Genomic DNA, 72,089 nt, shown 5'->3' with positions numbered 1-72,089 from the left:
AGAGCCGAGTTTGTGGGGTCCCCTGCATTGGGTGGGAGTGAGGAGAAAGGCACCCAGGCAGCCAGGAGAAGCCTGGGCCTGTCCTAAGGAGGTGACCCGCTCTGGGCCTGCATTTCCTGGGCGGAGTACTCCAGCTCAGTCATCTTGTCCTGAGTCCTTTGTGGGCCTTGGAGATTGCTGAGATTTGAAGAAGGGAAGGTCATCTTTGTTGCGGAAAGCCTGATGTGTTTCTCTATTGCTGTCACTTTTCAGCCTCATCGCTGGTGAAACATCAAATGCCGGACACCTTCTGCCAAGAAAACTCCTGGAAGTAAATGTGGGGACTGCCAGTATCCAACCAGAGGAGTCACACGCGGATTTCTGTGTGGTTGGAGATCTGAGTTTTTCCCTGTGGGTGGCGGAAGCGGAGCAGCTCTGCGGCGGGAAGGAAGGTGGGTTCTGTGCTACAGGAAGGTCCTGGCCTGGGGTGGAGGCGCCAGAGGGGGTGGGCGGTCAGGGGCTGTGCAGGCCACCGGGCAGCATGCATTCCCCCAGCTGGTCGCCCAGGAGGAGGACAGGTCCCAGCCTGGCGGGATCAGAGGCAGCCAGGCTGCGCTGCGGTCTGTGAACCAGGCGTGATGGCTGGCAGAGCGGTAGGCCATGGCGGAGGGGGACTCCCGGGCACCTGCTGTGCATCCTCATGACCAGGACACACACCGGCCTCTGGAGGCCAGGCGGAGCAAGCAAGGGGCGCCAGGCAAGGTTTGGGGTTCCCGCGGTGGGAGGTGGGTCCCTGGATCCTGGTGTCCTGCTGCTGTCCGGAACATGGGCCGCCTTCCCTCAGGCGCACCCCTCCAGGGTCGCCTATCTGCGACCTCAGCACAGTTCCTGGCTGGTGGGAGGATGGGGCGGAGGCCTCAGGGCCCAGCTGGGTCTGCAGTTTCTGCCACTGGTGGTGGCGCAGGGGTGAGCTCAAGCTGTGTCCAGGCAGGAAACTCTCCGACCTTGCCAGCTTCCGTGCCAGCTTTGGTGACTCTCTCCAGCTCAGCTTCAACACCGTTCAACAGTTCTGTGTTCTCTATTATCACAATAATTCTTTCTGTATTGGTGACAGAGCAAGACTCCGTCTCAAAAAAAAAAAAAAAAAAAAAAAAAAAAAGAATGTAAAGATGCATGTGGAGTGATATCACAGTTGAAACATTAAAAATATATAATTTCATTTTCTAAGAATTTTAATTTTCTAAGAAGTAAAATTATGACTCTAGTGCTAATATAAGATAAACACGTATCAACAGTGTTATTCAACTCAGTAAGCAATGAAGTTTCCAGTAAAAGGTTCAAGTCATTGCAAGGAACATTAAAGTAGCTTTACAGCCAATGTTAAGGTGAGATCATTGGTTAGTTACAATACTAGATGGTATCCAACATAGCCAGAAGCTGTCATCTTTGTGAGTTATCTCTTCCATGGCACAGAAATTATGCGTTTCTCTACTGTACAAAATATTTATCTTTTCTACTACTTCTGCACATAAAAATATTGCTAGTCACAAAAGACCAGGATTGCACTGAAAAAAAAAAAAATCTGAGTACTATCTCTCACCTGTCTTCATACTTCTTTTCTTCCTTTATGAAATATCTTTGAACTGCATTTTCTATCTGAAGGTCTCTGGAGAGAGAGAGTAAAATGAATAGAAGCATAGTAAGTGAATATTTTGATAACATTTACAGCTTTATTCATGTCGAATGAACATAAAATACACTACCAATATTTAAAGCGTAATGAGATGAATTTGATGTATACATGTGCCCATTAAACAATCACCATGAAGGGATCAGTGAGTATATCCAATACTCTCAAAGCTTCTCAGTTCCCCTTGGTAATGCACGCTCATACCTCTCAGGTGTGAAGTACTGAGCTACACACACACATACACACACACTGGAATATCTAATTGTTTCAGAAGCATTTGTTGAAAATGTTATGTCCATGAATGCTCTAAGAACTTTATTAAAAACTAGCTGAAAGCTGATATACATGTGTATATCTATATTTGTCCCACATTGTCTTAAGTACTGTAACTTGATAAGTCTTGAAACCAGGTGCTGTTAATTCTCCAACAGCACCTGGTTTCAAAGTAATTGTTTCCTTTCAAAGTAATTTGCCTTTATAGGTCCTCTACCCATCGACATACATTTCAGAATTTTAGTTTCTCAATTTCTAAAATAAGGAATACAGCTGTGATTTGATTGGAATTCTTATAGATCAATGTGGGAAGAAAAGACATTTTAACAGTATTGAGATTTATGACTCATACATTCCATTGATTGAGGTCTCTTATTTATTTTAACAATATTTTATAGTTTCATAGTTTTCAAACGTTTCTCTTTTTTGCAGGTTTATCCCTAAGTACTACACGCTTTGATATTTGCAATAATACCAAAATTGTGGTAATATTAATGTAAATGTTTCATTTTTTCCTCCAGTAATTGTCAGGTAGCTTTAAATCATAATTTAATTGTATGATACAACGGGGTTTTGAGAAACGTATACACATTGTATATATACTTTTTTTCAGTTTGGCAGATTGACTCCACTATCATATCATAATTTAAAATTGCACTAATTACCACCAGCCTGCTCTCAAGGACAATACATCAAAATATGTGTCACGTTTCAGTTTATTTAGCATCATGAAACTCTCACATTGCACTTACTTTTGGAAACCTGGAATAAAACAATAATGTAAATATCAGCTCACAGGCAACATATGGGTACATGTGACAATTTTCTAAATATCGACCTTTCACTATTTAATTCTCTGTTTATATTGTCAATTTTTTCCCTCGTCTTGAAACTCTCTTACACTGCTTATTAAATTTTGGTTCAATTCTCTCCCTACTTTTTCCAATAATCTACTTTCTAATATTTTACTGATGCCGTACTCCTTTTCATTTGGACACTTTTAAAAAGCTGCATAATTTCTCCTTTGTATTAAAATGCAAATCCATATCCAAAATAAATGAGCGCAGGGAACAAACAGATGTTTGTGCAGTGTGTCCATGAGCAATATTATCCACAATAATCAAAGGGAAGGAGCAGCCCATGTGAATATTGATGGATGAGTAGTTAAAAAAATGTGGTATATACGGCAACGTCATAATATTCGGCCTTAAAATATATTCTGAACATGCTATGAAATAGATGAAACTTGAAGATATGCCAAGTGAAATAAGCCAGTTCGAGAAATTCAAACATTCTATATCATGCCATTTCTGTGAGATACTTTGTGAAATTTGTAGAGACAGAAAGTAGAATGGTGATTGCTACGGGGAGGGGGAGGGAGAGGAATAGGAAGTTGGTGTTCAATGAGTACAGAGTTTTAGTTGGAGAAGAAGACAAGTTTTGGAGGTCTATGGTGGTGACTGTTGCACAACAGTGCAAATATACTTAATGCCACAAAACCGTGCACTTAAAGTGATTAAAAACGTAAATCTTTTGTTCTGTATATCTTTCCAGAATTATAAACCTGCAATCACAGTATAGAAATAGAACATGTTATATAGATTTGGGTGATGATATTTTACACATTTGCACATATAAAATGCTAAATAAATTAAACATGGAATGAAGATTTGTCCTTAAATATAATTTACAAGAAGACTTTGATATTTGTTTTTCACAAGTGAAGCATTCTTATAAAGTGTCATGACCTTTTGGGGGAACATCTGGGAAAAATGGAGAAACTCTGAAGCTACACTCTCCCTAACCTCCCTTTACAGGGAGCTCCTGAAGCTCCTACAGAAATAAGTGGCTGAGATTCTTGATTGCATAGCAGAACTTCTCATCCAAACCCTTTCCCTTTTTAGTGTCTGTGTATCAGTATAAAAGTTCTGTAAACTGTAGTTCCTTATTTTAATCCCAAAGCACAGTAACAATATATTTCATCGTAGCATTGGCAGTTTCTGTGAGTGTTTTGTTTAATTCTTAAAACTCTATCTTTGGGATTCCAAAGAGCCTAAAAAGTAAAATATTTTAAAAAGGGGAAAGAGACAAAGAGAAAGAAAATAAAATCAATAGCCCATTCTGTCACTGTTATTAAACACCAGAATACCTTTCTGTTAATCTAATTAAAATTAGTGACATCATTTAGCATTTATATCTTGAACAAAAGTTTGGAATCCTGAAAAAGAAATTTAATTTGCTAATAAATATATTTGAGTGGAATTGAAATCCTTATATATTACTTCAAATAAGAACACAAGATGAATTATGATATAGAAAATTCTATCTCTCATTGTCCAAAATCTAATAGTTAAATTGAACTTATCGAATAACATTATTTGCCAGGCATGTGGCTTACATCTGGAATCCCAATACTTTAGGAGGCAAAGGCAGGTGGATTGTTTGAGCTGAGGAGTTGCAGACCAGGTTTGGCAGTACAGTGAAACCCAATCTTGAAAAAAAAAAAAAAGCCAGGTGTGGTGGCTTGCTTTAGTCCCAGATACTCAGGAGGATGAGGTGGGAGGATCACGTGAACCTGGGGAAACTGGGACTGCAGTGCACCATGATTGTGTCACTGCACTCCAGCTTGGGCAACAGACTGAGACCCTATCTCAAAGAAAGAAAGAGAAAGAGAACAAAAGAACAAGAGAAAGAAAGCAAGAAAGCAGGAAGGAAGGAGGGAAGAAAAGAAGGAAGGAAGGAAAGAAGGAAGGAAGGAAGGAAGGAGAAAGAAAGGAAGGAAGGAAAAATAATGTTTTTGGTGCCAATAATCTTTGTGAAATTATACATGGAATTTTGCTTTAATGAAATAGATTTAACTAAGTTGGGACATGATTTAAGTGTACTGACCCTAGCAATCAGAGACCTCCGAATCTGCACAATGACTTGACAGTTACATTTGACAAGAATTGATTCTCCTATCATACATACAGCATAGTCAGAATTTCAGAACTCCAACTTTCCCTATGCTATTTGTGCACATTGCTTAACATCTCTAAGACTCGATATTTTTACTCTTAAAATACTGCTAATAATAGTACCTAGTTTTTATAACGTGTATCAAAAGCATTATACTTTAAGGCAGATAGTAATTTCTCAGTAAATATTTGCTACTGTGTGTTTTAGTACAAACAGGAAAATTGGATTATGGTATTTATGACACTGTTGATTCTCCTTCTAGAAACATTTAATTGTTTCTAAAACTTGTTTTCAAGTAGAGCAGTATTTTGTGTTCAAATTGAAAATACTATATATTCATACTTTTTTAAAAAAAGTATTCCTTGAATATTTTCATAAAAAAAATTCCTAAATGAGCTTGAGCAAGGAGGACAGGAGAGATCAGTAAAATAAGGCTTTGTGGCATAGGAGACATTTGGTGGAGAGCTTTCAGCTCAAATAAGATTTGAAAAAAAAAAAAAAGAGAGAGAGAGAATTTTTATAACAAATGTAAAGGCAGGATTTACCCTGATGAGCTTGTGAAGAAAATACAGAGTATAACGTAATCCAAAAGAGACTAATCAGTCAAAGTAGTTTTGAAGGAAATATCTCGAAGAGAGAGAACATAAAATGAAGATCAGGTATGTAATTATTTTAATAATCTACCCATGAGATAGAAAGCACTGGGTTTTTTGAATTGATCACAAAGGGAAAATAGTTTCAAGAACCATTCTTTGTTCAGCCTAAAGCAGATTTTACATTTTGAAACAATGACATATTGTGCTAAGTAGATAATATCCACATTCGTGTGTATATGAACAATTCTGTTCTCAATAAAAACACTTTATTCACACAAGTGATGATTATCTGCATTTGATTTAGTGCTGAAAGGCCAAAGGGGGACTCATAAAATTTTAGAAATGCAAGCAGCTTAACTGGAAAATCATGATCATATTCAACTCATCATGACTGAAATAAGAAAACAAAGCAAAAAATAAATAAGAAAAAAATGGACTACATGAACATTTGCTTCTCTCCTAAGAATCAAAACGCTTAATTTGCTGTGGCTTAAAGGCATCTAGGTCCACAAGCCATGCAAAAGTCTACTGTTTCTGGGAGATAAGAAGAAGCAAATCACATCAGCTTTCAGAGAAGGTTAAGAAACCTCTCACACCCTACTCCACCCCACCTGAGACCAGGCAAAGGATCACTGCTTCTAGGGCACGGATGGAGGAAAAATACTTCTCCATCAGGAGAGGAACAAGGATTGTTTTGGGGCCCAGGATTTTGCACTAATGCAGAGTCGTGCTACTGTGGTAAAGGGTTGGAAAATCTCCATCCAGTGACCACAGACAAAGGTGCATTGTTACTATGGAAGGAGAAAGAAAAGAGTTAGCCCTTATGGTGGGTTTGAAAACTTTCAATGATATAAATCAAAGGTTTTCTACCACTGAGGTGGGAGGAGGCAAGATATTATTTCTTCCTCAAAAACCAACACAGATAAGGGACAGTTTGACTCCCACTGGAATAAGAGTCGCGAAGTGCTAAAAATATCCCTTCTCTGAGACTCCGATGATGAAACTGGCTCCAAAATAACATGAATCATCCCTCTGCTCCCAACCTCAATTTTCTGCATAGTCACACACACACAAGAAATGATGTTCTACAGTTAGAGAGGAACAAGAAAGTGGAGAGAGACCCTCTCTGTGACATAGGTGGTAAGGACTACCGGAAGGTAACTGTGGAACAGGAGCATTGGCATATGCCCTGCAGAGCCTAAGGCCCCACACAAGGCACATGGTATGGCAGCCTACTGCTGGAGAAATTGAAGTTACATGGTTCACTGAATGTTTCAGACACCACAGCAAAAACCAGCCTTTGTTCCTGCCCACACTAATAGCATGACACAAACCAAAATGAAACAGAAACATAAAACAATCTTGACATAAGTAATTATCTCATGAGCTACTGTTTTTGTACATCTGATGATTTGCATTTTTTAGAAACTGGGAGACACATAAAAGCAAGTTAGAAATTTGAGTTATGAGTTATAATATTTTCAAAAGATAAAAAGTCGACAGAATCAAATTCAGAGATAATTCAGATGTTGGAACTAAATGCAAGTAATTTAAAATAATAATGATCAAAATGTTAAAGGATCTAGTTAAAAAAAAAAAGACATGCATGGAAAAATGAGGAATTTCAGCAGAGATGGGAACAGTAAAAGGCAAAAGCTAGAAATAAGTGAAAGCTTGAGAACAGAGATGAAGAATTACATCAGCAAGCTGATTAGCAGACTGGTCATCAGAGTTAAGAAAGAAGCAGCTAATTTTATATTAGGTCAACACAAATTATTTGAATGGCAGCACAAAGGGAAGAAAGAGGAAAACAAAATAAACCAATGAACCAAGCAAATAAAATACTCCGGTGAGTCCAAGAATTCTCTGCCAATACGAAATTAACTAAAATACAATTAATTGGAATTCCAGAAGGAGATTAAAAACAGAGTGTGAGAGAAGAAAAATTGGAAAAAGATGACTGAGGACCCCAAGCAACCTCAAAAAGCTCCAAGAAAGATTAATAAAAAATTTAAAGAATGCTAGAATAATCACACTAGTCTAACTGATGAAAACCAACGATTAGCATAAATCTTGAATTCAGTTACAGAAAAATAGGAACATTGTGTACAGAGATAAACAAAAACAAACATTACAGTGAACTGCTTGTCAGCAACTCTACAAGTCACAAACCAATGATACAAAATTTTTAAATAACTAAAAAAAAATCAGTCCCCAATCTTATATCCATTAACTATATAACTAAAATAACAATTAAATGAAGACATTTTCAGATTAACACTGGAAGAGTCCCTTGCTAACAGGTCTGCACTAAAATAAACGTCAAAACGATTTCTTGAGGCAAAAGGAATATGGAAGCAGATGAATGTTGAAACTACTCAAAGAAATAAAGAGTGCCAGGGAAGATATAAAGATATGTAGCCCAATTATTTTACATTGCTCTAAAGATCATGGATTTTCTAAATTTTTTTTTTAAAAAGAGTAACTTCACATCATGGAATTCATAATATTTGAGGCTATAGTGCATGACATAAATAGTGTAAAGGAGGGAGGAAACAGAAATATACAATTTAAGGTTTTTATACCATAGTTGATATAATATAAACTGTAGGTTACTGTAATAAGCTAGAATAGGTATTGAACTCTCTAGAGAAACAATGAACATTTTTAAAAGATTATATGTGCATTAATGTTTTCATAGAACTTCTAGCTTTTATTATTTGTTTTTATTTTATTTATTTATTTATTTATTTATTTATTTATTTATTTATTTTTGAGACGCAGTCTCGACCTGGAGTGCAATGGCGTGATCTCAGCTCACTACAACCTCCGCCTCCCGGATTCCAATGATTCTCCTCCCTCAGCCCCCCGAGTAGCTGGGATTACAGGTGCATAGTGTGTGGATATTTTCTTCCATTCTGTAGGCTGTCTGTTCAATCCCATGATAGTTTCTCATGCTGTGCAGAAGAAGCTATTTAGTTTAAATAAATCCCACTTGTCAGTTTTCATTTTTCTGGCAATTGCTTTTGAGTACTTACCCACAAATTCATTGCGAAGTGCAATGTCCAGAAGAATAGGTTCCTAGTTTTTCTTCCAGGATTTTTGTAGTCAGAGGATGTAATCTTATGCCAATGGGTCTTATTAATCAAATGACTCCACAGTGAGAATCATTACTCTGAAAAATCAATTTTGTTATAATGATGGAAATTTAAATACTTGAAAGTAAAAACAGATGCCACCTTATTGCTAGAATTCTACAAGGCAAATTGCTATTAGAGAGGCAGAGGAAATATATATATATCTCCAAAATATAATTTGCAGTGAAATAAATAGAAGCACATTATAAATAAACTTACCTGATTTTACAAACTAACCTGTAAAGGGATTTCTACTCATTTTTCTATTGCCTGCATTGCGCTTTCTTCTAGATCCAACTTATAATTTTGTACATCACCAATTTGTCTTCACCAGTGTGTTCTTTCCATAAGCATCTTAAGATTTAATATTTCTTCTTCCAACATATTTTTATCCTCCTCAAATTTTTTACATTCCTGTTGTACTTTTTTCATAGATAGTAACTCCCATTGAATAACTTGATTTTATTTAGTCAAATAGACATATTTTGAAGACACAGCTCCCAGCTGTGTTGTAATATCATCAAACTACATTAATAAAATAATACAGCTTGATAATGAAGGAGGCTGAGAATAATCTCATACAAAACCAGTAACAAAATTTGAAATATATTTACTTGCAATAAAATGTTATCTATAACATACATTCTTTAAATGTTAACCCTTAAATTACTCAGAAATTCAAGAACAAAGTAAAAGCCACCATGAGTCACAATCATATATACTTTACTATCATCTTTGCCACAGAACTTCTGCACTTGATGTTTCTTTTATTTTTCTGATAATTTGTGTTTGTTCCTCCTTAAAAGGCTCCAAGTTAACTCTTATTAGAACGTTTTGAACCCCCTTCTCTCATCATCATGCCCCAAAATTTGTCAAAAAAAAGTTTCTGAGATATTATATTGAGTTATTTAGGCCAACGTCAATAAATGGATCTTAGAATAAGACTTTGAAAATTATGTACTACTCTATGCTAGGCATGGCGGCTCATGCCTGTAATTCCAGCACTTTAGGAGGCTGTGGCAGAAAGATCACATTAGGCTGGGAATTTGAGACCAGCCAGAGCAACATAATGATACTATACTCTCAACAACAACAAAACCACATTTAAAAAACTAGCCAGGCATGGTGCCTTATGCTTGCAGCTCCAACTAATTGGGAGACCAAGGCAAAAGGATGGATTGGACTCAGAGTTCATGGCGGTGGTGAATTATGACAAAATTACTTCACTTCTGCCTGGATGAGAGACAAAGACCATATCTCAAAAAAACACAAAATAATCATATAAATAAGGATTCTAATGCCATAAGCCTTTTCCTAGGCTGTAAATGTTTTATGCTAATTTGAATTGCATTTTAAAACATAAAGTCCTCCTCAAGATGGCTTGTTGAGGTAACCAAGAAGCCCGCAGTGCCATACAAGCCCTGAGGCATGGACTGGAGCCCTAAAGCAAGTACACACCCTGCCACTGAGCCTGCTGCTCATTTCCTCTGTCTGGCTCCATTTGCAGCACAATTGTTGCACTGAGGCTTGTGCATACCTGGCAAGGCCAAGCTGGATCAAAGAGCAATGAGCCAAATCTGCAAGGGTGTGCCAGGAGCCGGTGGACCAGCACACCAACCTCACTCACTGCCGTTCAGGATACATCATTTCTTCTATTCTAGAGGTAGGGCTTCAGTGCCATCTGCTTTCCTCAGGCCTCTGCTCCAGCAGCCATCAGGTGGCAGGCACTCAGGCTTTGGGAACCTGACCATCCCTGCTTCCTTCAGTGGGTGAGGTTGGTGACTGGTCCAACTGCTACACGCACACCCTTGCCAAGGTGGCAGGCTGTTCTTTGAACCAGCTTGGCCTTGCCTGTCATACACAGGCCCCAGCTACCCACGTACCGCTCTGAGTGAGTTGTCCTGCCTGAGGCCAAATTCTAAGTCTGGAAAGGGCCACAGAAAGCCTAGACCCCTGGATTGCAATCCTGGCTGCTTTCTTCACTTGAATATAAAGTTCTCCTTCAGACGGCCTGTGGTCTGCTTCTTGACAACAAAGAAGCCCGCAGTGCCATCTGAGCCCTGGGGAATTGACTGGAGCCCTAAAGGCAGCGCACACCCTGCTCCTGAGCCTGCTGCTCCTTTCCTCTATATGGCCCCATTTGTAACACAATTGTTGCACTGAGGTATGTGCATGCCAGGCAAGACCGAGCTGGCTCAAAGAGCAACCAGCCAACTCTGCACGGGTGTGCCAGGAGCCCGTGGACCAGCCACCAACCTCACTCGCTGCCGGTCAAGGTACATAATTTCTTCTACCCTAGTGGCAAGGCCTCAGTGTCATCTGCTTTTCCTCGGGCCTCTGCTCCATCAGCCATCAGGTGGCAGCCACTCAGGCTGTTGGAATCTGGCCATCCCTGCTTCCTTCAGTAGGTGAGGTTGCAGGCTGGTCCACCGGTTCCAGGTGCACCATTGCAGTGGTGGCTGGTTGTTCTTTGAGCCAGCTTGGCCTCACCTGGCATGCAGAGGCCCCAGCTACTGAAATGCTCCTCCGAGTGAGCTTGTCCTGCCTTGGGCCAAATTCTAAGTCTGGTCAAGGCCACTGAAGGCCGAGTCCCCTGGGTGGTAATCCTGGCTGCTTTCTGTTTTGGAACATGAAGTCCTTCTCAAGAAGGCCTGTGGTCTGCCTCTTTAAAACCAGAAGCCCGCAGTGCCATACGAGCCCTGAGGCATGGACTGGAGCCCCAAAGGCACTGCACACCCTGCTCCTGAGCCTGCTGCTCATTTCCTCTATATGGCTCCATTTGTAGCACAGTTATTGCACTGAGGATTGTGCATGCGGGGCAAGGCCAAGCTGACTCTAAGAGAAACCAGCCACTTCTCCAAGGGTGTGCCAGGAGCTGGTGAACCAGCCACCAACCCCACTGACTGCCGGTCGGGTACATCAGTTCCTCTACCCTAGAGGTAAGGCCCCAGTGTCTTCCGATTTTCCTCAGGCCTCAGCTCCATCAGCCATCAGGTGGCAGACAGTCTGGCTGTTGGAACCTGGCCATCCTTACTTCCTTGAGTGGGTGAGGTAGGTGGCTACTGCAACTGATCCAGGTGCACCCTTGCAGAAGGGACTGGTTGCTCTTTGAGCCAGCTTGGTTTTCCCTGGAATGCACAGACCCCAGGCACCAACATGCTGCTCTGAGTGAGCTGGTCCTGCCTGGGGCAAATTCTAAGTCTTGCCACAGAAGACCTAGGCCCCTGGGTGGAAATCCTGGCTGCTTTCTGCACTTGAACATAAAGTCTTCCTCAAGATGGCCTGTCGTCTGAGCCTTGGCAGGAAAGAAGCCCAGAATGCCATCTGAGCCCTGAGGAATTGAGTGGAGCCCTAAAGGCAGGGCACACCGTGCTCCTGAGCCTGCTGCTCATTTCCTCTATATGGCTCCGTTTATAAGACAATTGTCACAATGAGGCTTGTGCATGCAGGACAAGGCCAAGCTGGCTCACGGAGCAACCAACCACCTCTGCAAGGGTGTGCCAGGAGCCCATGGACCAGCCACCAATCTCACTGCCAGTCAGGGTACATCATTTCTTCTACCCCAGGGGTAAGACCTCATTGCCATCTGCTTTTCCTCAGGTCTCTGCTCCATCAGCCGTCAGGTGGCAGTCACTCAGGCTGTTGGAATCCGGCCATCCCTGCTACCTTGAGTGGGTGAGGTTGATGGCTGCTCCACCTGTTCCGGGTGCACCCTTGCAGAGATGGCTGGTGGCCCTTTGAGCCAGCTTGGCCTTGCCTGGCATGCACAGACTGCAGGTACCAAAGTGCTGCTCTGAGAGAGCTTGTCCTGCCTGGGGCCAAATTCTAAGTCTGGCCAGGGCCACAGAAGGCCGAGTCCCTTGGGTGGAAATCCTGGCTGCTTTCTGCACTTGAACATAAAGTCCTCCTCAAGACGTCATGTGGTCACCCTATTTCCAACCAAGAAGCCCGCAGTGCCATCTGAGCCCTGAGGAATTGACTGGAGCCCTAAAAGCAGTGCACACCCTGCTCCTGAGCCTGCTACTCCTCTCCACTATATGGCTCCATTTGTAAGACAATTGTTGCACTGAGGCTTGTGCATGCCACACAAGGCCAAGCTGGCTCAAAGAGCAAGCAGCCACCTCTGCAAGGGTGTGCCAGGAGCCAGTGGACCAGCCACAAACCTCACTCACTGCCGCTCATGGTACATCAGTTCTACCATAGAGGTAGGGCCCCAGTGCCATCTGCTTTTCCTCAGGCTTCTGCTCCATCAGCCATCAGGTGGCAGCCACTCAGGCTGTTGGAAACGGGCCATCCCTGCTTCCTTGAGTGGGTGAGGTTGGCAGCTGCTCCACCTGCTCCAGGTGAGCTTGTCCTGCCTGAGGCCAAACTCTAAGTCTGGTCAGGGCCACAGAAGACCTAGGCCCCTGGGTGGAAATTCTTTCTGCTTTCTGCACTTGAATATAATAAAGTCCTCCTCAAGATGGCCTGTGGTCTGCCTCTTGGCAAAGAAGAAGCCCGCCGTGCCATCTGAGCACTGAGGCATTGACTGGAGCCCTAAAGGCAGCTCATACCCTGCTCCTGAGCCTGCTGCTCTTTTCCTCAATATGGCTCCATTTGTAAGACAATTGTTGCACTGAGGCTTGTGCATGCCAGACAAGGCCAAGCTGGCTCAAAGAGCAACCAGCCACCTCTGCAAGGGTGTGCCAGGAGCAGGTGGACCAGCCACCAACCTCACCCACTGCTGCTCGTGTACCTCATTTCTTCTACCCTAGAGGTAAGGCCTCAGTGCCATCTGCTTTTCCTCAGGCCTTTACTCCGAGAGCCATCAAGTGGCAGCCAGTCCGGCTTTTGGGACCTGGCCATCCCTACTTCCTTGAGTGGGTGGGGTTGGCGGCTGGTGCAACTGCTCCTGGCACACCCTTGCAGAGGTGGCTGGTTGCTCTTCCAGCCAGGATGGCCTTGCCTTTCATGCACATGCCCCAGCTTCTCCGAGTGATCTTGTGCTGCCTGGGGCCAACTTTTAAATCTGCCCAGGGCCACAGAAGGCAGAGACCTCAGGCCTCTACTCCATCAGCACCTGCTCCAGGCGCACCCTTGCAGAGTTGGCTGGTTGCTTTTTGAGCCAGCTTGGCCTTGCCTGGCATGACCAGACCACAGACACCGATGTGCTGCTCTGAGTCAGCTTGTCTTGCCTGGGGTCAAATTCTAAGTCTGGCCAGGGCCACGGAATGCCTAGTCCCCTGGATTGCAATCCTGGCTGCTTTCTGCACTTGAACATAAAGTCCTCCTGAAGATGCCCTGTGGTCTGACTCTTGGCAACAAAGAAGGCCGCAGTGCCGTCTGAGCCCTGAGGAATTGACTGGAGTCTTAAATGCAGCGCACACCCTGCTCCAGAGCTTGCTGCTCCTTTCCTCTATATGGCTCCCTTTGTAAGACAATTGTTGCACTGAGGCTTGTGCATGCCAGGCAAGGCCAAGCTGACTCAAAGAGCAACCAACCACCTCTGCAAGAGTGTGCCAGGAGAAGGTGGACCAGCCACCATCCTCACTCGCTGCCAGACATGGTAAATCCTTTCTTCTATCCTAAACGTAGGGCGACAGTGCCAACTGCTTTTCCTGAGTGCTCTGCTCCATCAGCCATCAGGCGGCAGTCACTCAGACTGTTGGAACCTGGCCATCCTTGCTTTCTTGAGAGGGTGAAGTTAGCGGCTGAACCACCTTCTCCAGGTGCACCCTTGCAGAAGTGACTGGTTGCTCTTTGCGCCAGCCTGGACTTGTCTGGCATGCACAGGCCCCAGAAACTGACACTGCTCTGTGTAAGCTTGTCCTACCTGGGGCTAAATTCTAAGTCTGGCCAGGGCCACAGAAGGCCTAGGCCCCTGGGTGGAAATCCTGGCTGCTTTCTGCACTTGAATATAAAGTCCTCCTCAAGACGGCCTGTGGTCTACCTCTTCACAATGAAGAAGCCCGCAGTGCCATCTGAGCCCTGAGGAACTGACTGGAGCCCTAAAGGCAGCACACACCCTGCTCCTGAGCCTGCTGCTCATTTCCTCTATAGGACTCCAGTTGTAAGACAGTTGTTGCACTGAGGCTTGTGCATGCCAGGCAAGGCCAAGCTGGCTTGCAACCAGCCAACTCTGCAAGGGTGTGCCAGGAGCCGGTGGACCAGCCACCAACCTCACTCACTGATGGTTAGTGTACCTCATTTCTTCTACCCTAGAGGTAAGGCCTCAGTGCCACCTACTTTTCCTCAAGCCTCTGCTCTGTCAGCCATCAGGTGGCAGCCAGTCCGACTGTTGGGACCTGGCTATCCCTACTTCCTTGAGTGGGTGAGGTTGGTGGCTGGTGCAACTGCTCCAGGTGCAACCTTGCAGAGGTGGCTGGTTGGTCTTTGAGCCAGGATGGCCTTGCCTTGCATGCACGGGTCCCAGCTGCTCCAAGTGATCTTGTCCTTCCTAGGCCCAAATTCTAACTCTGACCAGGGCCACAGAAGGCTGAGTCCCTTGGGTTTAAATCCAAGCGCTTTCTGCGCTTGAACATAAAGTCCTCCTCAAGATGGCCTGTGGTCTCCTCATTTGCAACAAGAAGCCTGCAGTGCCATCTGAGCCCTGAGGAATTGACTGGAGCCCTAAAGGGAGTACACACCCTGCTCCTGAGCCTGCTACTCCTTTCCTCTTTATGGCTCCATGTGTAAGACAATTGTTGCACTGAGGCTTGTGTATGCCAGGCAAGGCCAAGCTGGCTCAAAGAGCAACCAGCCACCTGTACAAGGGTGTGCCAGGAGCCGGTGGAGCAGCCACCAACTTCACTCGCTGCCCCTCATGGTACATCAGTTCTACCCTAGAGGTAGAGCCCCAGTGCCATCTGCTTTTCCTCAGGCCTCTGATCCTTCAGCCATCAGGTGGCAGCCACACAGTCTGTTGGAATCTGGCCATCCCTGCTTCCTTGAGTGGGTGAGGTTGGTGGCTGTTCCTGCTGCTCTGGGCGCACCCTTGCAGAGGTGGCTGGCTGCTCTTTGAGCCAGCTTGGCCTTGCCTGGTATGCACAGAACGCAGGTACCAAAGTGCTGCTCTCAGTGAGCTTGTCCTGCCTGAGGCCAAATCCTAAGTCTGCCCAGAGCCACAGAAGGCCTAGGCCCCTGGGTGGAAATCCTTTCTGCTTTCTGCACTTGAACATAAAGTCCTCCTCAGGATGACCTCTGGTCTGCCTCTTGGCAATGAAGAAGCCCGCAGTGCCATCTGAGCCCTGAGGAACTGACTGGAGCCCAAAAGCAGCCCACACATGGCTCCTGAGCCTGCTGCTCTTTTCCTCAATATGGCTCCATTTGTAAGACAATTGTTGCACTGAGGCTTGTTCATGCCAGGCAAGCCAAGCTGGCTCAAAGAGCAACCAGCCACCTCTTCAAGTGTGTGCCAGGAGCCAGTGGACCAGCCACCAACCTCACTTACTGCCGCTCATGGTACATCAGTTCTACCCTAGAGGTAGGACCCCAGTGCCATCAACTTTTCCTCAGGCCTCTGCTCCACCAGTCATCAGGTGGCAGTCACTCAGTCTGTTGGAATCTGGCCATCTCTGCTTCCTTGAGTGGGTGAGGTTGGTGGCTGCTCCACCTGCTATGGGCGCACCCTTGCAGAGGTGGCTGGTTGCTCTTTGAGGCAGCGTGGCCATGCCTGGCATGCACAGACTCCAGGTATGGACATTCTGCTCTGAGTGAACTTGTCCTGCCTGGGTCCAAATTTTACGCCTGGCCAGGGCCACAGAAATCCTAGGAACTTGGGTGAAAATCCTGGCTGCTTTCTGCACTTGAACATAAAGTCCTCCTCAAGACGGCCTGTGATCTGCCTCTTGGCAATGAAGAAGCCCGCAGTGCCATCTGAGCCCTGAGGAATTGACTGGAGCCCTAAAGGCAGCCCACACCCTACTCCTGAGCCTCCTGCTCCTTTTCTCTGTGTGGCTCCATTTGTAAGACAATTGTTGCACTGAGGCTTGTTCATGCCAGGCAAGGCCAAGCTGGCTCAAAGAGCAACCAGCCAACTCTGCAAGGGTGTGCCAGGAGCCGGTGGATCAGCCACCAACCTCACTCGCTGCCGGTCAAGGTACTTAATTTCTTCTACCCTAGTGGCAAGGCCTCAGTGTTATCTGCTTTTCCTCGGGCCTCTGTTCCATCTGACATCAGGTGGCAGCCACTCAGTCTGTTGGAATCTGGCCATCCCTGCTTCCTTGAGTGGGTGAGGTTGGTGGCTGCTCCACCTGCTCCAGGGGCACCCTTGCAGAGGTGGCTAGTTGCTCTTTGAGACAGCTTGGCCTTGCCTGGCATGCATAGAATGTAGGTACCAAAGTGCTGCTCTGAGTGAGCTTGTCCTTCCTGAGGCCAAATTCTAAGTCTGGCCAGGGACACAGAAGGCCTAGGCCCCTGGGTGGAAATCCTGGCTGCTTTCTGCACTTGAATATAAAGTCCTCCTCAAGACGGCCTGTGGTCTACCTCTTCACAATGAAGAAGCCTGCAGTGCCATCTGAGCCCTGAGGAACTGACTGGAGCCCTAAAGGCAGCTCATACCCTGCTCCTGAGCCTGCTGCTCATTTCCTCTATATGACTCCATTTGTAAGACAGTTGTTGCACTGAGGCTTGTGCATGCGGGGCAAGGCCAAACTGGCTTGCAACCAGCCAACTCTGCAAGGGTGTGCCAGGAGCCAGTGGACCAGCCTCCAACCTCACTCACTGTCGCTCGTGTACCTCATTTCTTCTACACTAGAGGTAAGGCCTCAGTGCCGTCTGCTTTTCCACAGGCCTCTGCTCCATCAGCAATCAGGTGGCAGCCAGTCCGGCTTTTGGGACCTGGCCATCCCTACTTCCCTGAGTGGGTGAAGTTGTACGCTGGTGCAACTGCTCCAGGTGCACCGTTGCAGAGGTGGCTGGTTGCTCTTTGAGCCACCATGGCCTTGCCTTGCATGAACATGCCCCAGCTGCTCCGAGTGATCTTGTCCTGCCTGGGGCCAAATTTTAAATCTACCCAGGACCACAGAAGGCAGGGTCCTCAGGCCTCTGCTCCATCAGCACCTGCTCCAGGCGCACCCTTGCAGAGGTGGCTGGTTGCTCTTTGAGCCAACTTGGCCTTGCCTGGCATGCACAGACCCCAGGTACCGATGTGCTGCTCTGAGTGAGCTTGTCCTGCCTGTGGCCACATTCAAAGTCTGGCCAGGGCCACAGAATGCCTAGTCCCTGGATTGCAATCCTGGCTGCTTTCTGCACTTGAATATAAAGTCCTCCTCAAGACAGCCCGTGGTCTGCCTCTTGGCAACGAAGAAGCCCGCAGTACCATCTGAGCCCTGAGGAATTGACTGGTGTTTTAAAGGCAGCACACACCCTGCTCCTGAGATTGCTGCTCATTTCCTCTATATGTCTCCATTTGTAAGACAATTATTGCACTGAGGCTTGTGCACGCCGGGCAAGGCCAAGCTGGCTCAAAGAGCAACCAGCCACCTCTGCAAGAGTGTGCCAGGAGCAGGTAGACCAGCCACCAACCTCACTCACTGCCACTCCTGTACCTCATTTCTTCTACCCTACAGGTAAAGCCTCAGTGCCATCTGTTTTTCCTCAAGCCTCTGCTAAATCAGTCATCAGGTGGCAGTCACTCAGGCTGTTGGGATCCGGCCATCCCTACTCCTTGAGTGGGTGAGGTTGGTGGCTGGTGCAACTACTCCAGGTGCACCCTTGCAGAGGTGGCTGGTTACTCTTTGAGCCAGCATGGCCTTGCATTGCATGCACATGCCCCAGCTGCTCCAAGTGATCTTGTCCTGCCTGGGGCCAAATTTTAAATCTGCCCAGGGCCACAGAAGGCAGAGTCCTCAAGCCTCTGCTCCATCAGCACCTGCTCCGGGCGCACCCTTGCAGAGGTGGGTGGATGCTCTTCGAGCCAGCTTGGTCTTGCCTGGCATGCACAGACCGTAGGTACCAACGTGCTGCTCTGAGTGAGCTTGTCCTGCCTATGGCCATATTCACAGTCTGGTCAGGGCCACAGAATTCCTAGTCCCCTGGATTGCTATCCTGGCTGCTTTCTGCACTTGAACATAAAGTCCTCCTCAAAATGGCCTGTGGACTGCCTCTTGGCAACAAAGGAGCCCACAGTGCCATCTGAGCCCTGAGGAATTCACTGGAGTCTTAAAGGCAGCACACACCCCACTCTACAGCTTGCTGCTCATTTCCTCTAAATGGCTCCATTTGTAAGACAGTTGTTGCACTGACGCTTGTCTATGTCTGGCAAGGACAATCTGGCTCAAAAGCAACCAGCCAACTCTACAAGGGTGTGCCAGGAGCCTCAGGCCTCTGCTCCATCAGCCATCAGGTGGCAGCCACTCAGTCTGTTGAAATCTGGCCTTCCCTGCTTTCTTGAGTGGGTGCGGTTGGTGGCTGCTCCACCTGCTCCAGGGGCGCCCTTGCAGAGGTGGCTGGTTGCTCTTTGAGCCAGCTTGGACTTCCCTGGCAGGCACAGGCACAAGAATCCAACACTGATCCATGTGAGCTTGTCCTGCATGGGGCCAAATTCTAAGTCTGGCCATCCCTGCTTCCTTCAGTGGGTGAGGTTGAAGGCTGGTCCAACTGCTACAGGAGCTCCATTGCAGAGGTGGCAGGTTGCCCTTTGAGCCAGCTTGGCCTTGCCTGGCATGCACAGATTCGAGGTACCGACATGTTGCTCCGAGTGAGGTTGACCTGCCTTGGGCCAAATTCTAAGTCTGGCCAGGGCCACAGAAGGCCGAGTCTCTTGGGTATAAATCCTGGCTGCTTTCTGCACTTGAACATAAAGTCCTCCTTAAGACGGCCTGTAGTCTGCCTCTTGGCAACAAAGAAGTGCCATCTGAGCCTTGAGGAATTGACTGGAACCGTAAAGGCAGTGCAAACCCCGCTCCTGAGCCTGCTGCTCATTTCCTCTATGTGGCTCCATGTGTAAGACAGTTGTTGCACTGAGGCTTGTGCATGCCAGGCAAGGCCAAGCTGGCTCAAAGAGCAACCACCCACCTCTGCAAGTGTGTGCCAGGAGCCGGTGGACGAGCCACCAATCTCACTCACTGCTGGTCAGGGTACATCATATCTTCTACACTAGAGATAAGGCCTCAGTGCCATCCGCTTTTCCTCAGGCCTATGCTACATCAGCCATCAGGAGGCAGCCATTCAGGCTGCAGGAACCTGGCCATCCCTGTTTTCTTCAGTGGATGACGTTGTTGGCTGGTCCAACTGCTACAGGCGCACCATTGCAGTGGTGGTTGTTTGCCCTTTGAGCCAGCTTGGCCTTGCCTGGCATGCACAGACCCCAGCTACTGACATTCTGCTCTGAGTGAGCTAGTCCTGCATGGGGCCAAATTGTAAGTCTGGCCAGGGCCACAGAAAGCCGAGTCCCCTGGGTGGAAATCCTGGCAGCTTTCTTCACTTCAACATAAAGTCCTCCTCAAGAGGGCCTGCGGTCTCCCTATTTGCAATCAAGAAGCCTGCAGTGCCATCTGAGCCCTGAGGAATTGACTGGAGCCCTAAAGGCAGCCCACATCCTGCTCCTGAGCTTGCTACTCGTTTGCTCTATATGGCTCCATTTGTAAGCCAATTGTTGCACGGAGGTTTGTGCATACCAGGCAAGGCCAAGCTGGGTCAAAGAGTAACCAGCCACCTCTGCAAGGCTGTGCCAGGAGACAGTGGATGAGCAACCAACCTCATTCACTGCTGCTCATGATACATCAGTTCTACCCTAGATGTAGGGCCCCAGTGCCATCTGCTTTTCCTCAGGCCTCTGCTCCATCAGCCATCAGGTGGCAGCCACACAGTCTGTTGGAATCTGGCCATCCCTGCTTCCTTGAGTGAGTGAGGTTGGTGGCTGCTCCACCTGCTCCAGGGGCACCCTTGCAGAGGTGGCTGGTTGCTCTTTGAGCCAACTTGGCCTTGCCTGGCATGCACAGACCTCAGGTACCAAAGTGCTGCTCTGAGTGAGTTTGTCCTGCCTGAGGCCAAATTCTGAGCCTGGCCAGGGCCACAGAAGGCCTAGGCCCCTGGGCGCAAATCCTGGCGGCTTTCTGCACTTGAGCATAAAGTCCTCCTCAAGACGGCCTCTGGTCTGCCTCTTGGCAATGAAGAAACCCGCAGTGCCATCTGAGCCCTGAGGAATTGACTGGAGCCTAAAGGCAGCCTACACGTGGCTCCTGAGCCTGCTGCTCTTTTCCTCAATATGACGCCATTTGTAAGACAATTGTAGCACTGAGGCTTATGCATGCCAGGCAAGGCCAAGCTGGCTCAAAGAGCAACCAGCCACCTCTGCAAGAGTGCCTCTGGAGCAGTTGGAGCAGCCACCAACTTCACTCGCTATCGCTCATGGTACATCAGTTCTACCCTAGAGGTAGGGCCCCAGTGCCATCTACGTTTGCTCAGGCCTCTGCTCCATCAGCCATCAGGTGGCAGCCACTCAGTATGTTGGAATCTGGCCGTCCGTGCTTCCTTGAGTGGGTGAGATTGGTGGCTGCTCCACCTGCTCTGAGCGCACCCTTGCAGAGGTGGCTGGCTGCTCTTTGAGCCAGCTTGGCTTTGCCTGGCATGCACAAGCCCCAGAAACAGACACTGCTGCATGTGAGCTTGTCCTGAGTGGGGCCAATTTCTAAGTCTGGCCATCCCTCCTTCCTTAAATGGGTGACGTTGAAGGCTGGTCCAACTGCTACAGGCGCACCCTTGCAGGGGTGGCTGATTGCTCTTTGAGCCAGCTTGGCCTTGCCTGGCATGCACAGACCCCAGCTACGGACATTCTGCTCCGAGTGAGCTTGTCCTGCCTTGGGCCAAATTCTAAGTCTGGCTAGGGCCACAGAAGACCGAGTCCCTTGGGTTCAAATCCTGGCTGCTTTCTGCACTTGAACATAAAGTCCTCCTCAAGATGGCCTGTGGTCTCCCTCTTTGCAACCAAGAAGCCCGCAGTGACATCTGTGCCATGAGGAATTGACTGGAACCCTAAAGGCAGCGCACACCCTGTTCCTGAGCCTACTGCTCATTTCCTCTATATGGCTCCATGTGTAAGACAATTGTTGCACTGAGGCTTGTGCATGCCAGGCAAGGCCAAACTTGCTGAAAGAGCAACCAGCCACCACTTCAAGGGTGTGCCAGGAGCCGGTGGACCAGCCACCAACCTTACTCGATGCCGCTCATGGTACATCAGTTCTACCCTAGAGGTAGGGCCCCATTGCCATCTGCTTTTCCTCATGCCTCTGTTCCACCAGACATCAGGTGGCAGTCACTCAGTCTGTTGGAAACTGGCCATCCCTGCTTCCTTGAGTGGGTGAGGTTGGTGGCTGCTACACCTGCTCCAGGGGCACCCTTGCAGAGGTGGCTGGTTGCTCTTTGAGCCAGCTTGGTCTTGTCTTGCATGCACAGACCACAGGTACCAAAGTACTGCTCCGAGTGAGCTTGTCCTGCTTAGGGCCAAATTCTACGTCTGGCCAGGGTAACAGAAGGCCTAGGCCCCTGGGTGGAAATCCTGGCTGCTTTCTGAACTTGAGAAGAAAGTCCTCCTCAAGACAGCCTGTGGTCTCTCTCTTGGCAACAAAGAAGCCCACAGTGCCATATTAGCCCTGAGGAATTGACTGGATCTCTAAAGGCAGCGCACACCCTGTTCCTGAGCCTGCTGCTCCTTTCCTCTATGTGGCTCCATGTGTAAGACAGTTGTTGCACTGAGGCTTGTGCATGCCAGGCAAGGCCAAGCTGGCTCAAAAAGCAACCAACCACCTCTGCAAGGGTGTTCCAGGAGCTGGTGGACCAGCCACCAACCTCACTCTCTGCCGCTCATGGTACATCAGTTCTACCCTAGAGGTAGGGCCCCAGTGCCATCTGCTTCTCCTCAGGCCTCAGCTCCATCAGCCATCAGGTGGCAGCCAGTCTGGCTGTTGAAACCATCTCTGCTTCCTTGAGTGGGTGAGGTCAGTGGCTGTTCCACCTGTTCCAGCCACACCTTTGCAGACGTGGCTGCTTGCTCCTGGAGCTAGCTTGTCCTTGCCTGGCATGCATAGACCCCAGCTACCACCATGCTACTCTGAGTGAGCTTGTCCTGCCTCGGGTCAAATTCTAAATCTGGCCAGGGGCACAGAAGGCCGAGTCCACTGGGTGGAACTCCTGGCTGCTTTCTGCACTTGAACATAAAGTCCTCCTCAAGATGGCCTGTGGTCTCCCTCTTTGCAACGAAGAAGCCCACAGTGCCATCTGAGCCCTGAGGAATGGACTGGAACTCTGAAGGCAGCACACACCCTGCTCCTGATCCTGCTGCTACTTTTCTCTGTGTGGCTCCATTTGAAGCACAGTTGTTGCACTGCAGCTTGTGCATGCCAGGCAAGGCCAAGCTGGCTCAAAGAGCAACCAGCCATGTCTGCAGGGATCCGCCAGGAGCAGGTGGACCACTCGTCAACCTGACCCACTCAGGGAAGCCGGGAATGCGTGTTTGTACCATGCATTTCACTGCAAGTACCTTTCTCTGCAGTTGGTGACCTAGGTTTTCTTCTATAGGTTTTTTATGGTTTTAGGTTTTGCATTTAACTCTTTAATCCATCTTAATATAATTTTTGTATTAAGTGTAAGGGAATGGCCCAGTTTCAGTTTTCTGCATACGGCTAGCCAGTTTTCCCAACACCATTTATTGATAGGGAATCCTTTCCCCATTGCTTGTTTTTGTCAGGTTTGTTAAAGATCAGACAGTTTTAGTTGCATGGTGTCATTTCTGCGGTCTCTGTTCTGTTCCATTGGTCCATATATCTGGATTGATATGAGTACTACGCTCTTTTGGTTACTGCAGCCTTGTAGAATAGTTTGAAGTCAGGTACTGTGATGCCTCCAACTTTGTGCTTTTTGCTTAGGATTCTCTTGGCTGTGTGGGCTCTTTTCTGGTTCCATATGAAATTTAAAGCAGTTTTTCTAATTCTTGGAAGAAAGTCAGTGGTAGTGTGATGGGAATAGCACTGAATCTATAAATTACTTTAGGTGGTATGGCACTCAGGCACAGAAATGTCCTTGAGTAGGGCAATACCATTCAGGACATAGGCATGGACAAAGTCTTCATCACTAGAACACCAAAAGCAATGGCAACCAAAGCCAAAATTGACAAATGGGATCTAATTAAACTACTGTGTCTGCAGAGCAAAAGAAACAATCATCAGAGTGAACAGGCAACCCACAGGATGAGAGAAATTTATTGCAATCTCTCCATCTGACCAAGGGCTAATATACATAATCTACAAAGAACTTAAACAAATTTACAAGAGAAAAACAAAGTACCCCATCAAAAAGTGGGCAAAGATATCAACAGACACTTCCCAAAGAAGACATTTATGCAACCAACAAACATGTGAAGCAAAGCACATCACCACTGGTCGTTAGAGAAATGGAAAGCAAAATCACAATGAGATACAATCTCATGCCAGTTGGAATGGCCATCATTAAAAAATCGGGAAACAATAGATGTTGGAGAGGATGTGGAGAAAGAGGAACACTTTTACACTGTTGGTGGGAGTATAAATTAGTTCAACAATTGTGGAAGACAGTGTGATGATTCCTCAAGGATCTATAACTAGAAATAGCATTTGACCCAGCAATCCCATTACTGGGTATATACCCCCAAAAATATAAATCATTCTAATATAAAGACACATGCACACATATGTTTATTGAGGCACTGTTGACAACAGCACAGACTGGAACCAACCCAAATGCCCATCAAGGATAGACTTGATAAAGAAAATGTGGCATATATGCACCATGGTGTACTATGCAGCCACAATAATGGATGAGTTCATATCCTTTGCAGGGACATGGATGAAGCTGGAAACCATCATTCTCAGCAAACTAACAGAAAAACTGAAAACCAAACATCACGCCTTCTCACTCATAAGTGGGAGTTGAACAATGGGAACACATGGACACAGGAAGGGGAACACCACACACCAGGGCCTGTCAGGGTGGGGAGCTAGGAGAGGGATAGCATTACCAGAAATTCATAATGTAGATCACGGACTGATGGATGCAGCAAGCCAGCATGGCATGTGTATACCCATAAAACAATCCTGCATGTTCTGCACATACACCACAGAACTTAAAGTATAATTTTAAAAAAAGGAAATTTGCTTTTGAGTAAACTTTTAATCATAGAACTTTAAAAAAAAAATCCTTTTGAATCTTTTACTACCACATCATAGCTTGGACAAACTGCTGATATTTTAAAAGTAACACAAACATCAAACAGAAAGAACTAGACTTAAGAACCAAACTCAGGTTTCTGTAGTTAACAGGCAGAATCTTAACACTGGGTCACCAAGACTACTCCTTCAGCCTGGCCTTGGCTAGCAAAAGATGACCTTGTTATGTAGGTGAGCCCGCTAATGTACAAACAAAAAAAATAAAAATAAAAAATATTTTCTGATAACTGGAATTTTTTTTTTCATTTTTGCAGCCACAGGGCTTTTAGCCAATTCAGATGCCTTGCTCCCCACAATTTGGAACATTCCCTTGGATTTGACCAAGTCAGGAAGAGATGGGAGAAAAGTGAAACAACAACAATAAAACCCCAAACACAAACACACACAAAGAATTGAGCAAAACAAACAAATGCACCATTTATATGATTACTGAGTGTTCTCATGGTAAGGAGAAATTAAAAGTAGCTGGTGGATAATCTTAAATTATAGTCATTAGAAAAAAATTTAAGACAAAAGTCTAATTCAGTTACTTACCTGGAAATAAGGCTCAGGCTGGTGATCGTTCTCTGCCGTCTTAGAAGCTGGAAAAAACTGACACTCACCTTTCCTGTCAGAAGCAAGCCGAAACTCAGGAAAGGAGGTGCCTGCTCTCCATCACCATGGAAGCAGGAAAATTTGCCTTCGTTGTTGGAAATGAGTAAAACTTCAGAAAAGAACTTGTACAGCAAAATCAACTTTAGATCTCAACCAAATTTTGGGAGATCAGGAACTCTCTGCAGGGGAGAAGCTCCCCAACCTCAGCAAATTATCCTATTGGTTTGGGCAATAAGGATAGCCCAGGTTGGTATCAATCAATAATGAGATTTATCAAAGGTCAGGACCACCTTTGTAATCTCCTTCTTTTTTTTCTTTTCTTTGAGATGGAGTCTCCCTCAGTCACCCAGGATGGAGTGCAGTGGCACGATCCCAGCTCACTGCAAGCTCCAACTCCCAGGCTCAGGCCATTCTCCTGCCTCAGCCTCCCGAGTAGCTGGGACTACAGGCACCCGCCACCGTGCCCGGCTAGTTTTTTGTATTTTTAGTAGAGACGGGTTTTCATCGTCTTAGCCAGGATGGTCTTGATCTCCTGACCTCGAGATCTGCCCACCTTGGCCTCCCAAAGTGCTGGGATTACAGGCGTGAGCCACCGCGCCCGGCCCTCTTTCTTTTTTTATCTTTATTGCTATAGTTCATTTGGTCAGGAACTAGGAGTGCAACACTTGCTTTTTTCTGTTTTCCATTTGATTGAAATATTTTTCTCCATTCTTTTATTTTGAGCTTATGTATGGCACTGTATGCAAGATGGGTTTCTTGAAGACAGCATACTCAAATGGGTCTTGGTTCTTTATCCAGCTTGCCCCCGTGTCTTTCAATTGGAGCATTTAGCCCATTTCCATTTAAGGTTAATCATGGTATGTGTGGATTTGATCCTGTCGTCATGCTGTCAGCTGGTTATTTTGCAGACTTGTGTATGTGGTTGGTTTTTGGCATCACTGGACTGTGTACTTCAGTGCGTTTTTGTACTGGATGGTGATGGTTTTTTCTTTCCATATTTAGTGCTTCCTTCAGGAGCTCTTGTAAGATAGATCTGGTGATAATGAATTCCCTTAGCATTTGTTTGTCTGAAAAGGATCTTATTTCTCCTTCACTTATGATGCTTCATTTTGCTGGACATGAAATTCTGGGTTGAAATTTCTTTTCTTTAAGAAGTTGAATATCTTTTCTGGTTTGTCGGGTTTCAGCTGAGAGGTCTGCTAAGTCTGATGGAATTCCCTTTGTAGGTGACCTTGCCTTTCTCCCCAGCTGCCTTTAACATACTTTCTTTTCATTTTGACCTTGGAAAATCTGATGACTGTGTGTCTTGGGGATGATCTTCTCATGACATATCTTACTGAGGTTCTCTGGATTTCCTGAATTTGATTGTTGGCTGTCTGGTTAGGTTGGGGATATTCTCATGAATGATATTCTGAAGTACGTTTTCCAAGTTGGTTCCATTCTCCTCATCCCTTTCAGGTACATTAATTCGTCACAGATTTGGTCATTTATATCATCCCATATTTCTCGGATATTTTGTTCATTGCTTTTCATTCTTTTTTTCCCCATTCTTGTCTGCCTATTTTATTTCAGAAAGCCAGTTTTCAAGATCTGAGATTCTTTCCTCTGCTTCATCTGTTCTGCTGGGTGGTTTTGCACATGAGATGGAGCTGGTGAGACCTCTGCCGTCCTTACTCTGTTTGCCTCTCCCAGGGCTCCAGCTTGGGCACACCTGCTTACAGGGCACTCTCGGGTGCCCATACACACTACAATAATTTTCATAATGCCATCACACACAATCACCATGTGACTGCATTATGAAAATTCTTGTAGTGTGGTTTACAGCTCTATCAGGTCAGTTATGTTTTTCTCTGTACTGCCTATTTTGTCTGTCATCTCCTGCAGTGTTGTACAATGATTTTTAGCTTCCTTGTATTGGATGACAACGTACTTCTTTCACTCAGTGAACTTTATTCCTACCCATATCCTGAACTCTGCTTGTATCATTTCAGACATCTCAGCCTCAGCCCAGTTCTGAACACTTGCTGGAGAGCTGATGCGGTCATTTGGAGGGAAGGAGGCATGCTGACTTTCTGAGTTCTCAGTATTCTTGCACAGATCCTTTCTCATCTTTATGGGCTTATCCTCCTTCAGTCGTTGAGGTTGCTGACCTTTGGACAGGATATTTTTCTTTTATTATATCTGATGACCTTGAGGATTTGATTGTGGTGTAAGGCGGACTCAGCCAACTGGTTTTGTTTTTGGAGGATTTTAGGGGGCCAACATGCAGTTCCCAATTCCTGAACTGTGTGCTTTAACTCTGGGGAACGTGTATTGGGCCCCATCTTTGTTCTCTGGCTCCTTGAGGTTTGGAGTCCACTGCACTGAGGGGATCCAAGTGCGGCAGCTGCAGCGGAATGCTAGCGGATGCAGGAGTCCCTGCCTCCCTGAGAGCGTTGACAAGGGGGTGGAGGCAAGACAGCTGGGGTGTGGGCCAGGGGGCACCTGCTGACTCTGTGTGCTGTTACACTGGAGGCAGTGCTGGTTTGGGGTGGACTGCTGGCCAGTGCACCTCTGGGTGCCTTCTCTGAGCCCCCCCTCCCCCAAAGCAGCAGTGGTCGCTCAGGATATAAGAAGGTCCCTTTTTCTCTGCACAGCATTACCTCAAGAGTGAGATGTTGACAGGGATGGGGTTTTTGGCTCTGTTCCAACCACAGCTTCGTCTTCAGTGGCAGTTGGTGTGGGTTGGGGTGTGTGCTGCACTCCCATGTGCTATCAGGGCAAGTACAGAAAAACCCACCTGTGTAAACACACACAGCAAAGGGATGTGAGAAGTTTCCATATAAAGAGCTGCAGTATGGAGAGGTGATGTGCAGGCTGGTGCATGGCTGTAGGGGCCACCTTGCTGCAGCTCTCCACTAATCAGGCACGGTCCACTGGTACAGAAGCTATAGTGTGTGCACCCGAGAGTGTCCTGTAAGCAGGTGTGGCCTGGCTGGGGTCCTGGGAGAGGCAAGCTGACTAAGGGGTGCTGAGGTCAGACCTGCCTCACCTGATGTGCAAAACTGCCTAGCAGAGATCAGGTCTCAGAGAACTCTCTCAAAAGTGAACCCCAGCACAGCACAACTGCTCTACACAAACATGGCCAGACTTCTTTTTTAAGCAACTCCCCTTTTTAAAGAAGGTAACTCTTAGACCTGATCTGTGCTGGGCAATCTTTCACATGAGACAGGGCTGGTCTGACCACAGCACTCCTTAAGTGCTGGGATAAAGTGTCTCATAAGAGCAAGCAGAGCTAGAGAGATAGCTGTCCCTGCCCTCTGAGCTGCATATCATCTGACTTGTTGCTCTACAACTTTGTCTCCTGGAGGCTCCACCCGAGAGAGATGTAAGTTAGCAGTTACTTAATATAATCACCCCAGGATGGAGGGTCTGTGCTGTGAGCCCAAGTCAGGGTTCCCTGTCTGGTGATGAACAGTGCAGGGTGTGTTGTACCTGTGGGAAATGGACTGGTGTGTTCCTTGGGTCAACTGCAGCTTGTTGGAGGTGTCAATATGGCACTTAGGGTCTTTGCTCCCTTGATATTCTGAGGGAAGCAAGGGCAGTTCCACTGCAGAGGCAGCGGCAGAGAGGATTTCAGTTGCTCCTGGAAGCTCAGTCCAGGGAATTGCCAAGTTGCTACAGGCTTGATAGTTCCAGTGGGGGGCTGGCTGGAGACCCTGCCAGGAGGGCCTACATATTGAGGAGATATGGAAATGGGCACCCACATAACAGTCTGGCCACTTTTCTGTGGGGCTGCTGTGGTATGCTGGGGGTCCACTCCAGTCCCCAATGGCCTCCTATTTTCCAGTGCCTGAAGGTATCAGCAGTGAAGTCTGCAAAAAGGCAAAGATGATAGCCTGCCCCTTCCTCTGGGAGCTCTGCACCTCGGAGGTATGAACCAGTTGCCAATCTGTACACACCTGTAGGATGTGGCTGGAGGCAAGTTGAGAAGTCCTGAACAGTCAGGAGGAACAGGAACAGGGACTTGCTTAAAAAAGAAGTCTGGTCACATTTTTGTAGAGTGGCTGTGCTGTGCTGGGGGTTCACTTCAGCCCCTGGTTGCCTCAGACACTCTGAAACTTGAAGACTGAAATGGCTAAGTTGTCCAAATGGCAAAGATGACAGTCTGGTCCTTCCCCTGGAGCTCTGACTCAGGGAGGTCTGAAACCTCTGTCAGCCAGAGAACAGCAGTGAAGGTGGCTGGAGACCCTGGTTGAAAGCCTGCACCCAGTGTTTACAAATGTGGTCGGAGACTGACTTAAACAAGAGTCTGGCCACGTTTTTGGAGGGTGGCTGTGCTGCACTGAGACACCACTTCCACCCCTGGTCAGCTTGGGCTCTCCAAAGCCCATGGGCCAGAACGGCTAGGTGCCCAAACAGCAAAGGTGGTGGCCCTCCCCTCTCTCTGGGAACTCTGTCCCAGGAAGGTTTAAAATCTCCGTTGGCCAGGGAACACTGGTGGGGGTAGCTAGAGGCCTCAGGTGGGAGGTCCTGTCCAGTGATGAGGAACAGGATCAGGGCCTGCTTACAGAAGCAGTCTGGCCATGATTTGGTAAAGCAGCTGTGCCGTGCCACAGGATCTCTTCTGCCCTTGATGGGTTTGTAGTCTCCAAAGCCCACACACTAGAATGACTAAGTTGTCTGAACAGGAAAGATGGGGGCCTGCCCCATCTTGTCTCTCAGAATTTATCCTGTGTGATGCAGCTTAATGTTTAGGCTGTTAATTTTGCTGTCAACATTAGAGTTGTTCAGAAAGAATCTCACTGTTATCTTTTAGGTTAGATATATGAGAATTCATTTTTTCCTGTAAATAAACCTGTTCATGTTTGTTCTCTGTAAAGAAGTCTGTTTCATCTATTTGACATTGATCACAGTCATGTAGGGCAGTAGTCAGTCTAAAACGACATGATAGGATTTCCATTTCCAGTGTTTCCTAGCTGTGTCTTACATTCTGCAGTTCAGAACTGAGCATTCTCAGCGGTCAAAATGCTAAGCTGTCCACTCTACTGAAATACTGATTTTTGCTAATGCTTCCTCATTCAATTTTACAGCCTTAAGAAGTTTATCATTATTCTCAGTTGTCAAAATGCTAAGCTGTCCACTGTACTTAAATGCTGATTTTTGTTAATGATCCTCCCTTAATTTTACAGCCTTTAGAAGTTTGTCTTTCTTTGCTTTCACACTTTCAATTTCCTCCAAAAGTTTCTTTTCCCTTAGCTGGCTCTGCTGTTTTATTCTGTCTACTTCCAGTCTCAGCATGGCAATTTCTTCCTGCAACATGCGATTTTCATGCAAGAGATCTTTTTCTTTCTTATTGGTAAGAGAAACCTAAGTAAACAAAGGGAACTTTTAATTAGCACTCAAGAGAATGACATATCATGATTTCTTCTGAAATTAAAGTATGACATTTATATTTGTATAAGGAAAGAATTCCCATAGTGGATATTTAACTGGAAAAAAGTTGGACAAAACTTCAAATCTAAAAATGTGTAAATTCCAAAAAGTTGAAATACTTATTTAAAGACCATGAAAAATAAGTCACTAGAGGATTTTTAGAATTTCAGAATTGGAAAAGTCTTTCTCTGAATTATAAAAAACCCAAATGCATAAAATATAAGATTAATATGCTTGAGTATATTTTTTAAATTGGGTTTATTCTCTGATATCTAATCTATCAACTACACCATTGTAAGAACCTTAGCTATGCATATATTTGGACAGAAGCAATTTCTTAAAGTTCTTTAAGTTCCTTTTTCTGAAGAAAGTTTTATCAATATACTACTTTTCTAATATTTTTACAGTCAGTCATAAGAATTGCATTTATTCATAACTGTTTAAGCATTGTACCCTTCCACAATGTACACGTAGGCATCTAAACATTGCACTTCTGTTTTAAAAATCCTGTGTACTTTCCAAAATACATAAAGTTGTCTTTTAAATAAATACACATATTAAAACATTTGAAAATGACTAAAGAAAATACCTCAGAATTCATTTTCTTTTCAGCCACTTCCATCTGCTCTTGTTTACCAGTCAGAATCTCTTCTTGTGATATTCCAGCATTCTGTTCTTCCAAAACTTGCTTCTGGGTATCATTTTGTTCATCACTAGAAGAAATTTTGATTTTCATGAAATACTGGAGGTGTCCCTAAAATGATCTACAGGGCAACATGGTGCCATCAGATGTCATTCACACAATGCATATCTGCACATTAATCCAAGACAAGGCAAAGGGGTCTCACATCTCTTAACCCAGTTCTCCCCAACCATGTTGGCACCAGGGACTGGTTTTGTGGAAGGTAATTTTTCTGTAGACCTGAGTTGGGGGATGGTTGCAGGATGACTCAAGCACATAACATTCATTGTGCATATTATTTCTATTATTACTTATATATAATGAAATAATTACATAGCTCACCATAATGTAGAATCAGTGGGAGCCTCAGCTTGTTTTCCTGCAACTAGATGGTCCCATCTGGGGGTGACAGTAGATGGTGACAGATCATAAAGCATTAGATTCTCATAAGGAGTGAACAACCTAGATACCCTGTGTAAGCAGCTTACAACAGGGTTTGAGTCACACTCCTATGACAATCCAATGCCACCACCGATCTGACAGGAAGAGAAGCTCAGGCAGTAATGTGAGTGACAGAGAGTGGCTTTAAACAGATGTAACTTTGCTTGCTCACCTGCCACTAGCCTCCTGCTCTGTGGTCCAGGTCCTAACAGTCCAGGGACTGGTACTGGTCCATGGCCTGGGGATTGGGAAGCCCTGTGTTAACCCATACTTTTTATATTTATTTTTGGGAAACACTTTCCACTTATATTCTTGATTCCTCTGTATTTTATAGACAACTTAGAAATTCCTTTTGGAACAAGACAGGGTCTAATATTGTGTTTTTAACATACAACTTTGAATTAATTTTATCTGTGTATGCGACAGAGATGTGAAATAAAGTAATCATTAATCACTTTTGATTTTACTTTTATTTCATGCATGTTAAGAATAAAACTGGGAAGTCCTAGGCAGAGCAATTGGGCAAGAGAAATAAAGGACATCCAAATTGGAAAAAAGAAAGTCAAATTATCTCTTCACCAATGATATGATCTTATCCCTAGAAAACCCTAAAGACTCCTACAAAACACTCCTAGACTTGATAAATGAATTCAGTAAAGTCTCAGAGGCTACAAAATGTACAAATACCAATGAGTAGTACCACTATACACTACCTACAACCAAGTTGCGAGTCACGTCAAGAACCCAGTCCCTTTGACAATGGCTGCAAAAGAGTAAAATACCTAGGAAAATACGTAACGAAGGAGGTGAGTCAACTATAAAAGGATAACTGGAAAACACCACTGAAGAAAATCAGAGATGACACAAATAAATGAACATACATCCTATGTTCCTGGACTGAAAGCACTGATATTGTGAAAATGATCATAGTGCCCAAAGAAGTCTACAGATCCAATACAATTTCTATCCAAGTACCAATGTCATTCTTCACAGAGTTATTTTAAAAAGCTGCCATTCATGTAGAACCACAACAGAGCCTGAATAGCAGCACACACACCAAGCAAAAGGAACAAACATGTTGGCATCACATGACCTGAAAACTGTAATTATTTTTAATGAGGTAAAAATGCATAAGAATATTACTGTTATTGTACAGAGAAGACAGTGAACAAGAAAAGGAATTTAAAAAGAGAATATCACTACCATATACATATATTAACTGACAAAGAGACTAAAACCTCCTACTGGAGTTTATGTTAGGACTTGAACAAAAGCTTCTAGAAATACCAATAACAGAAACAAGGCAATTAATTTTAAGGAATAAATTATGCAAAGAAATATGTGTTTTAAAAAATGTAAATAGATCTTCCTGAGAGCTATTATTAACCAATTCATTGTGACCACAATTTTAAAATGAGGTCTAAAATTCTGGAATATAAAATAGTTTCATTTTGAACATAGTTAATTGAAGGCAACTTTTAAACAGAAAATGTTCAGTTAAAGTTGAGTCTAACTTAGGAAAGAAATGACCTGTACCAATGGTAACAAGAAGCCACCCAGAGCCAGTTTGAAATCTAATCAACCAATCAATGACCACTGGTCTTGCTCACCAACCAATACAGATGTGAGCAGCTTGCTTCTGAAATACAGCCAAGCAGCAGCACCTGCTCCATCAGAATAGCCAGTGCCGGACCAGTATTCCTCTTACTATAGGAAGCAAAAAATTTCCAACTCTGTCTTTTTATTTCAAATACCAAAGGTTCATAATCCCTTGAAAAGAATTTGTAAGTCCATTAAATGTGCCACCCCATTTTTTTTTTTTAAAGCAGGTGGCCAGGTGCAGTGGCTCATGCCTGTAATCCTAGCACTTTGAAGGGCCAAAGTGGGTGGATCACCTGAGGTAAAGAGTTCGAGACCAGCCTGCCCAACAAAGTGAAATTAGTAGTCTTTACTAAAAATACAGAAATTAGCCAGGTGTGGTGGCATGCCGCTGTAATCCCAGCTCCTCAGGAGACTAAGGCAGGAGAAATACATGAACCCAGGAGGCGGAGGGTGCAGTGAACTGAGACCCCACCACTGCACTCCAGCATGGGCGATAGAGTGAGACTCTATCTCAAAAATCAAATCAAATAAAATACTAGTAAAGTTTGCAATTCCTCTGACTCAGTTTACCATAATTACAATTATGATTACAAATAAAAGAATAAATAATGAATAACCACAATATTGGGCTTTTCTCCCTAAATAAAAAAATTAATATAAAGAATGTAGCTTATTATAAAAAGCCAAAACAATAATTAAAATGCATATAATTACCAGACAAAACTAATAGAATGACCCATGTCAAAATTTTAAAGTGAGAATCAATCAAACAACATACCCAGGATAAACTCCATTCACTCGTTTAATAAGGATTTATTAGGTAGCTACATCCAATACGCTAGGCCTTTTTCTAGGCAGTGAGGATATAGTAGTGAAAAATAAAATCCTTATTCATGAGAGTGAGATAAACACACAATAACAACAGACAGAGAAGACAAAATATACAGTACGTTAGAGGAGAAAAAACTAAAGCAGGAAAATGAAATGTTTATGTGTTTGATGGGGAGGGTGGTGGGAAAGTTGGGATGGTCAGAAAAGTCTCTGCTGAGAAAGAGGATTTCTTTCTTTCTAATACAAAAAACCTTTTATTTGTATATCAAAGACTCTAAGAAATGATGATATAAGGTTAAGAGTGTTGATGTCAAGATACAAATGGATTTGAAGTTAGAGATGATAAATCACTTTGTTTCATTGAACCTTCCCTTGGTTACGTTAGAGAGCCTCCCTGGTACACTCCCAGTTGAATCTTAAGCATGATGCATCTGGGTAGTACATGGTTCTTCCTCAGAAAGTGGTTGTTCCATAATGTGTTTCTTTTTACCCTTTTTCTACTTCTTAGCAGAAAGGAGGTTTTAAATAAAGAACTGAAGGAATGGAAAGAGTAAGCTAGGAGGATATCTGGGGAAAAAGCATTCCAGACACAGGGAACTTCCAAGTACAGAGGTGTGCTTGGAGTCTTTAAGCACTAGGGGTAGATAAGGGATGGCAAGAAGTTCAGTGTGGCTAAAGCAGAGCAAGGGAGAGAATTAGGAGGAAATTTGACACATACTCAGAGTGAAATGGGAGGCAATCAGAAGGGCTGGGGCACAGGATTGACACAATTTGACTTATATTTTAAGTACATCCACTGAGTTAAGAATTGATGAAAAGGGAAGTTTTTAAAAGCCAGGACTATCAATTACCAGTCTATGACACTCATGTAGACTGCAGATGAGGGTGGCTCAGATGTAGAAGATATGACTGGCTTCTGGACATATTCTTCAGGTAGACCTGACAAGATTTACTGAGAGAATAGATGTAAGGTGTCAGAGACGGAGAGAGAGATGAATCAAGAATGACAACGAGATTTTTGGCAGAGCAACTGGAAGAGTTGCCCTTAACCAAAGTAGGAAAGACTACATGAGGGGTAAATTTCAGGAAGGCCATCAGTAGCCCAATTTTGGGTCTGACAAGTGTGTGATACCCAATAGCTAACCAAATAGAGATATCAAGTAGGCAGGCTCATATGGAAATCTGGAATTAGGGAGAGAGATCTGAGCCAGAGACATACATTTGGAAATCACTAGCATATACACGGTAGAAAAAGTCACAAGGGGCTGGGTGCAGTGGCTCATGCCTGCAACCCCAACACTTTGTGAGGCCAAGGCAGAGAGATCACCTGAGGTCAGGAGTTTGAGACCAGGCTGGCCAACATAGGGAAATGCTGTGTCTACTAAAAATACAAAAATTAGCCGAGCATGGTGGCACCAACCTGTAATGCCAGCTACTCAGGGGGCTGAGGCAGGAGAATCACTTGAACCCAGGAGGTGGAGGTTGCAGTGAGCCGAGATCACACCACTGAACTCCAGCCTGGGTGACAGAGTGAAACTCTGTCTCAAAAAAAGAAAAAGTCATGAGAGAGAAGATTGAGGACTGAGCCCTCGGAAAAAACAATGTCCAAATGGAGAAAGATGAGGAGGAGCAAGCAAAAGAGGCCATGATGAATGGATTAGAAAGGCAGGAGGAAAAGCCTGAGGGACTGAGGTCCTGGAAGCCAAGTTGAAGATGCTGTTAGAGAGGAGATGTCCTCCATTGGCTCAAATTCTGCTAACAGATTAAATAAAATGAAGTGTACGAAAAATGCCTAGATTTATTACAGAAAAAAATTAGTGATAATCTTGAGGAAAAACAACGTTGGAGGAGTACTGAAACTGAAGACTTACTGGTGTGAGATCAAGAGTGAATGAAAAGATAATTGAGTTCATGAGTTCTTTTAAGGACATCATACTTAGACAGTTCTTTTAAGGACATCATACTTAGAAGTCATGGCTGAGAATGTTGTAATTTTCTTCCACAGTCATGGAAAATAATAGACAATTAATTTCTAATTTTATATAACAGGTGTAGTCTTCAAATTTTACATAACAATTATATATTTTAAAAGTTATAAAATTATACACATGTGGCATTAAAAATGCCAGACTGAGGTGTTAAATCCTTAAAACTATAGAACTAAAAGTCACCTTAAACATTTCTAGATTCCATAAGCTGAATATCACTTTGTTCATGCTTATACATAAAGACCAAGAAACACTAAACGTTTCAAGGAGAGTATTTCTGGCTTGATAAAAATCAGCCAATTCTAGAACAGTTGATACTCATCAAATATACAAAGTAATTGATCACAGTAAACTACTGAGTTCTATTAACAGGAATAAAGTGGCAGAAATGCAGAAAATAGTCTTATGTTATAAATGAAATTTTAAAAATTATATGAAGTCACTGTGGAAAAATGTGGTGTGGTGAATACTGAAATATATCCTTTTCTCAAAGGAAGGATAATGTCACACATGCAGGACACTTTTATGAATAAGAGTTACTGCATTAGCAGCACCTTCCTTTTAGCACAAGGCCAGCACATTAGCACCTGTGGGCCAAATCCCACTGCCTGTTTTTGTAAGTCAAGTATCTTGGAACCCAGCCACGCTTATTCACTTTACAGTTCACAGAGTCAATTAGCTGGGTGTGATGTTGCACACCTGTGGTCCCAGCTAGCAGAGAGGCTGAGGTCGGAGGATCACTAGAGCCCAGAAAGTTGAGGCTGCAGTGAGCCATGATCACAAAACCGCACTCCAGCCTGGGCAACAGAAACCCTGTCTCAAAATTATATATGCAGTCTGCAAAGCCTAAAATATTTACTAACTGACTCTTTGCAGAAAAATCTGACCAAATCCTGGTTTAGTAGATGAAAGATCCTTTGATACATTTTAATAAAAGTTTTACCCAATATACTGAAATGTTTATATTAAATATAGATCCCCATACAATCCCTTGGCAATATTCAGATTGAAGATCCAATATTTCAGCACTCAGGCACTGACAACAAAAATTTAATAACTAGCAATCAAGGTACAGTGTCAATGGAGCATGCAGCTTCCATTTGCAACACAGCAGATATTACAAGAATTCTAACAAAATTATCTTAAGATGTGTTATCAAAGTAAAGGTTTTAAATACATTTTAATTGTGAAATAATCTGTATACTCTAGATCTAACCTCATTTGTAAAAAATGGTTCCATACTACATTATTTTCTGGGAATGAAAATTGAGCTATTTCCTATTGGTAAGGATTTGCTTTTAATAATGATAAATTCCTACTGATAAGGATCCATCTTTTGATATAATGATGCTGTAATAAATGTTCTTATATGTAAGTATATACGTAACAAATCTATACAAGTATCCTTAATATACATATATATCCTTACTATGTTATATATGTGTGTGTGAATATGCTACTCAATTAATGTTCGAAATGCATTTACCAACAGTGTACGACATGTCTTTTTCAATGAGACCATTTCCTTTGCAGCAACACAGATGGAGCTGGCGGCCACTATTCTAAGCAAACTAATGCAGAAACAGAAAATCAAATGCCACATATTCTTAATCATTTAGTGGAAACTAAACAATGAGAACTCATGGACACAAAGAGGAGAATAACAGGCAAAAGGGTCTACTTGAGGGTGGAGCATGGCTGGAGAGAGATGACCAAAAAACTACCTTTTGGGTATTTTGCTTATTATGTGGCTGATGAAATAATCTGTAGCCCAAACTTCCATGATACAGTTTACCTATATAACAAACTGCACATGTACCTCTGAAGCTAAAATAAAAGTTCACTAAAACATAAAGAAATTCCTTTCCCCTCACATTTGCCAATACTCGTTATTTTTCAAATAAATTAATGACTGGAAAAAATGGTAACTCATTTTTTGCTGATTTTCATTTTTCTGATTACCAGGCAAGGCTGAATATCCTAGGAAAAATATAAAATTTTTAATCATGAATATTAGCCCAAATTAGGATTAGTTTGACAGCATATGGCTGTCTCCTATTAAATGTTGCCATAGGCTTACCTGTGATACTCTTCATTCTCAGTGTCAGGAAATTGCTGACTTTCAGGTGTTCTGCTCTTGCTTTGTGGAATTAATCCATCATCACCATTGCCAGCAGCGGCATCATTAGTCAGGTTTTCTGGTAATCCCATATTATTACTTCCATGCTTCTTCATGTCTTCTTCAGCCTTGAGTGGAAGTTTGATATTAAGGATATTAAGGATATTCACTTTATTGAATAAAAAGAACCTTTTTAATTGATTTTATCAATTGACTCAGTTTGTCATTACTGTAGTCATTAAAAATATTTCACACTTAAGTTTGATCATATATACAGAACAATTACCCTCTAATTTTAAGATGTAATTATCATATCATTGTAATATTTGCTTCATTTCTGTTTGACTGAATAAAATAGAATTTTTCAAAATTCAAAAAGGGCCCTCCTTCATTTTGTGCTTTTATTCCCAACCACTCTTCAGAATCTTATATATATATTTATCCCATTTGACTCGTGGGAACACACAAATAAAAAGACAAAGATGCAAAATGTGTCTTCTTCTGTCTTTACCACCTAGATCTCACATTAAGCAGTCAGATTTAGAGGATGAGACACTGTGAGGCTTCAGGAATAGAAAGGAAGATTGCCCTTTTCTGCACTGAGATATTCTTCTCCCCCACTGCCTTTGATCATTTTTTTTCATTTGGTCCCTGGGATATCAAAAACATGATGGTTCTCACTGAAACATGGGAACCAAAGTTCGCCACAACACAAGGAGCAGAGTGAAACTGCTGAGGTACAAGCGTGGATGCCCAGAAAATAAGATGCTCCCCAAATTTCACATTCCATAGCCATACGATTTTCTAGCTGGAAGATACACAGAATAAGAAATTATCTTCTTTAGCCACATTAACTATTGATAATCAGACTAAAACCAAGAAAGATAAAATGGTTGATCCAAAGCTCCTAAAGTCGCATGACCTAGCACTTTACGGCACCATTCAGGATTATTCCATAATAATGAAAGAATATTTCTGGGGTTTGTATCTCTTTAAAACTCAATCTACAGAATTCTTTCTGAGTTAAATATTAAATTTTTCACTGATGATTTATGCTACTTACATGATAGGATCATGTATGCCTATACTTACAACACTTTATTAAACAACATAATGTAAACATCTAATTCAACAGAAACGTTTGAATATAATGGTATACCTCTCTATCACAATCCTTGTTTATTTCTGATTCTTGAGACATTTCCTGCAAATGCAAAAATAGAAGGTTAATTTGTTGTATTTCTGTGATGTTTCCTCTTTTGGAATGCATGTTTTAAAAATAAGTTTATTTTCAGTAATCAAGTATAGACAATGAAAAATTAGAAAATAATTAAAATTAAAATTTAACTGTTAAAATAAATAATTAATTAAAATTAAAAATTAACTTTTTAATCTACGTTCAGCTACTGCCACATCACTGGCTTCTGACTAACATGGGAAAAATAATTCACCTTAGTCAACGGGAGAAGATCAACATGAACCAGCAAACTTAACTTTGTCACCATTTGTTTGGACTCCACTTAATTTGTTACGTGTTAAATCTGCCAAAAATGCATCAGCGGATGATTTGTAGTGTTGCAAAGTCTTCCTCACTTGAAAAGAGTTTACCTCACCAAACCCTAACCAGTGAGCCTCTACAGATTACTAACTGGATTGTAGGCATGCTTTCAATTATTAGGAGCTGAAATCAACACCAAACAGAAAGAAATGCAAATTCTTAAATTTTAATTGAGATTATATGTTGTAATATGATAGTGTTATGTATCTAGTTTATCTGCTTAAGTCCAGTTCTAATATATTCTAATGTGTACTAACGACAGTGGATAAAAATTTTAATAATCTGTACTGATTTTCTGCAACTGCAGTAAGTTCAAATGTTATTGTGTTTCTGCACCAACACCAAAGGTCCCATTCTGCAAGATACGATTCTTGTAATAGGCATTTGGGTTGCTTTTATGACCTGGTTCCCTCCCTGAAGAGAAACGCTGAGGTCAATGAGAGATCACAAGGCAGAATATATCTTTCACCTTGCTATCAGTGACTGCAATATAAAACTGCAGATTTTCAATCACTGGCCATGATTACTGTTCAACCACGAATCCAGCTCAGGGACCATCAGTGTTACATTGCTCATAATTCTATTGCTTAATAACATAATCCAATAATCGATGTTACTTTCTTTATCATGTCAGGGTGTTGTAAGAATAAAAGAACAAAGTTCTGGAATTTCTTTTGCCTCTATTCCAAAAGGAAAGATTACCTATAAGCTAATCAAAAAGGCAGATAAGAATATTTTAAATAAGAATATTGTAAAGTAAGAGTATTTTAAAGTTTATAGTGGTTATGTTTTTTAAGTTAAGTTTCAAATGCTAACTTAGAATCTATTGATTCTTCTGTTAATGAGATTGCTGAATTTATTAAATTTTATGAATCTATTAAAAAGTTCTTAGAAAAAAGAATCTATTGATTCTCAAAACCTAGTCTGAAAGATAATTTCATTTGGACCACCTAATATTATTAAAGCAAAGAAAACAACATTAAATCAAACATTTAAATGTAAAATTTTCCATGCCTCTGGCTGGCTATTTTCACTGCCTTTAAGCCTTTGTGATTCTTCCTCTGATGTCAGCTTTAAGTCTTGTTCTGTTGAGAAATCCATATATTCAGTTAAAATGAACCACTTAGAACAGTTAAAAACTATTGCCTTTATAAAAATAGATTTAAGACAACATTTTATTTTATCTCATAAATTGAGTGTTTAGTGTTTCATGAAATAGTTACTTAGGAAATCATTCTCTAAGACTTCAACAAACCACTTGGGGAGACGCCTGATGAGATTCACTCACAAATTCATCCACCCAACATAAATGAACAAAACCACCAGAAACACAACTTTAAAATACAGTAGAAACATATAAGGTAACACAGTATGTTGTTCTCCACTTCCTAATCATGAAGCAGTAAACGTAATGAAAAGGAAATTTAGTTTTAAAGAGAAACAAGTTTTCCTGCACTTAGCTACTCTGACTCTAAGGATAGTAACAGGCAGGGCCCAGGTAAGGTCATGTTGACCCTGTCCAAGAAGCCAGAGCCCACAGGTATGGGTCCAGACATCCCAGAGCAAGGTTCAGAAAACAAATTCCTTTACCGTCTCCCCTTCCCCTCAGCATTTACTCATAGCTCTTTGTACAAATGTTTATATTTTGCAAGTTCCTCTTTTCCTTCAATGTAGTTGCAAAGTCACAAGCTATGCTGAGGTTGCAAAACTGTCACTATATGATTAACTGCCTTTGTTCTGCTTCTGTAAGCTTGCCTTTATAAGCCAGGCTCTGTCTTTGTTCAGGACTCAGCATTTGGATGCAAATCCACTGAACTGGTGTGCACCTAAATAAAATCCTCCTGTTTCACCCACTGGGTCTCTCCTGCCTCCTGTTTTCTGCAACAATAGTACCTTATAAATGATTTCCAAAACTACTACTGACACCTTTATTAGTGCACAATGTCTTCCTAATATCTAAAATGTTTCCCTCTACTATTCTGACAAATTTATTTTTTTTTATTTTATTTTTTTTTTTTTGAGCCAGGGTCTTTCTCTGTCACCAGGCTGGAGTGCAGTGGCACAATCTCAGCTCACTGCAACCTCTGACTCCCTGGTTCAAGCAATTCTCCTGTCTCAGTCTCCCAAGAAGCTGGGATTACAGGCATGCACCATCATGCCCAGCTAATTTTCACATTTGTAGTAGAGATGGTGTTTCATGATTGGCCAGGATGTTCTTGATCTTTTGACCTTGTGATCCACCTCCTCCAGCCCCCCAAAATGCTGGGATTACAGTTGTGAGACACAACAACTGGCCTTATTTTCATCTTTTAAAACAATGATATGTGAAGTCTTCCTTGATTCTGCATGTCTTTCCCCAGATAAAAAGGTACCTCCTTCTTGAGGCTGCCTTCTGACCTCACTGATTTTTCTACCGCATCTTTACCACCTGAACTGTACATTATTCCCCCACATGTCTGTCCCCTCTGCTCCAAGACTGCAGAGAACAGTCCTGCACATCATCTTTGTAAAAACAGTCTTTATTTTACTCAGAAATTTCTTATTGAGTCCTGCTACATACATGCTAGGCATTAGGGTTTAAAACAATGAAAATAAAGCATATCAGGGATGGCTTTTCTAGAACACATGCCCAAGCACAGACTGAAATATTGAAATATTGAGGCTAGCCAGATTAAAAGCGGTAGACAGAAGGAAAGGGTAACAGCATTCCACACAGCAGCAAGAGCAGGAGTGAGGCCTGAAAGAGTGAACGAGTGAGTAGGACATTACCAGCAGCTCAGTAATGCCAGAGAAAGGGCACACAGGGAAAAGGGCTAAAGATGGAGAGTGGGGCAGAAGTCAGATTATGAAACCTGATGTGTAATTTTAAGATGCTTGGACATTAATGTTCAAGAGTGATCCCTGGTCCTATCTGCATTTAGAAAAATATCATTTTAATGCCAAAACCAATATTCCTAGTGAGCCAATAGTCATTAAGACAAGGTGACAGATAGCTCTTGTGGACACAGCTGAGATGTTACTATGTAGCAAATTCTCAATAATTCTCATGAGCACTTGGAAAGTCAATTCTATAATAAGTCAAAGAAATTACAATAAATCACTTAATATTTGGTTTGGGAAGGTGCTTTCTAAAGTTATAGTGCATACGAATATAATTCCTAGTTGCGAATTCAGAGATGTGACAATAAAGCAATGAAACTACACTGTGTTTGAGTCAGTAATCTTCAGATTTCTATCTCGTCTTCCTACCCGGTCTGTAAATTCTAAGTATAATCTTGGTACTCACTCTCAAGTTTATGTTAAATACTAGCCTATAAAAAAACACTCTTTCTCTTACTTCTTTTTGTTATTTATATGTTGCTGTCATTAAAGGAAGAACACAAAAATGCCCCACTGAAGGGATTCTGTTTGGTTGCAGGCTACAAGAAGGGAAAAACAGAAAGCATATTTTGCAGAAAATAGTATTTTAGAAATCAGAACTATGACATGAAGTCAAGCAGGGAACTCTAGGACTGAATTTGCTGTGCTTCTTTAATACACTCCTTGCTCTCATTCTTTTCTGGCAGCCGTGACTCACACAGGTCATGGAGACTATCATTCCCTAAGAGGAACACAATTCTGATATTCATCTTTATCTATTAAGTTCACCTATCCCAATTCTGTGTTCTGTGGATGCCAACTTTCGGTCACTGATGGTGATACACATGGATGATGAAAATGATGACATTTTCATCAACTTTCAGATTCTTTGATCTTTGATAAGTCTTGTTACTGAGAGTCAAAGTAGTAGGACGTGAGTTATAAATGCTGGTTATCCAATTACCTACTCAAAATATACTACATGAATATTCCATTAAACATGCATAGGAAAAAAATGGTCATTTCTGCTGACCTGCAGCTCTTTGCTCTTCTGTATTCACCAGAAAATTTCCTACTCCTTCCTCATGTCCAGGTTAAATACTAGTGTACGACCTGGAAACCTGTAAATCATCTGACATTTCTCTCGGTCCCCCAAGCCTTTCTCATTCAATTATCACTAAATCATATGGACTATACCTCTCTTCTGCCTCTGCTTTATATTTCCACTGCCACTGGGAACATAAACTTTACAAAATGGCTTCTATTTAAAAGAAAACCGTCAACTACTAATGTTAGTTCTTACATGAAAAAATTAAGCAAAACAAATAAAAAGGCATAACACCATAAAAACAAAGACCAACATATTAAAATGAGTAACTGAGATTCCTAATTTTATTCCACCATGGATGGGTGAAAACCTTATAATACATTGATACTAGTCCAAGGATGTGTGACGGAAACTATAGCTGACTATTGCAAAAGCTTCCTTTGTCTCCTGGTTTCTTTCCATGGTAACCTTCCACCAATCCCAGGAAACTATAGGCCACAGTCCAAATTAAATCTGCCTTATGGTTTGTAAATAAAGTTTTAAAGGAGCTCAGTCATGCCTGTTTGCTTACATAGAATCATGGTGGCTTTCACTCTACAACAGCAGACAACAGCAGGGGTAAGTAGTTATGACAGAGACCACATAGTCTAAAATATTTCCCGCCTGGTCCTTTACAGGAAAAGCTTGCTAACCCATTTTACACCACAACCAGAATGCCTTAATACTCAAATTTAATCTTGTGACTCCCCTGCTCCCATGTCTCCAATGAGCCCCTGCAGCAAACATTGTCGACTCCCTACCAATAGCCATTCCTTATTCTTTCTTGCAGAAGAAACACAAGTCTATTGGGATGTTTATTATCCCAATCTCCCTCCTCAGCCTCAGAAAGAGAAACTTAATTCTAAGCTAATCACGTATTTGCATTCCCAGTGCCTGGTTTGGGAATGAGCAGGTAGTGTAACACAGCCAATGAAATGTTACAGGAAGCCCCTTGTGTGCTTCAAAGTTTTCTCCCTGTTTAGAAAACACAGGTGAAGAAAAGAAGCCCTTGAGATGTTGTGTTTTGAGAACAAGATGTTTGGAGCTGTTGCAGATTACCCGACCATGAAAGGAGACATGAATAAAACACTGTCGACAGCACAGAAAGAGGGACAAGAGGGATCCCTAGGATATCACTGAACAAACAAAACAACTCTGGTTCCTACTGTTTTCACCACTGTTCATCAGTATTTGCAGTCCAAAGCATTCTACCTGGTAAACTTCCCATGGCCCACAGGGCGAAACCTACTCATTTCTGTAGTATTAAAAAGTCTGTCATAAACTTGCCTTACCCAAGTATTCACCTCATTCCCAACCTCTTTTGGTGCTAGCAAAAGTGAACTGCTCAGAAACCCTGCAAAGTTCACTCAAGCATCTTGTCTTTTGCACTTGCTGCCCTTCCTGCCAAACAGGCAATCTCCTTAGATGTTCCTTCTGGCCAACATACAATCTTGTTGCATGTTCCTTCTGTCAAACATTATTCTTCTGCTTTTTTACCTAGAAAAATTCTTCTCACTCTGCATGCTTCCCTTGAATCATACCTACTTTTTTTTTTTTTTTTTTACCAAAACTTTCATTCCTCATCACATATGTCTGGCACATAATCAATATATAATAAATTAAAAGCTTCCAGTGGGCATCTAGCACACAGTAAGAACTGAATAAAGTAGTGAAATAAAAAAAATGACAATGATAATAACAAACTCCTGTCTGTATTTTTAATTGTGTTCTGTTGCATTAGAAAAATGGTTAGTATCTAAAAGACATTTGATAGTTGTTTGTTAAGTGAAGTGAAAACATAAATGGAAATATTTTCTTTGTAAATTCTATTGAAAAAGCACAGAAATGAAATAGAGACAGCTCTATTATGAGCACCTTAAGGATCAAAACTACATCTGCTCCGTCTTTATCTCCTGCAACTTATAAAACCAAACTTATAAAAGTTATTTGATAAATTGATGGCTAAATTAAAGGTGTCCTCATACCGTTTGGGTTATACAATGTATTAGGTGTCCACAACCAGGTAGCATACTAGCATTTTTGTTATTGTGAAACATTTTTCTAATTTTATTATAATCTCCTGAGCCTAGAGTTGAGAAATTTGTATATTTATTATGACAATCTTTTGGCAAATGGTAGCAGAGCATTTGTTCTAACAAAATTGCTGTTATCATGACAACTAACCAGCAGGTAGAAGAGCACATCTTGCTCCAACAAAGTAAATGTGTCTCTTTCCAACTTCAAATGAGGAGGAATGAAGTCAGTAATAGTGAGACCTTTTTGGGACAAGCATATGTAACATAACTTTGCTTCAGCATTCTTTTGAGATCAAAAGTTCCTTACTTTTACTTTTTTATCTATGGTAGGACCACCCAGAGCAGGGGTCCTCAACTCCCATGCTACAGACCGGTAGCAGTCCATGGATTATTATGAACCACACCACACAGGAAGAGGTGAGCAGTAAGCAAACCAGGGAAGCTTCACCTGTACTTACAGCCAACCAATAATAATGGCTCATATTATTGCCTGAACTCTGCCCCTTCCTAGATCAGTGATAGCACTAGGTACTCATTGGAGCATGAACCCTGTTGTGAACTGCCCACCCAAGGGATCTAGGTTGTGTGCTTCCTATGAGAATCTAATGCCTGATGATCTGTCACTGTCTCATGTTGCCCCCAGATGAGACTATCTAGTTGCAGAAAAACAAGCTCAGAGCTTCCACAGATTCTACATGATGGTAAGTTGTATAATTATTTCATTATATATTACAATGTAATAATAATATAAATAAAGTAGCACAATAAATGTAACATGACTGAATAATCCTGAAACTATCCCCACCTTCCCCCAGCCCATAGAAAGACTGTCTTCCACAAAACCGGTCCCTGGTACCAAAAAGATCGGGGACAACTGACCTAAAGTAATTCACTATCACAAGTGTTACCTGGATTGCTGTTTTCAGAAGAGATTTTTAGCATCTGTTTTTCTTTGTAGTCAGAAAGTAATTGGCAAATTCTATGTATAAAAATGTAATAAACCAAATTACTATTTTAATACTGATGTAAAACACTTACCAAATATAAAATTCTTAGAGTATTTCAAACAATATCATAATATCAGAACTTAACAGTATTATCCCATCCACTTATGAGTACATTCTACAAACTTCTCTTGAAGCTTCTAAGAAGACAAAAATGTAGGGTGAAATGCTCATAAATTGAGAGCAGTGTGACCCAGTAAATTAGCTTGCATTAGCATGACATAATAGAAAGCGTTCCAACTCTGCTTAAGTCCTAGCTCCATAATGAACAGCTGCTATTTGTTCTTGGATGACTTGCTTACCTTCTTCAACAAAGTGAGGACTTTGTTGCCTTCTTTCACTAGGTTGTTACAAAGATTTAACAAGATAACATTTTTTTAAATGCTCAGAGAAATAGTAAAGCAAAGGAATAATCTGTTCCTAAACATTATAACTAGAATTATCTTGGAATCCCAAATAAAACCTAATGCATATTTTGTTCATAGGTTCTAATATGCAAATGTTATAGTTTTCAGCAAATGTTATTAAGTCTTAATTTTGCTTCTTAGTTTTCCTGCTCCTTAGGGCTTATAATTCTGGGCATCTCAACTACGTCTTAGTTTGTAACTAAATTTACTCATAAATATCTCATTAAAGTAGATAATGTGAGTGTCCACTATTACGGAGTTGACCAATCACACCAACGGCAGAAAAACCAATGGATGTTAAGACCTGGCTTGGACCAGTGATCCTTCTCTACCGACTCCAACTCTGAGCCAGCAGATGTTTCTTAGGATAATAGTTGATATTGATGTTCAATTCCAGCTGACATGGAGACCAAAACTCTACCTATATGTTTTTTAGTTTCCATGAAGAAGTAGTAAGTTGACATTCTCTAATTTTTGACATACACACTAACAACATATTTTGCACCAAACACATTATTCAGCTCTGAATCACCTCATAGACCATCTTACATGACTATTTTTTTAGTGCAAATCACAATTTCAATATTTTGGTGGCACCCATTTTTTGCTTTGATTCACACTGTTTCCTTAGAGCTAGTCAGCAAATAGTCAAATGACCTTCCAGTGACTGACCAAACTATGGAATGCTTCAAAAATTTGTGCTGCTTCCTTATGCAGAAGCCATGCTAATTTTCTCTGTATTGTTCCCATTTTAGGATATGTGCTGCAGAAGCAAGCACAAAGCCCTACTTTTACACATGATTAGTGATGAGTCATGCACAGGGCTTGGTTCTGTTAAGTCCAAATAACCTACTTGAGATTCTGAGAATTCTCTTCAATGGCTCCCTGTGAGGTAGAATTTGAAAATATTTTAAAATCTTGAGTTACAGATGAAAGTAGCTTGGACGATTTTCATTATCATGTAAAACAGATCACTCAAGGGCCGACCACAACTGGGAGTCACTGCTTGGAGAAGTTTCATATGGGACTTTCTACTGCCTAAGGTTCTATAGAGAATATAAAGGTGCCTCACAGTACAGATCTGATAGCAAAGAAGAAGAAACAAACACTGATCTCTTTCTGTCACATTATTTGAACCCCTCTGACCCTTTAGAACAAGCCTAATTAATATCTGCCAGAGAAAAGACCAACAACGGCCTCAAAGGATTTTGTACCATGAAGGTCTCAGCTAATTCTTGGCTAAGATGTGGTTTCCACATTAGGTTCTGAATATGGGGGCAAGTGTCAATTTGCTCACTTTGTCTGCAGATCAAGTCAGGATACCCAGCTGCCAGAGCAGGGTGCTGGTGCTTTGGGAACAATGGCTGAGCATAGAAGCATAGATATGGGAACTTAAATACTTGAGGGATCTGAATCAGTAAGGGCATCTTGGTGTCAAAGGTCAACCATTACCAGGCAACAGGACCAGTTTGAGTGGCAACAACGCAGCAACAGAAACAAGGGAAACATCAAAATGACTGGAATGTCCTTTTTATTCTGCTCCTTTTGACTTGAAAAAAGGGACTGTCTTCCTTGGATTTAGTGAATCCCTTCAGTTATTGAAAAATTCAAGGAGTATGTAGGAAATAGTCTCCAGAAGACAGTACAAGGTTTTTTGTTAAGCTGGACATTTCAAGACCCAAATAACTAATCAGAAAAATGAAAGATATGACACTGTTTTTTAATCCCATCCATAGGTGTTATACTTGGATGAAATGAACAATGTTGGGATCTCAAAGTATCAAGGTCTTAAAAGTCCTGAGATAAAGAATCCTGTATCCATTGGTACTTCTAAATTGTCTTGCTTTTTTTCTGATTTCTGGCTGATGCAGGGGACTAACTGACTGCCACTCTAAAACTAGCTGAACCGCACTATGACATCTCACCTGATATGTAAGATGTTATTGTTATAATTATTTTAAACCTCAATTTAGCATTAACTCGCCTTTTAATGTAAACACTTACACATTATGATGACTAGAAACAGCATAGTCTCTGGCCGTCTGTCCAGATAGATCTTTAGAAGAGACATCAATATTTTGCTCGAGTAGAAGGCTGACTATACTTGCTGATCCACAATGTACAGCAAGTATGAGAGCATTTCTAAAATGACAGAGATAATTTCTCCCTTAGGAACTGTAATAAACTTATTTTAAAAGCTAATTTGATATACTTTATCAACTTAACATCTTGCCTGTCCATGCAGAATTAAAGATTTACATGCACTAAAACACACAAGCACTTGGGTGCTTAAGTGTTCATCTTTGTAAAATACCAACAAGGTTTAAAGGAAGGGACAACAAGGAAACCTCTTATCTCGGTGAGGTATTGGAAAGTAGAAGACATTAATTTAAAGTCTTTCAATGGGCAAGAAACAATGCTAGGGCCACTTATCTGAAGTGGACAAAGTTATAAGTGAAGATTTCCTTACAGCTTCCCTAGACTGATATGCTGTAATAGAAAATCAGCTAGAGGGTAAGATAAGTAAGAGCTCTCTGCTTGCTGAAAGCAGTAATATTAATAATAATGGTAAGAATAGTCATAGGAGTTTCAGTTAATGATGCCAATAAGCATGTGCTAAGCACTGAATTAAATGCCATATATATCTTCCTTACTTATGCACAATCAATTTGAAGGATATATTCTCCTACTTTTCATATATGACAACACATTTGGTGGTAAATAAGATTCCCAAGGTCACACACTTACCAAGTAAGAAAGCTAGGGATTAAACCCAGTCTTGTGTGAATCCAAAGCCTAGCTCTTTTCTCTTTATCACCCACCTACGGCTTGCCTTCATTAAAGAAAAAGTGTATCCACTTAAAACTATCTTCACTCCCTCTCTCCATACCAATTAAAAATAAAACCATCAAAATACACTGGAAATAGAAAAGGAAAAGCTGTTGGACCCACAGTATGTGGGAATAGCAATTAATTGTCAAGTAGGGATAAGCTAAAATTAATATTCTTCAAACAAGGCAACTTAAAGCAGAGTCATTGAATAGAAAAAAGGATTTTCAACTCCTATTTAGGTTTCATGCAGCATATTTAGCAGAAAAGCATATAAGACACAGAGGTTAAAAACTACTAGAAAAGGTTAAGAAGTTCAATACTGGGTCATAAAGTAAACTAAACCTAAAGTTCACATTTCATAAAATTAACATGAAATCCCTTTAGCTAACATAATATCATCTAACCAAAAACACCATACAACAAATAACATCAGTCAATACAATAAGAGAAGATGAATCCTACTAAAACTGTTCTTCATGTTGCCCAGTCCAAATAATTGTTTTTCTACTTAACTGATTTGTGTTGATACTCATCACTATGTCCCAATAAGTATAATTTAATCTTACTAATTTATTATTTATGACTTGAGTGACTGCTATCAATCTCAAACAACACACAGATTAAAAGAAATAACTATACCTTCCACATCTGTCACGTGCACTTAAATTAGCTTTTTTCTTGATTAAAAATTTCACCACTTGCTGTTTTTGTCCATGTACACCAAGCAAAAGTGGTGTGAGGCCATGCTGTAAAACAATATAAAACAAAAACAATATGTAATTCAAAAAATTACCTATTTCTCAGCTGAACTGGAAACTTTATATAAGATCCCATGGACTTACACTCATAGAAAGTAAATCAAATGTAGCTGCTTCCATCTCACTCTTCTGTGCTTTCCCACATGCTGCTGCTTCCCTTGGAAACACCCCTTCGCTGCCTGACCACATCAACTCTGATCATCTCAAAAACTCACTTTCAACGTTTACTGCTTCTAAGACTCTTTGCTTCTAACCCAGCATTTGGCATGGCACTTTTGGATGATGATTTTTTTCCCATTTAAACAAAGAGCTTCTTGAGGGCAGGGGATGTATCTTTTATCTCTATATTATCCAACCCTAAGACAAAATTCTTGTGTATAAAGCAAGAATTTGAATGTAAAATATTTCTTTAGTTTCACATGTTTTACCAAAAGTTCAAGCTCCAATGTGCAATAAAAATTGCTATTAATACTCCTACTGCCCATTTGAAGAATTTTTCCATTCATTCATTTAAAATCTATTTGTATTTACTTTTTCCAGATTGTTAACTAAATCATCAGTTCATAGGATTACTGAAACTAACAGAATTCCCGTCTGTATTCTTAATAACTCCATGGTTTTTAGTGTTTAAACCTGCCATTTTGATTATGTCAAAGCTCTGCAAACATAAGAGACATAATGGATAGTCCACAATACAGCTTCAATTGGTTAAAAAAAAGGTTTAGAATTTGCTACAATTCTAATTGAGAAAACTCTGCTCTTAACAATGACTTACTGACCTAAGCACTTGAATAAGTGAACAAAGAGACACAAAATCCTGAGAGGGCCATTCTCTACTTAATGAAAGACTACTCACTGCAAATTTCTAAAGACCTTCTGAATGGCAGGGAATAACTGAAGGTATAAAGGAAAAGGTATTATTCCGTAAGCTGATAGTGCCAATAATATTCATTTTAATGTCTCATCCACATATAAAAGTCAGACTTGGCCAGGAATGGTGGCTCACACCTGTAATCCTAGCATTTTGGGAGGCTGAGGTGGGTGATTCGCTTGAGCCCAGGAGTTCAAGGTCAGCCTGAAAAACATGGCATTAACCTCATCTCTACTAAAAACAAAACAAAACAAAAACAAAAACAAAAACAAAAACAAAAAACTGAGATTGGAGAACCACCTGAGCTTGGGGAGGTCAAGGCTGTGGTAAGCTGTGATCACACCACTGCACTACAGCCTGGGGAACAGATTGAGACCCCATCTCAAAAACCAACCAAAAAAAAGTTAGATTAATGTTATTGGAAAGGAAAGATTGAAAGGAATTAGCACATATCCAACTCCAACTCTTCTAGAAATATCTTAAGTTTCTGAGACATAAGAATTTACATATTACACTTATGTATTCATGGTTCTTGAGCAGAAGTGTATCCAGATTTTGAGAAATTTGTTGTTGTTGTTGTTGTTGTTAGAGACAGGGTCTCATTATGTTGACCAGGCTAGACTCGAACTCCTGAGCTCAAGCAATCCTCCCACCTCAGACTCTCCAGCAGCTGGGACTACAGCCATGCAACACCATGCCTGGCTTCAAGGAAACATTTTTAAATGTACATATTAGACTTACTCTATGAAAATCTTCAGGGGGAAAGCCTAGACTTGTGGATTATTTAAAAATTTTCCTGAGGTAACTGGAATGCACAACTCTAGCTGGAAGCTAGTGCAATAGATGATTACTTCAGTCTCAGTGCTCATCCACATAACCAATTCCCTTTATCATTTGAGGATTTGGCCAAAAAGAGGAAAGAGTAGGAGAGAGACTCATTTGCTGAAAACATCACATAATTTTCCCTGGTAAGAGTAGAACAAAGTCTAGTAAACTCAAAATCCAACCTGATCTTGTTCCTTATAAGCCCCTTATCACCCACCTTCCCATCAAGATATTCTAGAGTTGAAAGCAGAGTTGAGACTCCAATTGGCCATTTTTACCAGAATAGGACACTAAGTCAGTTAATTACTTGTCGTTCCCTCTGCTCAAGTGTTTCCCACTACATTACCACCTATTCACTGCCAATCTGGATCCTCAGAGGCTTCCTGAAATTGATCTCTAAGCAGTTTACAACCCACTAACTCCCTCTCCCAAACTGAAAACTGTCATTCTCTAAAATTGAAAAGAACCTTGTCTCACCATACAAAGGAAATAAATGAATGATCAACAGCAACACACACACACACGTGCAGAGGCACACACACACACAGAAAACCTCTTCATGGTCTTTCCCTCCATTACCTAATTTCCAAATTGGCCTTGATATTTCTGATTGCTGTCTTTTTCCCTTTCCGCTTCTGCCTCATGTGCAATCAGAAATATCTTAAGACTTGTCACTGAGAAAAAGACTTGTCACTGAGAAATCCATCACCTCATATCTATTACTGTTTTTTTTTTTTTTTTTTTTTTTTTTTTTTTTTGCGGGGAGGGGGGGAACTTGCCAAAGGGGCAGGATTACTATTCACTGAACTCTGTTTGAGTTTTCTTGGAGTTTTAATGTAAAACCTATTTCCAGGGCAAATTTTGTCATTTTACATTTATTAGGGGAAAAAAAAAACCTGGCATGAAAAAAAACAAAGTATTACCTTTTACAAATTCAGTGTTTTTTAAAAAAACATAAACCACAAGAGCATTAAAAAAAAACTGTACCCTCGAATGCTTCTTTAAAAGTAACAATATTTAAAATAAAGTCTTAGATAATTAACTCATTTCAAAATATTTTCATTCAGGTTATGCTTGAGCTTCCAAATATGGAAAACTGGCTCTTACCCAGGTCAATGTTAAAATGAATGCATTTCAGTATTTTGAAGATGAAATTAGTAGACCTATACCTTGTTTTTTGATTCAATATCAGCACCGTATAAGAGCAGTGCTTTCGCCATTAATTTATCTTCATTGTAGATAGCATAGTGTAGAGCAGTATTTCCATACTCATCTGGAATATTTGGATCAGTGCCATGTTCCAGCAACATTAATGCACATTCATCTTCTTGGCATTGTACAGCCTGTCAGTATTAGACCAAAAATAAATTATAAGTCCTGAGAATTAAAACTAACATTCCACAGCTTTCACCAACTAGTTCCATTTAAATGAGAAAACTCATTTTTATGCTATGTATTGAAATCAAAGCCATCTCATGCTGATATAGTTGACTACTGCATACCTTGATCAGAGCTGTCCTCTTTTTGTTGTCAAGGACATCAAGTTGACATCGTCTGTCCAGCAGGAGTTTTACTATTTCTGAATTCCCATTGGCAGAGGCCAGATGTAGAGCAGTCCTATGAGAGTGAGAAGACTTTTTAGGAAATTGTAGTGCACTATCTACAGCTACATCAATGATTCATGCAATAGCAAACACAGAATAGCCTGCTATTACTCTGCCTTCAAAACAAACTTAATTTCCCTTTGAAGAAAGCACACTACTTATTACCTCATGACTCACTGTATGAATGAAAGAGCAGCCTATTTGAATAGGAAGAGCAGAGCCCTTGAATGGCATTCAACGTGGGCTGGAATCCTACTTGAAGCTCTGATGCTTCCCAGCTGTTGCTTACCTTTTTTGGCTCTCAATTTCCTCATCAATAAAATGGGAATGAAAAGAGTCGATTTCTCAGAGGAAACCACAGTATTGCTTAAATAAGACTCTACACGAAAGATATAGAATAGTTCCTAACACAAATAACAGCTCAGTAATTGTAAGATATTATAATTTTTACTAATACCACTAAAGACAACATTTGAATTCAGTAAGATGATACAATTATACCTACACTTTCAGGTATGTTTTAAAGATTACAGGTAACGATATATTTTATTGATTCTAAGATGATCATTGTCTCTATGTTTCACCATTTCTCACACTGAAATGCCACTTATAATTCATGATTTACTATAACTATAATTGGCAGCATTTAAATAATTCTCTTATTGAGACATACAATAATGGGGCATCTTACAATCCCTGGTGCCTTACATTAAGTAGAATATGTTACAATATAACACGTCTGGGGCGGTTCCAGTCAGATGACTAGCATTTAGATAAATTTTAGTTCTTAAAAGAAGTATGGAATAAGAGGGCTGAGGTGAAAACACAAACAAATTTCTAAAATAATCTATTTCTTACTTTGGTTTTCAAAAACTTTAAGCCAAAGAAAGCTTGAAATTCAAATGAATGGCATGGGCTCATTTTTATCAATACTTAGATTTATACAATGTATGTACATTAGATATTTCCAATCATTCATATTAGGATTTAAGACTATTATAATTCTTCTCCTTTTAAAATGAATTTATGAAACTATTTGTGGAGCTTTTTTTCAACGTTTACTTTCAGGGGTACAGGTGCAGGATGTGCAGGTTTGTTACATAGGTAAAAACATGTCAAGGGGGTTGGTTGTACAAATTATTTCATTACCCAGGTGTTAAGCCCAGTACCCATTAGTTCTATTTCCTGCTTCTTTCCCTCCTCCCACCCTCCACCCTCTGATAGGCCCCAGTGTGTGTCGCTTCCCTCTAGGTGTCTGTGTGTTCTCATCATTTAGCTCCCACCTATAAGTGAGACCGTGCGGTATTTGATTTTCTGTTCCCGTATTAGTTTGCTAAGGGTAATGGCCTTCAACACCATCCATGTCCCTGCAAAGGACATGCTCTCGTTCTTTCTTTTATGACTGCATAGTATTCCATGCTGTTTGTGTACCACATTTTAGTTCTTAAAAGTACTAAAACAGTCTTTACCCAAGACTTATACATTTTCAGAAGGGTAGTTGAGGGTTATCTTTTACTGTTGTCTACCTTCAGAAATGCTTTTGTTTGAAAGGAGGGAAGAAAAGTTTCAATTGAGATTACCTCCTAATGCCCCAATTTTAAATCTCTCAACTTGCTTAGGCCCAGCAGGTAAATATGAAGTTTTCAAAGACGGAAGGATCCTGAGAGATGGTAGAATATGCCTTCCACATAATAGGTGTCTGGCTTATGTTTGATGACTAAACGGATTGAAAGAATGCATAAACACAGCTTGGGAGTTCAATATTTTTAAAGAATGCTCCTGTTGAGTAGAGCAATACATTTACAATAGTAATGGTCATTTATATTTGCTATTTTAGTTTTCATAAATATATAACTAAAATAAAATAATTAATTCATACCTTTTACACATGTTTATATATATAATGAAAAGATAATTTTATAATAAAATGTATATACAATAAAATCTACAGGAACAGGTAAACAGAAACCCTCTACTTCTCAACAGGGTAAAAGTTCACAGAAGATAGCTATCCACAGGAATAAAAATAAATAATTAAATGTGAGAAATTATTTGTATCTATGCAAGTAGCACATTCCTTCTCTTCCCAAGGATTATTTCATTACTAGTGAAATTTAACTAAAACTTTTCAGATATTCATTGCAGAAATCACAGATAAGAGAAAGGGAAGAACTTCACTTACAAATCCCCAGAAATAAGTTTGATTATGTTTTATCCATGTTTTCAAGTAACACAAGAGCAGATTCTGTTTGTGTAGGTGTATAACAAACTGATTTTTTCCTCACTTGATATAGCAAAGCACATCTTTGCACGACAACATATCTCTGTATCTACTGACACCTTCAATGGTTACATGTTATTCCATCCTATGGATGCACTGAAATTTTTTCATAAAATCTTTATGTGAGCTCTTCTTAATACACTGCTATTTTAAGCAATACTAAGAAAAACATGTGTCTCTATTTCATATAGATATTTCAGTATAATAGAGTTGATAGGTAAAAGGCATACACATTTTTAACATGTGGTTCTTATCATCAAAGTGTGTTAGAAAAGTTGCAGCAGCTTAAACTTTCAGCAACTACATAAGTACCACTGTTCTTCACCCTCACAAACTTTGTGGATAGAAGACAGTATTTCATTCCTTTATTTATTTATTTTTATTATTAATTAGTTTATTTATTTTTGAGATGAAGTCTCATTCCATCATCCAGGCTGGAGTGTAGTGGTGCAATCTCAGTTCACTGCAACCTCCACCTCCCTGGTTCAAGCAATTCTCCTGCCTCAGCCTCCTGAGTAGCTGGGATTACAGGTGCATGCCACCATGACTGGCTAATTTTTTGTATTTTTTAGTAGAGACGGGGTTTCACCATGCTGGCCAGGCTAGTCTCAAATTCTTGACCTCGTTATCCACCTGCCTTGGCCTCCCAAAGTGCTGGGATTACAGGCGTCAGCCACCGCGGCCGGCCTTTCATTCCTCTTCTAACTTCAATAGAAAACAGTATTTCATTCCTCTTCTAACTTAAATTCCTTCTCTTACCAGGAACACTACGTTTTCCTATGTGCACAGGTCACTGGTAGATATGCAAAAAAGTACCTTGCCCAATCTTAAATTGAGCTTATTTTATTATATCTGCATATATATGCTTGGTTCAGTGGCTCAGGCTTGTAATCTCAGCACTTTGGGAGGCTGAGGCGGGTGGATCACAAGGATAGGAGTTTAAGACCAACCTGGCCAAGATGGTGAAATCCTGCCTCTATTGAAAATACAAAAAATTAGCCGGGTGTGGTGGCGGGCACCTGTAATCCTAGCTACTCAATAGGCTGAGGCAGAGAATTGCTCGAACCCGGGAGGCGGAGGTTGTAGTGAGCTGATATTGCGCCACTGAACTCCAGCCTGGGCAACAGAGTGAGATTCTGTCCCAGAAAAATAAATAAATAAATAAATAGTTGCATATATAAATAGGCTTTTGTGTTTTCTTCTGGTATTTTTCTCCTTTTGTATATTTAAAAATTTTAATCTATACTCCAGGAACTTACTTTTGTGACATAAAAATCTAGCTCGTTTTCTCCAAACAGCATGCATTTCATTTATTAATGATTAATCTTGCTTTATCAATATGAAACATCACCATTATCAAGTGCTAAATTCTTACATATATTTGGGTATTTCTGGATTTCCTATTCTGTTCTATTCATTGATATTTTTTCAGCTGTTAGTAAACAATTTGTGGAAATAGCACATTCACATTTTGATATCTGGAAAAGCAAGTCTTTTTCCGTTCTGTTACAAAAAGTTAACTTATTACAGCAATAAAATACAGGATGTGCAGTGTAAAAATGCTAAAACTTTGCTATTTTTATTTGGCTTACGTAAAAGTGATAAACACAGAAAAAGCTCACATCTTAAGAAAAACGAATCTTCCTATTCAAGGACACAAACCATCTTCCCATTTCAGTTTCCTTGTAAGGTTCCTCAGTAAAGGACATATTTACATAGGGTACATTGATATCAAATCCATATTGGATTTTCTTTGAAAAATATTTAGCCCAGAAGTGGATATATTATGGGACTTAGTTCTCAATATACACCTTTCTATAATGTATAGAACATTGTTTTAAAATGTGTACGTTAAAAACAATCTGCTGCATCGACTTGATTTTGCGAGTTAAGTCACTTTCATACAGTCTATTAGTGTTCTATAAGGGAAATTATAATCGGATAGGAAATCAGCTAAAGTTTTGTTTCTGTGTTGTTGTTCATAAAGGGCCTGTGCCCTGACCTCTCTGAGGTTTCCACACCCAGGGTGGTGTGGGGCCTGCGGAGGAACAGAAAGCCAGGACCCCGATCCCTCCAGGAGGGTATGCCCCCATCATCCCCCCACGTCCCGCCTCCTCCCAGCTCAGGCCCGGTTACCTCTTTTGTTTGTCCGTCTTGTTCACGTCAGTGTCCCTGAGCATGACGATGAGATCCTTTCTGGGGACTTTACCCCACCAGGCAGCTCTGTGGAGCTTGTCCAGATCTTCTCCACGGACGTGGTACCTGGGCTCCATGAAGGCGCTATCGTCGTAGTCTTCCCAAGCTTCCACGTTGCTCTCCCCGCGCCCGTTGCAGCTGGGGACGTGGTAGCTGGGCTCCATGAAGGCGCTGTCGTCGTAGTCTTCCCAAGCTTCCACGTTGCTCTCCCCGCGCCCCTTGCAGCGGGGGAAGCAGTGGCAGCACCACTTGGCCATCTTGCTCCTAAGTGTCTTCATAGCAGAGTCATGGTGGTCTCCAGAAGTGCCCACGTTGCTCTTGTCGCTCCTCCTGCAGCAGGGGAGGCAGTGGCAGCACCACTTGGCCATCTTGCTTCTAAGTGTCTTCATAGCGGAGTCGTCCTGGTCTCCAGAAGCACCCACGTTGCTCTTGCCACTGGCCCTGCAGCAGGGAAAGCAGTGGTGGCACCACTTGCCCATCTTGCTCCTGAGACCAAATGGCTTCTTCACAGCGGAGTCAGCGGGTATTGAAGAAACCTCAGCCACCATCTGCTTTGAACAGCCAGGGGAGGCCGGTACTAGCGAGCACATTGCGACTACCAACCAGTTTCACCAACTAGCAGGAAATTCTGGGTTTCCGATCTGTTTGAAGAGAAAGGTTAATCCCAGCCAAAACCTGCCAACCCCAGCAGGCGAGCCCAGCCCACCCCACCCGGGAAAACCCACACCCAGCCGGGGAAAGCCCACGCCCACCCGGGGTGATCCCACGCCCCCCCCCCAGGAAGGGCCAACCCCCGCCCCGCCCCGCCCAAAGGAAACACCCAACCCAGCCAAGGGAATGCCAAGCCCAGCAGCGAAAAGGTCAAGCCCAGCAAAGGAACGCGATGGAGGAAACGTCAATCCAAGCGAGAAACACCGGGCAGAGCGATTAACGCCTAGCCAAGCGAGGAACGCCAAGCCAAGCCAGGAACGCAGAGCCAGGCCTAGCCGTTACAGGCTAGCCAAGCCGTTACGGGGGTGCGCGTGCGGTGTGCGCGCCTCAGGCGGCGTCATTGCACGTGGCACAGACAGTGGCCAATGTGTGCAACCTGCGCACAAGTCTTGGTGCCACGAATATCAGTGACAGCCTTGCGTTCCCGGCAAACTTCGTGGGAACTGGCCGAGCCTTCAGGCTATGGAGGAGAGGCCTCTGGTTGGAAAAAGCCTCTTGAAGCAGGACAGGGGCTAGAGCGCCTGGAACTGGAGGATGCTGACAGGCTCCTCTGAGGAAAGCCCACAAGACACTCGTGGTAGTGCTGTTGCGGGTGGCCACGGCTGCTGGTCAGAGCTCAGGCTTCTTTCTTATATTTGTTTTGGTTTTATTTTGCTACTATTTTCTACTTTCTTGATGTGATAGCTGAAATTTTATTTGAGAAATTTCTACTTTTCCGTCATACACATTTAGTGAAACACATTTTCCTGCCAGCACTGGATTTACCTGTGTTGAATCAAGTGTGATATGTCGTATTTTTATTCAGTTTAATATATTTAATAGTTTCCCTTGAGACGTTTCCCTTAGGAGTGTCCTTGCTGTTTAGCGCTATTCACAATAGCAAAGACATGGAATCAATCCAAATGTCCATCAATGATAGACTGGATGAAGAAAATGCGGTACACATACAACATGGAATACTATGCAGCCATAAAAAAGAATGAGATCATGTCCTTTGCAGGGACATGGATGGAACAGGAAGCCATTATCCTCAGGAAACTAATGCAGAAACAGAAAGCGAAACACCTAATGTTCTCACTTATAAGTAGGACCTGAACAATGAGAACACATGGACACAGGGAAGGAAACAACACACAATGGGGCCCCTGGATGGGGGCAGGAGAGGGAGAGCATCAGGAAAAATAGTTAATGCATGCTGGGTTTAATGCCAGGGCAATGGGTTGATACGTATAGCAAACCACCATGGCACAAATTTACCTGTGTAACAAACCTGCACATCCTGCACATGTACCCCAGAACTTAAAATAAAATAAATAAAAATGTAAAAAAGAAAAAAATCAACAAAACTAAAATGTGTGCTGTTTATCTTTCAAGTATTTAAGATTTTGCTGTTATCTTTTTTATTTTTAATTGGATGCCATTTTGGCTGGAGGATACATTCTACATGATTTCAGTTCTTTTAAAACTCTAATGTTTGTTAAAATGCAGGACACAGACCATCTTGGTTTATGTTCTGTGGGTACCTAAATGTTCTGCTGTATTCTGATGCTAGGGGGTGGAGGAGCAGGGGTTTTTGTTGTTTCGTTTTGTTTTGTTTTTTTTGAGGCAGAGTGTCGCTCATTTTGCCCAGGGTGGAATGCAGTGGCCTGATCTCGGCTCACTGTAACCTTCGCCTCCCGGGTTCAAGCGATTCTCCTGCCTCAACCTCCCCAGTAGCTGGGATTACAAGCACCCGCCACCACACCCGGCTAATTCTAGTATTTTTAGTAGAGGCAGGGTTTTGCCATATTGGCCAGGCTGGTCTCCAACTCCTGACCCCAGGTGATCCACCCGCCTTGGCCTCCCAAAGTGGTGGGATTACAGGCGTGAGCCTCCGCACCCAGCCATGGGTGGAGTACTTTATAAATGTCAGTGAGCGGCAGCCGCCAACATCAGTAGCTGCTGACACTGCTAGCGACTGGGGCGGACAGCGGCCAGAGCCGGGACCCAGGCTTCCTGCCACCTGTGCGTGCGGCGCACACCTGGAAGCTGTCCTCCCACAGCCTACACCGGGGGGCACAGCAAAGCTGGGACTCATGTTTGAAGGAAGGAAAAAAATCGAACGAGTAACCCAGCACTGTTCTTTCCAGATCCATCCCGCTGGCCCTCTTGTTTCCCACGTTTTTGAAAACTGGCTACTCTGACCTCAGATCCCTAAATCCGCAGCCACTGAGACCTGGCTCTCAGAAGCCAAAGCCCTGGCACTTTCCAGGCTGAGCAGGAGGAGGTGAAGGCAGGCTGGAGGCTGGTCCAGGACAGCTGAGGGCTGACCATGGGGGGTCGTGCAGAGGCCACCACTGGGGCCGCTACACGTGACATGGGATTTGGGCCATTGGGTAGAAGGCGTGGAGATGGGGCACTGCCAGCGGAGCCAGGGAGGAAAGAGAACACTCTCCAAATTGTCTTCTAGGGTTTCTGTGAGCATTTTATTAACTCAGAATCTGTCAGGAATAATACTAGGGAGTTACCTTTCCCTGAAGATGGCTCTTGTCAGAGTAGTGAGATAGGCGTGGGGGGGGGGGTGCGGGGGAGAGGAAGAGGAATGTGAGGCTCAGTTTATACATATTAAGATCAGCAATGGTGTGCCGCTGGCAGGAGCAGAGCGAGCCTGGAGATTTGGGTGGCTGCAGTTGGTAAGTGGTTGCAATCCAGAGAGTGGGACTGAGATCCTCCCTTGTCATGTTAGCATCCCGTTTCCTGGGCGTGGCTCTGACATCCTGCAGGTGGTCATTTCACTCATGGAGGCTTTGTCTCTCTTCTATCACCCCAGACTCAGCTTCACACTCCAGGGCTGCACACCACCAGCCACCGTCATGTTAACCCCTTCCTAGGTCAATGTGTCCCTCACCTGGAGCCCAATCTGCTGGACAGCCTGGGACCGTCCATTTTCGGGGTGGTGGGCAACCTGGTGGCCATCGTGTTGCTGTGCAAGTCGCGCGAGGAGCAGAAGGAGACCGCCTTCTACACACTGGTATGCGGCTGGCCACCAACGACCTGTTGTTCACTTTGCTGGTGAGCCAGGTGACCATCGCCACGTACATGAAGGACGGGTAACCGGGGCCAGCCCCTGTGCCAGTACAGCATCTTCATCCTGCTCTTCTTCAGCCAGCCCGGCCTCAGCATCATCTGCACCCTGATATCTATACAGGTAATTTGTGTTCGACATTCTCAGAGGAGTTTCATAAGCTTTATGTTTTATCTGGGTTATAAACCGAGTCCTCAAATGCATAAAAAAGAAATCATGCCAGGATTGAATTTCAGCAGGAATAAGTTTATTTTACCTATTCAAAATTAAAATATTTTTTTGTTTGAAAATGTGTTTTTGTTAAAGATACATTTTTGAAAAAATTTAGGTAAATATTTAATAATGTCCCCTTTTCTATCCCAAGAAGTAATTTCATAGTTTATTTAAATTTTTTAACAAAAATGTAGCATAGATTTTTTTTAAAAAATAATTGCATATTTTAACTCAATATATCCAAAATACTGTGTCAACATGTAATCAATGTAAAAATTACTAGAGATAGTTTGCATTCTTTTTTCATATGAAATCTTTGAAATCCATTGTGTATTTTACATTTTAGTATGTCTCAACTAACTCAAATGTGAAATTTTCATCGAGAATATCTGAACTGTATTTAGATTAATAAAAACTGCAGTTAAAAAATTCAACACAGATTTAGTAGGGGGGCCGTGCAGCCAGCTTGCAAATCAGATCTCTGCTGAGCGGCCAGGCAGCCAACCCCCGAGGAGCGGCCTGCTGGCATCCCCAGCGCCCAGGAGTTGAGGATGTCCTACAAACCCATCACGCCTGCCCCCAGCAGCACCCCAGGCTCCAGCACCCCTGGGCTGGGCACCCCGGTCCCTACAGGAAGTGTCCCGTCGCCGTTGGGCTCAGTGCCAGGAGCTGCTGTCCCTTTCAGACCGCTATTTAACGACTTTGGACCGCCTCCATCGGCTGCATGCAGGCCATGACACCACCTGGCGCCCAGGGCTCCCAGAGCACCCACAGGGAACTGCTGTCGGTCACAGGGGAGATGGGCAAAGGGATCCGGACCACCTTTGCTGGGAGCAAGACCACCACGGAGCACCTGAAGAGGGAGATCATCCATCCCTAGTCAGAGTGCCTGGCAGAGACAGGGCGGAACCCACGCACTTAACAGGAAGCTCCTAAGCCTCCGTGTCTGGACTTTTCCCGGCCACTCCAGGGCACCTGCTTCTCCCTGGCCCTCATCCCTAGCTGCACTAACCATCCTGGGCTTCCTGTCCTGTGTCCCTTGATGGTGCCCTCAGGAACCAAGGGGCAGCTCTCACTCCAGGTGGCAGCACTAACGATCCTCCCTTCCCCCCACCCCACTCTGCCAAAGCAACAAGAGTTAGCAGCGAGGTCCCCGTGAGTCCCACCCATGATCTGCCCACAATGTTGCCCACTGGAACTTTCTGCGGCCCCCACCACTCAGCCCTTCCCAGCACTTCTCCCACGTGCCCCCAGCCTCCTTCTCCCTCAGCAGGGGCTCAGGCCTCAGGCCTGACACTTCCCTGCCTTGTGTCTTTTGCTAAATATGACCTTTCTACATTAATAAAAGATGATTTGGAGTTGCGCTCTCTAAAAAAAAATTTAATATAAAAGAGAAATAAAGGGAAATTTAGCAACGGAATATATAGATGAATATTTAAGTACTCAGAGATGACATTACTACCAGACATAATGAGATCATCAGATATTTCATTTACTTATGATTAATATGTTTGCATTTACCTTTTAATTTAATTTTATTTATGTATTTATTTTTATTATACTTTAAGTTCTAGGGTACATGTGCACAACATGCAGGTTTGTTACATATGTTTACATGTGCCCTGTTGGTTTGCTGCACCCATTAACTCATCATTTACATTAAGTATTTCTCCCAAGGCTATCCCTCCTCCCGGCCCCCCACCCCATGACAGGCCGCGGTGTATCATGTTCCCTGCCCTGTGTCCAAGTGTTCTCATTGTTTAATTTCCACCTATGAGTGAGAACATGCTGTGTTTGGTTTTCTGACCTTGTGATAGTTTAAACAAACTAGGAAGTTCAGAAGTCACTTTATAAGAGAAATAATGAAAAATAAAGTATTACTGACATTGGTAAAAGAATAAAAATTAGAGTTAGACAAAGTATTAACAAGCAAGCTTATTTATTTATGAGATAGGAAAATATTAAAAAGGATTTAATCATGTCTTGTCAACACGAAGAAAAAGTGTATTATATATAATTCCTTTGTTAACTTATTATTGTGTTTCCTTGTATAATTTTCACTTGGTTTTGTTGATTTTACTACTTGCTGCATTATTTCAAAAACTACCTCTTCATCGACCATTTCAACTTTTGCTATGTGGACAGAATTATAAAACCCAATTTCAAAATTTCAACTGAACATTGTCACCACTTTTCTTTGGGCTTTTAATAATAATAAAAAAACCCCGAAGTAATTGTGTGTGTGCATGTGTGTATTTTAGCATTATCATGAATCTAATAACAATAAAATCAAACAAAAGCAAATGGATAAGCAATATGTTGGACTAGCATCTCAAGTATGAAAATGGCATTGCAAACAGTGATATGATTTTTTTCAAAATGGTAAACTTTTTAAATTATGATCTTATTTTAACCTAAAATCTTACTATCAGAAAATGCAGTGTATATTAAAATGTTCGGAAATGTTTTTATTCACATTTATTAAATGGTTGTACTCACTCAGATATCTACAAATTGGTTTTTCTCTTATGTAATTGTCTTATAGAATGTTCAAAAGTCATGCAGAATGTGAGATAATATTCTATTGAATAGGATAATTTTATCATTGCAAGACATCAAACACCCCTGTTTCCTGCCAAATAAATGTACAATAGCAATAAATGTAAAGATGTGTTTTTAAAAAAAGGCACATTTTAGAGTTATAAAACAAGGATTTTAAAACTTGAATTGTTACAGTGAATATGTCTTAATATAGGCTACAGTCACTTTAGATAAAAAGTTACCTCACATCTATTTTCAGTATTACTTAAATGTGTTTATGTAATGGCAAAGTTTTTTTTTGTTTTTTTTGTTTTTTGCCTAGAGGCAGGTATTTTGCCACATGGCTATTTATGGTATGAAACTATATTTAAACGCATGTACACATGTAAAAGCTGCCACTGTGGCTGTAAACTATTAAAAGTTATCAAGATTAAAAAATAAACAAGTACAAATATTTGTTTTTCTATGAAATGTCTTTACTCCAGTCCAAATTTAGACATTTAAAATGCTTGAAATTAATAAAACCAAGTGTTTCACATATTTAAGTTTAAATGGCCTTTGTCCTAGTTTTATTAGTGAAACAGCACACTGCAGTTTTTTCACTCTCATACAACCTTAAAACGTAGACCGAAAACTTTGATAAAACTTGTAGGGCATTATCTGATGAAACACATTAAACACTAAAGGAGAAATACAACCTCATTGTTTATAAAAGACGTATAAGAAGGAACCCTGCATACATATATCCATCAGTTTTGTATTTTCAAGAAATATTTGCCTTAAACTGAGCTTCATAAGAGTATGTGTTCTCACACAAAGCCAAGGAAAGCAAGTTTGACACAAGGATCTGGAAGTCTACGTGTGTGGCATAATTACATTGAATACATTCCACAAGTAAGGCAGAAATGTATAGTAGAGTGTCCATTATGGAGGAGCACTCAGTACACATTGAATAAAGTGCTTAAAAATTCTCATTGTTGACCTGGACAAAGAGCAGACTTGTTAAGTTTGCTGGTGACAGATATTAAAAGTGAAGATTGAAGGAAAAATGATGTACAGAAGAGAGATTTTAATTTCAAAGTAACATAAATAATTCAAAGAAATCTAGGGAAGTGACTTGCTTAAGTATTCATGCAGTAAATATTTATTGTGTGCTTACTGTATGCACTGGGAATTAAGCAGTGAAAAAAATACAAAGGAAAACACCAACAATGTCTCTTCTATCATGGAGTTTACATTCTAGCAGCAAGAGAAAGACTATAACCAAATACATATGTAGTACAACATGACTATGAATGGTATGGAGGAAAATATGAATAGTAAGGGGGATGTGGGGGCCTGGGGATTTATTTTGTGTAAGAATAGACAAGAAAGGCCTCATTACCAAGTAATTTTACTCAATCATTTGTTCAATTTATTTATTTGCTGATTCCATAATATTTATGTATTTATGTGTTTTTAATTTATTTTTTATTTTTAGAATCAGGGTGTCACTCTGTCACCCAGGCTGGAGTGCAGTGGTGTGAACATAGTTCACTGTAACCTTACTCCTGGGCTCAGATGATCCTCCCATCTCAGCCTCCCAAGTAGCTAGATCTACAGGCACCTGCCACCATACTTGGCTAATTAAAAAAAACTTTTTTTTAGAGATGGGGTTGTGGTATGTTGGCCAGGCAGGTCTCAAACTCTTGGCCTCAAGCAATCCTGCTCCTTTGGCCTTTTGAAGCACTGGAATTATAGGCCTGGGCCAGTGTGCCTGGACCCATAATATTTACTTAGAGTATACACTGTGATAGGCATTGGAAAGTGTCTGATAGTTCAGTAAAAAACTGCAATGATGTTTACAACAGGTAATTAATTTTGGCCACGATTCTTTTGACTGTCATAACACTGTTTTAAGAAAAAGTCTATATTTCCACTTTACTGTGTCTATGAAACTCAAGCTCAATGTTAAAAAGCTCTGATTTGTGTTTGAAATCATAATCCAGCTAAAAGCCAGAAATGTGGAGCTTTTTTTAAATTTTAAGTGAACCATAAGCAGTCTTGTATTTAAGACAGATAAGATTATTATACAATATTATGTTTTTCTGTACTTAAAAGGAGAGGAAACCACGAGGGCTGTTAATGTTTGAAAAAAGAAGGCAACTATGAGGAAGCTTTATATTAGGAGAAAGTGTGATACGAAAATAAAATCTCGGGACCCCAAACTCACTATGACAAAGGAAAATTAAGCTTGGAACCTGAGTCATGCGAAAACTGCCATCCTTTTGTTCCTAAACAGATAGCTGTAATTTCACATGCTTACTTTAACTTATGTAAAATGTAGATTTATTGAGAGCGAGGATGCATGCACAACTGACTCCTTCCTCTTTTTCTTTTTTGCCACATGTAACATACAGATTCACTGAGAACTATCAGAGCCTTGCAAGAATGTAGCGATTAGCTTCCTTGCCTACTCTCTCTCTCTTTTCCTCCCCGGTTTTAATTTCCTGCCTGCTTGCTCTTTCTCCTTTAACACTTAAGTTCCCAAAACCCTCTTTAGAAAAAGCACAGGACACCACCTACTTGTGACTTGTGCTTCTTTTTTCTGGCCATAAGGCACTATTTTTATCTCTATTTAAAAATGTAGAAACTGAGCCGAAGAGGGGATATGGTATTTGCCTGGGATCATAGGATTAGTAAATATCTGAGTTGTGATTTAAAGCCAGGCTCTGCGATTTCATAGCCCACCCACCGTTGCATGCCACTCAAGTCTCCCGGCTCCAAGATCTCTGCAATTTACACAGCCCTACACTGCCTACGTCCTAAACTCTCCAACCTCCTATTTTCCCTTTGCAAGTATCCTCCACTTTGCAAAGCAAAATCTCTAAATCACTTGAGATCTGCCTCATTCACTTTTTGGCTTACAAAAGGAAGTTGGAAAAAACCACTCTTCTTGCAGTGCACAAATGACTGTTTTAGAGTAACTTTATTGCCTATGCAATCAATCATATATTTGATATAATTATAGCTTCAGATGATAAATGTAGATATAAAAAATCTTTCTGTAAAAGTGACTTTTCTTATTTCTCTTCTCTCCTTTTCTCCCCTACTGTGCTTCAAATTCTTTATTTTCATATTCACTTTGCTGGCTTCAAATAATTTCCAAACCTATTCTAATGGTAGGGTGATAGCATCCAGTGAGTTTCTTGTTGCTGTCCTGATAGGACCACAGAATTTCACATCTGGTTGTGATATCACATGCTCACATTGTCTAACTACTTCATTTTACAGTTGAAGAAATTGAGACAGAAAGTAAGGTGACGTACCCAGTTCCAATCTAGTTATATAATAAAAATGTGGCTAATATTTAATAAATAATATGAGTCAGGCACTGAGAAAGTAAGGCACCGTTTTTATTTTTTTATTTTATCTATGTATTTTTTGGGAGGGAGTCTCGCTCTGTCGCCCAGGCTGGAGTGCAGTGGTGTGATCTCGGCTCACTGCAAGCTCCGCCTCCCGGGTTCACACCATTCTCCTGCCTCAGCCTCCCGAGTAGCTGGGACTGCAGGCGCCCGCCACGCCCGGCTAATTTTTTGCATTTTTAGTAGAGATGGAGTTTCACTGTGTTAGCCAGTATGGTCTCGATCTTCTGACCTCGTGATCCGCCCACCTCGGCCTCGCAAAGTGCTGGGATTATAGGCGTGAGCCACTGCAACCGGCTGTAAGGCACTATTTTTATCTCTACTTAAAAATGTAGAAGCTGAGTCAAAGAGGGGATATGGTATTTGCCTGGGATCATAGGATTAGTACATGTCTGAGTTGGGGTTTAAAGCCAGGCTCCCCGGTTCATAGCCCACCCACAATTGCATTCCACTCAAGTCTTCTGGCTCCAAGTTCTCTGCAATTTACACAGCCCTACACTGCCTTCGTCCTAAACTCTCCAACCTCCTATTTTTTTCAGCTCTAAACTTGGATTCCCTAAACACAGCAGTCAGGGACAGGTGGAAAATTGTTGTGAAAAGAACAGGCAGCAGCATTTTTGTTTAGCCTCTTTTTATACCTATTTTATTCTACAGATTAGGGTACTTTTCTCAATTATGCATACTTTTGCATTCTGCCAAAAATTTCTTTGAAGGGTGTTAAAGCTGTAGTCAATGTTCTTACTTTGTTGTTCCAAAGGAACCTGCTGTGTCTTTTTTCATTCTATGCAAAAATAGGCATGCTAGGATTCACTCAATGCTCAAGTCATTGAGTAGCTACAAACTTTCTATTTGTTTTCTCCATTGTTGTATTTTCAAAGTTTTAGAATCTGAGCAGCATTTAATTTGTCTATGCTTTATATTTTCCTTTAGAGAAAGAACACAGTGATACTTGCTTGTAGTGTTAGAGGAATAATCCGAAAGAGAGAAATTATTCTTCAAATATCCACCATGACTATCACTAAGTAATACTGAAACCTACTTATAAAACAAAACAGAAAACCTCCAAAAAAACCAAATAAACAACAAAATTATGTAAAGTTATATAATTACTGAATCTCATAACTTGTATTCTAGTGCAATTAGAAAAATGTTTCCTTTTGGATAATGCAACAGCCTTTTAAATAATCACTGTATTTCACCCTTGCCTCATGTGTTCACTCAAAATTCATATGCTGAGTTCCTAACTCCCAGTACCTAAAATACAGTGACAGTATTTGGAGACATGGTCTTTAAAGAGGTAATTAAGCTAAAATGGAAATTTGAACACAAACAGGTACAGAGGGAAGATGAAGTGAAGATGCATGGAAAAGATAGCCCTCTACAAGCCAAGGAGAGAGGCTAGAGAAGACACCAACCTTGACAGCACCTTGATCTAGGACACATCCAGCCTCTAGACTTGTGAGAAGGTATATTTCTTTTATTTAAACTACCTAGTCTATGGAAATATGTTCTGGCAGCCCAAATTAAAATAATGTCCTACTCTAACAGTAGTGATATGCTTTATTTATTTTTTAGTATTTTTAAGTTCGAATTGTATTTTAGATACAGTGGGTATGCAGGCAGCTTTGTTTCCTGGGTATTTTGTGCCATGCTGAGGTTTGGGGTATGATGGATCTCATCACGCAGGTATGAAGCTTAGTACCCTGTAGTTTTTCAACCCTGGCTGCCCTCCCTACTGCCTCTAGTAGTCTCCATTGTCTATTATTGTCATCTTTTCTTTTTGTTTTTAATCTGTTTTTCTGATTTTTTTGTTACGTAAAAAATGGAAAAACAAAAGATAATTTTCATTCAATACATATTTCATCCTTATGCACTTTTTTTTTCAGAAAGTGAAGTCAATTTAGAATGACAGCAGTTTATCAACCAAATAATTCATCTTCACACAGTTTCATTCACTTCAGAAAGTTTCTTCATCTCTTTCTCTGTAGAAATTCTGAAACTGTGGAATGGCCATCTTTATAGTCATAAATATTGTCATCTTTATGTCCAGGAGTATCCAAAATTTAGCTACCAACTACTACCCAAATCTGATTAATAGATCATGTTGATTCTGTCACATTCTACTTGTCCTATCAGATTTTTATTAAAGAAATCATTAGCTTATCAATTATTGCTACTGGGGCTGTAAGAAACTTATAATTCATTTGGATCAATGTTCTTCTTTATGGTCTTCTTTGAGAATAAAACTTGGTTCTGTCTTAGCCTGTAATTTAATAAGCCAGTGACCTGGGCCGAATCTAACTGCTTCATCTGTAAGCTTTGAATAATAATAGAGGTCCTGCCTGTCACACATGGGTGTAGTAAGGTTCCATTTTAACACTGGCTCTTTTTATGTTACCTGAAAGGCATTCTATAATCATGAGTGGCAAGGTGGTCTCAGCAACAGTGCAGTGAAGATTGGGACCATTTTCTGTCACTATCATTTCTATTTTTGTGATACCCTCTTTAAATTAGCCTTTAGATGTAATTCAAAGGAGTGACTTAATTGGAATTTTTTTTTTTTTTTTTTTTTTTTTTTTTTTTTTTTTTTTTGAGATGGAGTCTCGCTCTGTCTCCCAGGTGGGAGTGCAGTGGCCTGATCTGGGCGCACTGCAAGCTCCGCCTCCTGGGTTCATGCCATTTTCCTGCCTTAGCCTCCCAAGTAGCTGGGACTACAGGTGCCCGCCACCATTCCCGGCTAATTTTTTGTATGTTTAGTTGAGATGGGGTTTCACCGTGTTAACCAGGATGGCCATGATCTCCTGATATTGTGATCTGCCCGCCTCGTCCTCCCAAAGTGCTGGGATTACAGGTGCTAGCCACCGTGCCCAGCCCATAATTGGAAATTTTTGTACTGTTAGATCTAAGAATATTTTATGTGGTATAATAAAATATTAACTTAGTGAACTTCATTAGATAATTAGCATGGAATATATTATGCACTGCCCTGCAAGGGCCTAAGAGAAAGGTCCACAGGTCTTGCGAATTTGATATGAAGACAGGCAACTAGACAGTCTAGCTGAGTAAAAGTCTGTTGACATCTCTAGGGAGGAGCGGTTAGAGAAAGCCCTGACTCTCTGGATAGCTGGCATATTTTACACCAGAAAAGAAGAGCAGAGAGTGGCAGAGAGTACCTGAGGTTTAAATAAGAAAAGAAGATGAAAAAATTACTTTGACTAACTACAAATTTTCTCAAGAATGGACTTATTCTCTACTCTCTATTGTCTCTCGAGAAATCATTATTTTGCATTGAATCAACATAATTAGTAAGACTAATTGTGGAGGGTATTCAAAATAGAAAAACAGCAGTCCCTAG

At 41.8% G+C, this 72,089-nt stretch overlaps 1 protein-coding gene, 1 non-coding gene and 1 pseudogene across 4 annotated transcripts; 1 reads left to right on the top strand and 2 right to left on the bottom strand.

The window, feature by feature from the left end:
• Window positions 1-29,135: 29,135 nt before the first annotated feature.
• On the bottom strand, window positions 29,136-59,349 carry LOC106996543 (POTE ankyrin domain family member B-like). 3 transcript variants are annotated; one of them, XM_077952225.1, is made up of 13 exons: window positions 59,002-59,349; window positions 58,742-58,920; window positions 54,223-54,337; window positions 53,890-54,063; window positions 50,906-51,012; window positions 49,439-49,576; window positions 46,932-47,002; window positions 41,056-41,126; window positions 39,643-39,687; window positions 38,445-38,611; window positions 31,410-31,533; window positions 30,608-30,754; window positions 29,136-30,499 (listed from the first exon to the last, which is right to left on the bottom strand). In XM_077952225.1, exons 1-13 carry the CDS (start codon window positions 59,347-59,349, stop codon window positions 30,416-30,418), a joined length of 1,770 nt encoding a protein of 589 aa, XP_077808351.1. In that variant the 3' UTR covers window positions 29,136-30,415. The 3 variants fall into 3 exon arrangements, with proteins under 3 accessions (XP_077808351.1, XP_077808353.1, XP_077808352.1); XM_077952227.1 differs by having other exon boundaries at window positions 58,742-58,907; window positions 59,106-59,349; XM_077952226.1 differs by having other exon boundaries at window positions 29,136-30,754.
• LOC114670746 (U6 spliceosomal RNA) lies at window positions 48,107-48,213 on the bottom strand. The gene has a single exon (XR_003720435.2). It is a non-coding gene; the product is annotated as a U6 spliceosomal RNA (small nuclear RNA).
• Window positions 59,350-63,340: 3,991 nt separating the features above from the next.
• On the top strand, window positions 63,341-63,711 carry LOC100426781 (cyclin-dependent kinase 2-associated protein 2 pseudogene; annotated as a pseudogene).
• Window positions 63,712-72,089: the final 8,378 nt, after the last annotated feature.

The sequence above is a fragment of the Macaca mulatta genome, chromosome 10 (assembly GCF_049350105.2).
Source record: "Macaca mulatta isolate MMU2019108-1 chromosome 10, T2T-MMU8v2.0, whole genome shotgun sequence".
Taxonomy (NCBI): Eukaryota; Metazoa; Chordata; class Mammalia; order Primates; family Cercopithecidae; genus Macaca; species Macaca mulatta.
This window is presented reverse-complemented; position numbering and strand designations above follow the sequence as displayed.

Bases quoted from the DNA above. Each gene is read 5' to 3' on its own strand.
- LOC106996543 (XM_077952225.1), bottom strand. From the start codon at position 59,349: ATGGTGGCTGAGGTTTCTTCAATACCCGCTGACTCCGCTGTGAAGAAG. The intron at 47,003-49,438 runs GTAAGTGTTTAC...TTTTATACATAG, and splicing joins GTTTCTAGTCATCATAATGT to AATTTGCCAATTACTTTCTG. The intron at 39,688-41,055 runs GCATGGAAAATT...TTGCATTTGCAG, and splicing joins GTGAAAATAGCCAGCCAGAG to GAAATGTCTCAAGAATCAGA.